The 72,089-nt window shown below is 49.1% G+C and overlaps 1 protein-coding gene across 1 annotated transcript; it reads right to left on the reverse strand.

The window, feature by feature from the left end:
- Positions 1 to 3,827: 3,827 nt before the first annotated feature.
- On the reverse strand, positions 3,828 to 56,254 carry Lpcat1 (lysophosphatidylcholine acyltransferase 1). Its single transcript, XM_028873668.2, is given in 15 exon segments — positions 3,828 to 5,857; positions 6,301 to 6,442; positions 8,994 to 9,092; positions 9,396 to 9,549; positions 9,951 to 10,076; positions 14,307 to 14,389; positions 17,028 to 17,082; positions 18,349 to 18,383; positions 19,709 to 19,767; positions 22,237 to 22,297; positions 24,104 to 24,147; positions 24,150 to 24,215; positions 29,903 to 30,117; positions 35,604 to 35,746; positions 55,955 to 56,254. Coding segments are annotated over 15 exon segments (1,602 nt in total). The 5' UTR covers positions 56,090 to 56,254; the 3' UTR covers positions 3,828 to 5,672.
- Positions 56,255 to 72,089: the final 15,835 nt, after the last annotated feature.

Raw genomic sequence — 72,089 nt, forward strand, 5'->3', positions numbered from 1 at the left:
GAGAAGTGGATACCACTGAGAAGTCAGCTGTCATTCATTGAGGAGTTGGCTGATCCTGAGAAGACAGCTATCGGTCACTAACCAGTGGGCACTCAGCACAGTCACTTGGGCAGGCTTTGTTCCTTGGGAGCACACACATTTCTTCTGGATGCCTTTGCTTTTCCCTTTAAAATTTTTTTTTTTTTACATTGTATGTGGTGTGTGTGTGTGTGTGTGTGTGTGTGTGTGTGTGTGTGTGTGTGTGTGTTTGTGTGTGTGTGTGTGTGTGTCTGTGTTTTATGTGTGTACCTGTGCCAGGCACACATGTGGAGATCAGAGGACTTGTGGGAGTTTTTCTCTCTTTTTACCATCTGGGTCCTAGGGGTCACACTCAGGTCATCAGGCTTAGTGGCAAGCACCTTTTCCCAGGCCTGACTTGCTTGGTATTTGTTCGATTTCATGCTCACTGAGCTGCCTCTTTTATGTCTGCCTTTATAGATTTGGGGAAATTATGGCTATTATTTTGTCAATTTTTTTTCTGTCCCTGAAAGGTTATCTGAGCATGTTTTTTGGGCTACTCATTTCCTTTCGGTGTATTTCCTGCCCATGCTTGCTGGGACTGCACATTGCTAACCTCCAGGTTCTTGTGTCTCCCTCAGAGTATCACCCACTAGGATTTTCTCAGGTATGACATAGTATGAGTTTGTCTCTTCCCACAAACCCAGTGCTCATCTTATAGGATCTTTTCCAGGTGGCTGGAAAAAAGGGGTGGGGACCAAATGTGGACCAGCAGCAGAGCTGGTCAATAACTACCTAGCCTGGTTGAAGTTGTCCTGGAAGTCCCAGACCTAAGCTGGCATCGCTCTTGCATCTTCCAGCTCCCCTAGGCAGGCCAATTGCTCTGAACCTTTCCATTATAACTGGAAAAGCTTCTTGATTGACACAAACCCCAGACACAGATTCGGCTTCTAGGTTTTCCTGCACACATGGCCTGGAGTGCAGTGAGGGCCTATTCCTGACTGTCCATCTCTCACCCACAGCTACAGAACTCACTACACAGCCAAAGCAGCCTTGAAGGACACAGGGCTGGGCTCTGACATTGGAGGTGGACCTGTGATTTTGGGCTGCTTTCCCGGATAGGATGGCGCCTTAACTGAGGACTAGTGCACGTTGCTAACCATGGCTGGAAAAGCATCTGTAGCTGAGGAATTAGCAATGGTTCAGCTATATCTGGTGATGCCTTGGTGGCTGGGCCGCTGTTCTAAACGCTCCCTTTGCCCCCTCAAGGTCCTTCTCCACCCGACTGTACTCCTGCCTATGGTCTTGGGTATGGCCAGGGACCATTCTGCCCAGTGAGGCCGGAGATGACTGACAGATGCCAACACACAATGCAGACCCCTCTCCTCCCTGCCATGTGGCAGGCAGTCTCTGGAGGAGCTGGCCTGTCAGCCTGGGACAGTGACAGAACACTGGGCAGGGCTTTGTGGGAGGATTTTGAGGGAAGAAAGGGAAAGGAGAAACAATGTAACTAAATTACAATCTCAAAATCAAACAAAACAGTGGGCAGAGCTGCCCTGTCCTGTGAGAAACCTCTACTTTGCTGACCTTGACTCTCTGTGGCCCTTATCAGTTACTGTGTAACCTGGCCCCGGCCCAATCCATAGGCCCTTCCTGAGATTATCCTTCTCCTTTCATGCTGGAATACTTTGCTCTAAGACCCTCTATCCCCAAGACCAGAGGTTTCTACCTGGAACCACAGGACATGTGCTGCACCAAGGTAAACAGCTGTCAGCCCTGGGTCTGCCTCTTTCCTGATTCAAGGCACAAGAGAAATATGAATGGATCAGATGGGAAGGTTGGTCCCAAAGATGTATGAGAAAGGGCCCCTGTCATGAGACGGAACAGGATGGGCACAGAGGCGCACCGTCACTGCCTTTGGAGCCAAGTGGCTCTCCATGTGCCTCTTGGCATTGTCATGAAGACTGGGATGAGGGTGCTACCAAATCTGGGGCTAGTGGAGCATAAACAGGTACTGGGAGAATCTGTAAACAGGTGCCGTCATACAGTGAGACATAGGAACGAGGATGGGTCAGTCATGAGACTGTGCACTTGCCTGACTGGCCATGTGCATACTTGTGTGCATGTGTGCTTGTTGTACATGCTTGTGTGTGAACTTGCTGTGCTTGTGTGCATGCTTGGGCGTGAACTAGCACATCAGTTTGTTAACTGGTTACTCACTCTTTCCACTTCTTGGGAACCCCTATCATTTTATACAGAGAACATCAGGAGTGGTGAGCAGTGAACTTTGAAACTCAGTTTTTCCATCAGAAGATGTTTAGACTGGCTCTTAACCAAACTCAGCTCATTCAAAGGTGGAGACGAGGCTGCTGGAATTCATCTTCCTGGGAGAAGATATAACCTCCTGTTTATAGGCATGACTCAGCACCATGCTAGAAGATGCACAGGAATGTAACCTACAATCTGCAAAGCTGGGGGCGGTGGTGGTGTGGGGTACAAGTGGAAGATACTGGCTTCCCTTACCCTGGCTTCATATGGAATCTGTAGGGCAAGCAGCTTTCTTAAAAAGACCTGGAGTGGCTCTGATTCCTGTGCGATGCTTGTTGCAGGTGAGTTCCAACTTCCGCATGGCAGAACTGGATAATGAGAGCAGCAGAGACAGATCCTGTCTGACAAGCGCAGGGCCCCAACATTTCTCCATGTTGTTTGCCTGGTTGCTGTCCTGCATGTGTGTGGCTAGTTTGTGCTTGGAGCTACAGTATCTCCTGTGACCTTGAGCAAAATGATTACAGTTGATTCCCAAACCAACTCTGCATGGAAAGCATGTAGCTCATGTCTTGGTTTGAATCTTTAAAAAATTGTAAGCAAACCAGACATGGTGGTGCACGCCTTTAATCTCAGCACCTGAAGGCAGAGGCAGGTGGATCTCTGTGAGTTTAAGGTTAGTTTAGTCTACATAGTGAGTTCTAGGGCAGTCAGAGCTGGTGAAGACCCTATCTCAAAAAATAAGTCAAAACAAATTTAAAAAATCTTAACCACACTTAGTGTCAGAGTCGAAGGTCATTAAAAAATGACGAGTTCATCAAGAAGCACAAAGGAGAGAGATGGAAAGATGGCTCTGCCTTAACGAACACTTGCTGTTCTCCTGGAAGCCCTGGGTTCGATTCCCAGCACCCATATGGCAGCTCACAGCCACCTGTAACTTCAGCTGTAGGGTATCTGACACCTTTGCTCTAACCTGCGCGGGCATCTGCATTCATGTGCACATAGACATAATTAAAACTGATAACAAAAATAAATCTTAAAACACAGGGCATAGGTGACCCTTGTTAGACAGTATCAGGTTAGACCTTATTTTCTCACTCCATGGGGCCCAACCAAGCATCCTGGTGACCCCACACCCTGGCAAACATCAGTCATTTATCCTGGAGACTGACTGAGGTTCTTAAGCTTCTGCAGCAAGCTTTTAGCTACTGAGTTCTCTCCAGTCTTCACCAAACCTCTTTGAGGGTGTAATTCTTTAGCTGTTGTTGTACCTCTATTTCTCCATTTTTTTATACTGGTTTCATAAGATGGATCTGCTGACAGATGTGCTTCACACACGCCTCACACAGAAAAGCTACAGAATCGGCCTAGTAGAGGCAAAGAGATGTACGCGTCACGTGAACGACAGCTCCTGGTTCCAACACTGCCAGGAAAGCTTCCACACACAGCTGTTGGCACTTTCCAGGACTAAAAGATGAGCTCACTTTGATGGGCTTTCCTACCAGGCTAAGAAATGTCTGCTGTCTTTCCACCGAGAGGCGTTTAACAAAACACACTCAAGCGTGTACAACTTTACATTGTGTTGTGTTTATTCCACGGGAAACCTGAAGACCGCACCCCAAAGGAGCCCGCAGGCAGGGTGGGCGCTGCCCCTGCCCCTGCCCACTATGTACATTCACAGTTCTGACGCGGACTGAGGTTACTAGCAAGAGTAATCAGGAGATTGAACATCCGTCCCAGGTCTGCTCAGGATTTCCTCAACATGCCCAGCGGCATTCCATAGGAATCCTTCACTTGCAGGTGGTGGGGCAGAGCCCCAGCCTCGGGACATCTTAGTTCATTAGTCTCCTTCATTGGCCTTTTAGTGGCTTTTCTCTTCTGAAAATTTGTACTCTATAGTTATAAAAACCAACCAGTTGGCTACGAAGGCTGTGTTCACATTTCATTCATACCTAACAAGCTAAGAGCCCAGAACTCAAGCTCCCTGCCCATCCTGCGGCAGTGTGGCGCTGTGTGACTGAGGTTGAGGGTTCTGTTTATGTATTTCTCTTGGGGAAAGCACACACTAACACTCTGAGAAAGTTAGTCAACACCTGTTCCTGCACTTATGAGCCTGGTAGTCACTTTCTATAGCAACACCCCAAATGTAAAGCCTAATTCAGGAGTAAAAAACAAAATTCCAAAGCAACCATTGCTTATGAAACAAACTAAACCTATGGTCACTGTTGTGCTTTAAGGATGAGTTTGCCATAAAAAAGGATGAAACCAGGTAATGCCGAAGGTGACGGCCTGGACCCTGTTCCTTCCTGACTTCATGGGGGGCCAAGCACAGCAAACTGTGTGGTCTGTCTCCTGCAGCTGTCACCCCCACAGAAGAAGGCCACCTGTGCTCAGAGGGTGGCTGCTCTTCCTAAGTCACCATGGCAACTGGTGCAGAGGAGAGGGTCGCGGGGGTTGGACAGGACCTCCTGGCCCACCTCAGTATGCCTGCTCCAGAGCTAGAGTGACATCATAAAGACGAGGGGACCCTTACAGTCCTTTCCCTCTGCCTGATTCAGTCAATGCTTTCACCAGTTACATGAAGTAGACTTTGTTACATTGAAACAGAAATACCAAACTGGCAATGTTTATAAAAAGAGATGGGGAAAGCAGGTCCCAGGGCCAGTCTTTGTGGCTAAATGTCCCATGGTCCTAAACGGGAGGAGGGCAGAGAGGCCCTTTAAACTGTGGCCACCGGAAACAGTCTCAGAGTCTATCAAAAACAAGCCTGGAAATAAATATCCGTATGTTAACATGAAAAATGAAGTAGAAAACCAATTTTCTTTCTTTTTTTTTAAAAAAAATGTTGAATGTTTTCCAAAGTACCTAAGTGAGGTTTATAAAATAGTCACGAGCTCCTGCACAAACACAGAAACATAATCGGATGACGCCCCATTACACCGTGAGCCAGAGACGGCAGGGGCACTGCATCAGGACAGGGTGGCTGTTCCAGGAGAGGCGTGTGCAGCGTGTGTGCAGAGGCCCTGCCCTGTGCACACCACACAGACGATGAGGGAAGAGACTAACACAAACTCAAGACCAGCGTGTTCCAGGTGAGCACACCATCATCCCTGTGCCCACTCAGCCTGTGGAGTCCCGCCCCACAGGGAGGCCCGAGCACCCACCTGCCTGCCCGCCTGCCCGCCTGCAATGGGCAGGAGGGGACACACACAGCTTCCCTGCAAATGCCCGGCTGGGCCCTGAGACAGAAAACAAACACGTCACAAGTCCTTTGGACCTCAGGTCTGCAGACCTACAGAGACGGCGTGAGAAGACAGGAAAACACAGACGGCGAACACTCAAGCAGGCTCCAGGCCACTGGAGGCAGGCGGCGATGCAGGAGGGGCCTCGTCCCTCCGCAACCTCCCATTCTAGTCCACCTTCTTACAAAAATTCTTTCTCCCAAAGTCTGAGTTTTCAGGGCTGAAGTCAATGCAGAAGCCATTGGGAGTTGGTGCTGGGGGTGTCTGTGCACAACTGTCAAAATGTGTCTGATCGGGGTACAAATAGTCCTCCGCGAAGTCAGGGTGCATTTCTGCAAACCCACAGAAGTCATCTGCAAAACAAGGACGTTGATTATTGGACTGACAGAGCCCCCAGAAAGGTGAATTTTGTAAGACCAGTTGCCGATGACCGGAAATTCCTCAGGCCAGGGACTAAGAGCAGGGCATGGCAGAGAGGCTCGAGATAATGGCCGTGTGGGTGTTGGTGGCACAGCGGAATCCTCCAGGAGAGCAGCTTCTGCCTCGTGTGGGCTCTAAGCTTTAAGCTTGCTTCTAAATGAAAGGGAGAAACTGAAACCCCTGACCATCGTATTTTTGGGGGGAACATTCTTTAGGGGGGGAATTTGAGGAGAGGGGGTAGCTTGCTGTGTGGAGATGGGGTAGGGCTCCACTCATGTCCCCGGGCTTCCTGAGGCTAAGCCTCCCCACACATCTGGGCTGCAGTGCCCACTACGTCCTGCCCCTGCTTGGGGTGACACCACTCTGCTCCACTTACCAAATGTGATTCTTCCCTTCTCCTCTTGGTCAATAGCCCGGAACAGGTCAGTCACTGTTAATTCTGACACACCCAGTGCAGTCTTGAGGATGCAGGACAGGTCGGCCTCCTCTATGCTGCCATCCTCAGGCGATCCATACATCTGCAAGGGGCAGTGGAGTTACCGTAGGGACCCTCCTTCCGGTGTTTGCCAGGCATGGTACATTTCCCCCAGTGGTCCTGATCCCAGCTTGTGAAAAACAGCTGGCACCCTTGAGGGGGTGGTGCCTACAAGTACACGGTCAGGTATGGGGCAGAGCCATGCCTCTGTCTCTACTGGCCTCTGCAGGTCCCTCATGGACACTGCACAACCATGTTGGGACTTGGAGGCTGTAATAACTGTGGGAGCAAAGAAACACACAGAGGGAGATGGAGCGGAGACTCGGCTCAGCAGGGAGCAGCAGAAGGGCTCAGCGCGCCAGGGCAAAGCTAGCAAGAACCGGGCAAGCAGAACAGTGTGCCTCCCATGCCACCTAGTGGCCAAAGGATAAACTGCAGCATCTTTGGGTGGCCAAGGGGACAACGTACCGAGGTTGTGAGGCTTCGGTTTTGAAGAAGGCAAGGACTAAAAGTTTACATACATTTCTAATCAGAAAACTTCACCGAATGGGAAAATGGACTATGAGGTGTCCCCAAGACCCCTACGTGAAAGTTTTTCTACAGGAGTGACACTACCACAGAAAACAAGAAGGGACCCCCGAAGGGGCGGGAGTATGTATTTGATTTCACCGAGTATCTAGGAGTATACGTGTCTCTTGGGTCTTACACCTTGATATCTGGCCCTAACTGTGGTGTGAGGAAGCACTGTATTCTTACACCTCATCCCAGAGTGCTAAGGAACTCACTCACTTGGCAAAGCTGGACTCTGCTGGAACCTTTCATTGGTCTGGCTGTGCTCTTCGACTGGGTGGAAAGGAATTTCTATCTTCCCAGAAAGTCGTGGAACACCGAGCCCTGCTAGGACACCCCCTGACACCTTGTCACTGTCCCATGTCCCCAGGGCCGTTATATCTGCGGACAGCAGACAAGGATGGGTGCAGCTGGGGTACGGGGGACGTCTGAGAGGTGCCCGCTATCGCGGTGGGGATGCGGCCACAGCCTGACTGCCAGGATGCTCGGTTGCCTGCCACACTTGCCCTGTCAGGCAGCTGTGAGAGGCCTGGACTGAGTGCTGCTTGCCGCCATCACCTACGACAGATTCTACCCGAGGACGTCGGAGATCGGAAGAGAACACAGTGCAGGTACGGGAGGGCCAGGCTTTTCTAGACAGCCAGCAGTGCTGACACCACACAGTTAACTCTCCTGGAGTGGGGACACGTCTCGGCACTACTCTGGAGTGGTACACCAGATCAGTATGGAAAGGAACTTTGGGAGGCCATGAGAGATGAGGGGTCCCTGCTACCTCTGAGCACATCTGTGAAGGTACCGCCAGGGAATCCCACTAATAGGCAAAGAACCGCTATGAATGTGGGTGGCACCATCCCATCAGCTGCTGTGAGCTGAGCACCAGCATTCTCCTGGCTTGGTTTTCTGGCTGTCAGTCACCACAAGGCAGGCGGCTGCCTCACACTCCAGTTGCCATGTTTGCTCTGCCATGCTGGATGGCATCCTTCAAATAACAAACCCACACAAATACTTCCTCCCTTAAGTGGCTCCAGATTTATTTCATTATTTATGTGTCTGTGTACCCGAATGTATGTTTACGCACCATGAACATGCAGGTACCCACGTGTGTGTGTGTGGGGGGGCTACCCACCACCCCCACATCTCCCTAGAGTGCTCTTGAGTAAGAACAGCAGGAAACACTAGATAGAAGGATTTAGAGTGTGGAGATAAACAGATAGAAAATACAGAACAGCCTCGAGAGGGCCTGGAGCCTATTCCATCGGGCCCTGACTGTCTCTGCCCTAGGGTATTTATAGAAACACCAAGGGGTGGAGCAAAAGACCTCCCCCAGCACAGCCAAGTGCAGACCATCTCAGATACCTACACTCAGGCCCATGGTCCAATCATCCTCTCTATGCAGACTGGCTGGGTAAAGCCACTAGGAAACCTGAAAATGGCTCCCACACCCACAGAGACCAGAAGGAATCATGGTGTGGTTGTGAGCCATGTGACGTGGGTGTTGGGAACTGAACTCAGGTCCGGCGTAAGAGTAGCAAGTGAGACATCTCTACAGTCCCTCAAGTGGCTTCTTGTTAGGTATTTGGTTACAGTAATGACAGAGGTGGTGAGTACAGAAAATTGGTGACAGTCCTTAGGCCTTTGGAACGTTAAAGGGGGAGACTTTGGAGTGTGGAGACGCAGGCTGGGAGGTACTCCTGGGCATGCCTCTAACAGGGTTAACTGAGGAGGGAGATGCACCTTGAATGACAGGGTGGCATCCCATAGGCTGGGGTTCCAGGTTGGATAACGGGAAAAGCCAGAAACCAGCTGAACGTCAACATTCACCTCCTGCTTCCTAACTCCAAATGCAACACAACCAACCACTTCACAGCCCAGCCTTCATGACTTCCTCACTATGACTGTCTCTCCTCCAACCGTGGCCCCAAATGAACCTCTCCTCCTATACCATGCTTCTTGCCAGGAATCTGCCACAGTAAGAAGAGGAATAACTAACAGAAGCACAAAATCCACTCAAGGAATCTACTTGCCTGGAATGCCAGCTGGATGGTGGCCAGGGTCTGGGAGGGCCTGCACACCACGGACAAGGCGACCACATACTCTCGAAGGTCTATCTCACCACCACCGCTCTGCAAAGCAGAAACACGTTCAGATGACGGCTTGTTTGCCTGCATGCCACAAGGGACCTGCTAGCTAACTGGTTCACCCCAGTCTGACTTGGTAATACCCACATGTGTGGGAAGCATGCTTTGGAAGATGACTCCCAGGCATGCTTGCTAGAACCCCAGTCAATCCTCCAACATGAAGCTTTGCCAGGAGGCAAACCAGGACCTGCCTGCACTTAGAGAATAGGCTAGCCAGTATCTTCGTGGGACTGGCTCCACTGAGGACCGTTCCACATTGACAAGTCATACGTTCCCCAGTGAACCCACCTCGTCAAACAGTGAGAACATGTCCTCCAGCGCATCTGAGACAGGAACTTCCAAGTAGGCTGCAAACTCTGGAAGTCCAATTTTCTCTCCTCTCTTCATCCTTGCACTCTCTGAGTACTTGTCTAGGTCTTTCTCAAGATTTTCTGGTTTCAGCCTAAATAAAAAAATGAGACGATTTATTGACAAAATCATATCACAGAAACTAAAACAGGAGACTTACTGTGAAGCTGGGAGACTCATCGAAACATCTTTAAAATTTCTTAACAAGCAGCAAGTTAGTTTCTGAGCCTGGCACATCCTCACAGTTTACAAGATGCCAGGTTTTGTCTCTGTGTCTGTCTGTCTGTCTGTCTGTCTGTCTGTTCCCAGTATGGTGTACAGGGGCAGCACCCATACGCACAGCTGGTATCCAGCAAGATTTTTAAAGTCCTTCTATGCGGACTGCTGATGACATCTGAGACCCAACGTAAGCAGAGAAAGAATTCTGTTACAGGTCCTTTGCCACCTCGGCAGCACCCGGTGCTAATGAGTGCTCGAGAGCCCCAGGAAACTCACCCGAGGCCCCTCACCAGCCTGGCAAACTCCAGCAGGCAGGTGTCAGCAGGCAAGCGGAGCTGTCCATCTGCCAAAGCCAACTGGCAATCCTCAAATGTGTAGTCAGTTACGGAGACACCCAGGGCCCTACGAGAGAGAGAGAGAGATCCTTTCATCACGCCGGGCCACTGGCCTCACCGACCAGGGGCAGTAACCACAACAGCTGCGAGGAAACTGGGTGTCAGAGGGCAACCAGGGAGGACAGACAGCTCCTGATGGCCTTCAGGGAGCAATCACTCTAACAGACCGGCCAGGAGGGAAGCCCAGAGGTCACCAGGGCACTGAAAGTTACGGGACACCCAGTCCTCAGGTACCAGGTTAATGTGGGCCTCCCCTTGGGGGAAGCTGCTGAGCATCATCACATACCCCTGTCTGAGACCGCGATGGGTGCATCCTCCTCCTGGGATCTAGACAGGAGATGTTTTACCCGTGTGTAGACCAGGCCTCCTTCACTGATGTCTCAGTGTGCTACTATTGTAGCCACACGAAACATTATTTTAACTTATATATTAAGAAAGGAAATTCCTATGAACCCAGACAGAAACCAAAACAAGAGTGACTATCACTTTCTAAGAACGTGCCCTGCCCAGGACATCCGAAAACAATGGAATTCTGCTGCACCACACATGCCGTGAGCACAATGGCTGGCAATGCTCCGACAACCAATGGGACCCCTGCAAAACCACAGCAGAAGTACACACACCAAGCACTCAGGTTAGCAGGAAACCCTCTCAACTCTGGCCCCCAGGTTCATCATTCCTGTGAGCCCATCAGACCCCTCTTTGGGTGCACACCATCGGCAAGATCAGGCATCCAGCAGAAGCTCAGGGCTGTGGTAATATGGCATGTTTTCCCATGGTGCCTCAGGAAACCTGGAGCGAGCTTGAAGGGAGGAGCTTGGCCAGGTCAGGGCCTGGATCCCAGGCTTACGCCTCTGGGTCTAAGGATGTGGACAGCTCTACCACCATGTTACTGAGCTAGATATAGACAAGAAGGAAAAGCCACTGTTCTCTCCAGGAAGCAGGTCCCTCCCATAGTCTGTCAACGGGAACTTGGAGGGAACGGGTGACGGAAACACAAAAAAAGCCCCAAACAGGAACTGACAGCCCTGCAGCTGGAATGCTCCCCAGAGCCAGCCAGGATGAAACTTTTTACATGAGCCCAGGGAAAGAGCAAACAGGCTGTGGGCAGCCAAAGCCTTGACTGAAGCCCTGGGTCGCAATGCTGAGTGCTGAGTCCCCAGGGGTGGCTATGCAGAATGCTCAGTCCCACAGGAGCCCTCTAGTTACAGTCTGCAATTTGCATTGAACATGTGTGCGTGATGGCTGTCTCAAACTTCCCTTTCTTGACACACAGGCTGTCCAGATCTGCAGCTGCCTGTTCCTGCTACCCATCCCACTAATACCATGCATGTCTGTGGTCTGCACAAGTGCAATGTGTGCATGTCCTGCATGTGATTAGTGTAGCACAGGCCCTCAGACCTAATGAATCCAGAGGAGCTATACAGAATCACCCCACAGGGCCTCTTGCAGGTCCTGTCCTAAGAACTGAATTGTCTACAAAGGCTATGTCAGATTTCACGAAAAAAAACAAAAAGAAAAACAAATTTTCCCCCATATTAAACACATTTATGGAGGAAAATTCAGTAAGTGCATTATGGAAGAAAACGCCTCAAAACTCCCCTAGGAACCTCCTTAAGAAAAATGGGCTTTCCACTCTTTTGGGTTATTGTCCAGGGTTGCCCAAGAGACTTCCAAAACACCCTGGGCTACTGCTACTGCTCTTGGTTGTCCCCAAAAGTAGAAAGTAAGACACCAGATACTTTGAACACAGGGTCCAGATGCCCAGGTGCTGGATTGGACCTTAAAGCTCCCTTCCTGAAAACTAGCTTTCCTGGTACCAGAAAGTGTCTTGCAAAGGGAGGGATGTAACCATCAGTCCTGCTCAGCCATGAGGCCTATGGACTACAACACCACTGGCACAGCACGGTGAGGGGCACCCAAGGGGGCAGCAGTGGGACGCGTACCTTCGTGGTAACCAGCTCTCTAAGTTTACTTAAGATCTGCTCAACAAGAGGGGAATCATGCCAGTACCGGAAACCTAGCCAGCTACCCAGGACTACTGCAGTCATGGATCTTGAAGGAAAACTTACAACTGCCACTTTACCACACCAACATAACCCCATCTACACCCTAAATATTTGTCCTCACCCCTACTCATCAAAGAAACGTCTCTTCGCAATTCAGACTATTATAGAAAATTACAACCAATCGAAATACAGAATGATGGAGCCCAGGGTCAGCTGCCACATCCACAACACTGCCCCTTCCCCTAAGGCTCAGGAATCATCTGGAAGAGGGGGTGGAAGGATGGTAAAAGCCAGTGGAGCAGGGAGTTTGCTGTAAGAGTATGTCTCTTAGAAATACTGGAGAAGCTAAACCCAGGAAACCTCATCAGCGTAGCTGCCTAAACATGACCTGAACAACAGATACATCAGCACGGATGGGGAGCTCAGGAGGCCTCAACCCCACGCAAAGAACAACTGGAAACTAAAGAATGCCGAGTGGGACAAATAGTTTTCCCAGGGAAGACACACTAATGGGTTAACAAGCACCAATCGGTGTGCCCTGAAAACATACATACGAGTAACATCATACAGATCAAGCAGGTGCTATGTATATGTTTAGCATCACACACACACACACACACACACACACACACACACACACACACACACACCCCAATTAAAGAAAAAAAGGCCACATGTTTGAAAAAGGGCACATGGGAGGGTTTGGAAGGAGGAAAGGGAAGGGAGAAGTGATTAAGTATATCATAATCTCAAAAAACTTATTTTATTGAAAAAAATTTCACATAATATATTTTGATCAAGTTTTCCCTCCCTTCCCCCAACCCCTCCCAGATCCTCCCTACCCACCCAACTTTATGTTCTTTTTCTCTTAAGAAGAAGAAGAAGAAGAAGAAGAAGAAGAAGAAGAAGGAGGAAGAGGAGAAGAAGAAGAAGAAGAAGAAGAAGAAACAAAAACAGAAAATGGATCCTGATAGTAAAAGTCTGGTGCTGCCCCAGTGATGCTGTGTAAGGAGGCAACCATGAAGTACACGATCACCTGGGGTCAGGATGTAGGCTGCAGACTTCCATAGAAGAGGCTGGAGCAGGGGGTGGGGATGGGACACAACACTCAAGATCTAGGTGGATGGGATGCGACTTTAAGAGAATACTGTGTTTTCTGCATTAACTCCTTAAAATCCCTCTAAGTCTGACTTAAGCAGGTGTTATAACCTGACAGTGATTGGTGTATGGTGTATGGTGGCGATCACTTGCTGAGTTCTAAAAGATCCAATCTCTTCCTTCCACCCCCAAAGCAGATCACATCACAATGAAGGATTGGAATGCAGGACCTTGGCCTGGCTTGTGCATTCCCTTAGTTAGCATGTGCTCAGAGCTGTCTGTGGTGGAGGTTGCACCCTGGGCGTGTGCCCTTCAAGAGCAATGAGGGAGAAGTAGGCAAGAACCAGCTCTGCACAGTGACTCGAGGTCTGAAGTGGGGCCTCATTGAGGTGCTCCCACAGCACTCTCTCCAGGTCTGTGTCAAGAACTGGGGGTAGGACTGCCCCCCACTCCCAGGGAGAGGAACCTCAAAGCTTCCTGGACCTGCCATTGGCAGAGGCTAAGGTTCAGCTCCACTGTACGCAGCCCCTTCAGGGGAAGAAACAAGGCCGTCCACTTGAGGCTGCAGTGGGGGGGAATCACCGTCTGGTGTGTATGAGGAGGGCTGGGGTCTAGTTTTAAGTATGTATGTGGGAGATGGGGCCCAGAAGGTGGAAGAAAGTCAGAGGGAGGGCACTTGGGTGACATGATTGTTGTTCAGACTAGCAGGAACCAGAAAGTGAAAATGCTTAAGTTTTCAACTGTGCACAAGAGTCGGGAGGCAGCGCAGGTCACCCTAGGAGATTAAACATACAGACACTACGATTCCTCCAGCAGGGGGAGTGAGAGTGTCAGCAAACAGTTCACAGGCTTAGGAGGCTGTAACCCGAGGCCGACCCCTGCCCAGGTCAGTGCATGCCCCAGAAAACACACCAGCATCACTGATGACTATGGCAGGTTTGAAACTTGCGAAACGAGGCAAAGATTAACCATCTTTTAAGTGTTAAGCAAGTCAAAACATCATCAGATAAAAGTAGGAGACACAAACCTAAGGCTGAGCACACGCCATGGCTTGCATGCACAGGACCTGCTTGTTCACTCTTGAACAAACCCATTTCCCCAGCACCATTGGCAGCTAGCTGCTCACTCACTTGGCCATGACACGTCGCACATTGCTGGCATATAGGGCAGGATTCCTCTTCTCCTCCTCAGAAGGGCAATACACGGGCAGGAACTGTGGACAGAAAAACCGTGTCATCTCTGTTAATACAAGACACGGATCGCACCAGTCATCATGAATGGTAACTGTGTGGTAACATTAGGACTGGCAGAGCCCTTCCTCTGGATAGTCTAACCACACCCATACATGCCTGCAAACTCAAGTGTTCATACTGCACTTACACATATCTAGACCTGTATGTGCACGAGTACACACACACACACCTGTAAATTTTACAACCCAGCACTACTAACCAGGAGTACCCACTGTCCCAGGCCACAATATCCAGCTCCTAATCGCAAGCATATCTCAATTTTGTGTTGAGGATTACACAGAACAGTACTTCTGCAGTTTCTATATCTGAAGCCCTCCTGGCAGCTAATATCAACTACATCTCTGTGATAAGTCAGCCTAAAAGTGTAGCATTTTAAATGACTTAGTGCCCCACGAAGATGCCAATTCTACCATCATGAAAGGGCAAAAGACCATCCCTGATTCCTGTTCTTAAATAAAGGTACTTAAGAATATAGGAGCATCCTGAGCAGCCTATCAATTCCCACTATATGCATATAAGCTTTCACAGTTACATTTTAGAAATTCCTAAAACTACAATGGTCTTCTCACATTAACACAGGTACCCTATGCCAGCAATGTGAAAAAAGACACGTAAAGCAAACTGCAGGACCTTTCTCAGTCTTCCTTAAAATGAGAGACCAAGTCTGAAATAGGTCTGCTCAAAACCACAGGGGTCTCAGCCATGACAAGACCATGATCCTTCTGAGGCCTGGTCCTGCTCTCTCCTGGCAGCCAACAGAGAGCTACCAAACATCCAGAGCAGCAGAACCAACACTCTCTAGGCTAGGCTCTTTGTAGAAGTCACAGTAGCCCACCTTTCCATTTTGTTTGGCTCTGCAGAACTTATGGCAAATGAGCAGAGTGTTTCACTGAATACAAAGGTGCATATGACTCATTTCTGATTTCAGATGCAGGCCCATCAGAATTCTTTTTTTTTTTTTTTGAGACAAACAAACAAACAAACAAACAAATCAAAAAAACAAAACCCACCACTCCCTCCACTCAGAGAAAGTTCTACAGACTACACATATATAACTGTGTTTGTTGAATTTAGCCATATACTCCAAGACCAGTGTTAAACAGGATGATGACAGAATGAATTTAGCTATTTAAATTTAGCTGTATTGGTATCAGGTAGTAATGAAGGCAAAAAGAAAATGTCTGTCTTCTTCTTTGTTTGTTTTTCGAGACAAGATTTCTCTGTGTAGCCCTGGCTATCCTAGAACTCACTCTGTAGATTAGGCTGGCCTCCAACTCAAAGATCCACCTGCCTCTGCCTTCTGAGTGCTGGGATTAAAGGTGTGTGCCACCAGTGACTAGCCAGTAAAAAGAAAATGTGTATGTGTCAATTTCATTTATTCTGGGTAGCAGTCACCTGAATAATGATGATAGGTATAGTTTCCTTTTAATTTTTAAAAACCCTGTTCAAGTGTAGCTGAAGTTATCCTGTTCCTGCCCAGCTCCCGCGGCCCTCAGATACAAGTAAACACACAGAGACTTATATTATTTATAAATCGCATGACCTAATAGCTCAGGCTTCTTGCTAGCTGTTCTTATATCTTAAATTAACCCATTTCTATTAATCTATAAGTTGCTTCTCATCATGGCGGGCTGGCAGCATCTCTCTGTCTCAGCCTTCCACTTCCCAGCATTCTCCTCTCTCCTTGTCCTGCCTACACTATCCTTCTTGCCTGGCTACTGGCCAATCAGCGTTTTATTTATCAATCAATCATAGCAACATATATTCACAGCATACAGGACATCCCATAGTATCCAAGGGTTAAAGAGATGATTCAGCAGTTTAGAGCACTTGCTGCTCTTGCAGAGGATCTGGGGTTCTATAGCTAATATCCATATGGCAGCTAAGAACCATCTGTAACTCCAGTTCTAGAGATATGACCTCTCTGGCCTCTGTAGGCAATATATACACCTGGTACACAAATGTACATGCAGGTAAAATACCCATACACACAAAATAGAAATGATCAAATCTTTAAAAAAAAAAATCCTATGCAAATGTATTTAAATCACACAAAGGACAAAAAGCCACAGAGGAAAAGTGACTAGAAAGTTCCTCTAGGACCTAGACAAATGAAGACACTCAAGGATATGTAACATTATCTGAACAGGTTAGATACTGTATATACAGCTCTTGGTTTAATAGTATTTTAACAATGTATCAAGCCAGTTCCACTGTAGCATTGTATGACACATGCCAACAAGAAACCCTATGTAACATTATGTGAAATTGTCTCCATTCTGGGTTAACATTGTTGCAACACTATATTCTTGAAGACTCCAGTGTAACACTGTAACCACATGACTGGCGTTAACACTGTTGTAACACAGATCCCAGCGTAGCACATTGTATCCATAGTGTAGCACACTGTATCCATACAGACCCCAATGTAACGTTGTGACACTGTATCACACAGCCCCAATTCTAACTCTGCATCATTTCAGGCCCCAATGGAATCCTGTACCTCACAAACCGCAAAAGAACTGGCCCCTGGCCAGATACCACCCTGACTCCACCCATACTGCATACTGCCCATACTTCGTAACACTGTCTACTCACCTCGATTTCCACTTGGTTTTGAAACTGGCACAGAGTAAGCCACAGGATTTTCAACCTTAAAAACAGCATTAAATAATTTTACAACATGGTTAAAAAGTAAGGCTACTAATTCTTATAGCTGAATGACTCCAAATTTTGCCCAGAGCCTCTAGGAGGTACTTTCTGGGCAGTGAACCTGGAAGGAAGGGGAGCCTTCCAAAGTTGAAAGGTTAAAAAAATAAAATAAAATAAAAAGCAGTGTAAGTAATAAGATAATTTTATTAACTAGAGATTTCACTTTCCTAGTTAAATATTTGTTTTGGTCTTTGGTTATTCTAGAGAGCCATAATGCTTCATTTGCCCTCCTGCTTTGACAGCCTTGACTCAGGATGCCCAGCTCCCTATGTAGGCAGGGCAGACTTTTAGGTTTAAGTCATGTCCTGGCTTGTTCACCTAATTTCCAGGGTCCTGGATCTTCAGTGATATTGCCACTACTTGTTAGACTGAATGGAATTACAGAGTTACCTAGAGTTCCCATCCTGGAGGCCACATTCTCTTTATCTTCCTGGCAGTCAGTCACCCCCTAATTCTGAGCCAATCTTTTTCTGCCCCAACATGACAGTTTGAGCATAGAACAAGACACCGGAACAGAGTTCCAAGTAATCCTCCCAGTCCACCTGCTCCTACCTCAGAAGTGGTGGTCTGACATCACCGCAGGGGCATTTCCCCAGCACGTGACACAAATACCTTGAAAGGCGTGGGAGGGGCTGGTATCTGATTTCACTTCCTGTCTGAAGCCACTGAGGCTGTCTTGTCCCTGGCTGGCTCCTCCTCCCTGCACACAAATGGCAGCTCTAGTATTATGGATGGCTTTGACAGCCTGGTGTCCCAAGCTTGGCTGCTGTAGTTTTTATTTCTCTTATTCCATGGGGTTGATAATCACAGTACAACTGACTCCCTATGTCTGTCCTGGGAAGATTGGAATATCAACTCTAGAGGGCCTCCCTCACCTGGCACCATCTGAATCCCACTGCCTGGACAAAAGACCCCATCCCCAAACACCAGGTGCGGCCAGGTGGACAGTACCAGGTGTGCTAGGTGGGTAAGGGAAGGGCTCAGTTACCTTCCCGTGGGCGCTGGCGTTGAGGAACTTACGTCCCCAGAATCCAGGAGAGTTACAGAGCCACTCGGGAACACTTAGCTTTTTCACAATGGGCCGACCCTAACTGCTGTCAAGAGTGGTTTCCACATTTGCAAAAGTAAGGAAAGCACAGGGAGCCATCAGTGGCCTGTGCGTCCACAGAGTGAGAGGACAGACAGGAGGACATGGTGCCCAACTTACGCTCCGGGGCCTTGCCACGTCCATGTGATGGTGTCCTGGGAGTGAGAAAGCAGATGAGTCAAAAGTCGAGCCAGACCACAGGAGGGCCATCCTCGGCTAGTCCATAAATGCACAGCTATTCTCCTCCCACATTAATACAGGCAGAGTAAAAGCAGCTTGTGCCCTGGGTTCCAGGGCCCTGAATCACCCAACTCAGAATGGAAACCTCACTCCCACAAATAGGCTGGCAGGCTACTCTATTCCTGGGTGTGCTGGCTCTCAGCAGAGGGCAGGGCCTTCCTCAGGAAAGCGACAGGAAACGGACTCTTCCGTGGTTCAGCGATACACGATAGAGTCATCTAATCTGCTGGTGTTAGTAACTGATGGTCCAGACGGCCTCCGTGACCCCATGCTCGGGCAGGCAGGCCCCTGTGTCCATGAGCTGCCTACATTGCTACCACTAGGTTGGGAGTGGAGAGGTTCCCTTCCATCTTGTCCTCTGCTGTCACGGTGACTGACGGCTGGAGACAGGGAGAGCTCACTGCGGTGAGCACCCCCACCTTACTATTTCCACCAGAAGCTTACTCCACTAAGAAATGCCATGTATGCTCCGTATCAACTCAGGGCCCCGGGGCTTACATTCACAGACCGGCCACTTCTAACTGCGGGAGCCATCAAGGCAGAAAACACCTGCTTCAAGAGCACAGCAGAAGGGAGGCTCCAGCTGGCATTTGTGCAGCAGGCTGGTGCTGACACCCCCCCCCCAGGGGTTGGGGGGTATTAAGGACTCTTGGGAGAAAGGCGTAGTGGCAAAACCCAGCAGAACCTGCTCTGAGGCCTCCTCCCTCTTCTGAGCTGGGGTCCTTCCAGGTCACCCAGGAGCTCTGGGCCCAACTGCCCTGTCTTACCTTGTTTCTTTAAAACAATACTTCCAACTGGAGCAGAGGGAACACAACAATGTTACCCGATTCCTTACCTACTGCTCAGTCTTCTAGAACGTAAGCAGCCCTGGACTTTAAAACTGCCCAGCGTAAGCCAGGCTCTGGGAGCTTCTGAGGACTGTCTGTGTGGGATCTCACTGAATGCTGGAATGGAGCAGGGCACTGCTTCTGGGCCTGTGAAAGGTGGAATTCTGTGCGCCAGTGCTGAGACTATTCTAGAACTGTCATGAATACACCAGGGAGCTAGCTGACACTTGAGACTCTATCTGTGGAGCCTGCTCCTCCCTCTCTGGGCTGAGGCTGTGGGATGGTGCCAACTGCTCTCTTAACTACTGTGCGTGGACAAAGGACACAGACACGGCAATCCAGATACAACCAAAACACCAGCTCTCCTTCCTCCTGAACCCCCCTCACACACGTCCCAGGAGAACGTGACTTACCAGTTTGTTTGGGTAACGTAGCACCACAGGTTGGACAGGAACTCCAGGAATGAATGCACCTACCAAGAAAAGTGCAGGGTCTCAATGCTGGCAACAGGAAGCGTGGGAAGCTGGGACCCAGCTGAGGTACTTTTGCTGGCGTCAGTTAACTGAGCTTTTCCTGTGCCAGCCTTCCAGGTCAGTGAAGACACTCTTTGGGGTCCTGGATTATTTCCTGTACCCCTGCATGTCCATGAAAAGAGGAGTTGCTGTGTATCAGCACCAATATGAACAGACACCGAGGGGAGGGGAGGGTCTCCAGTGTGTCTATACCTCAGGCTCTCTTCTCCATAGGTCTACTCTGTCAACCTTGGTCTACTCACTGCCCATGACCTGTATCTGGGGTAGTCACTAAGCAGGATAAGGCACATCTGGTCTCACCAGGGAGAGAGCCCTGTTCCCCATGTGTGACTAGCCTGAGCACTGGAGAAATATCACCTGAGAGGCCTCAGGACTGCCCCTGCCAGTCTCCTCTACTATCTATATACTGGCTATGCATTCCTTGATGAGTTGACAAGCCCGGTTTATGAAGTTCTATTTTATTTAAAAAGGCTGTTTGAAGGCCCACACCTCTGAAAACAAAGGTGTCAGGAGCACCCAGACACTGAGGAACGGATACCCAAGGAAGCCACCATTGCTGGCCGAGGGGCTCTGTGTTCTTCTGGACTAGTGCAGTCTCACGGAAATCAATGTTCCTCAGTGGTGTGTACCCATTCAGGGAGGGGAGGGTCCTAGAGGGAAGTTCTCTTGTTGTTTCAGACACCTCTCTATTCTTTAGTTCAGGGCCTTGGTGATGGTCCTGGTTCAGGATTTCTGTGCACCCCTGGAAAAATCTGCACACAAAAACATCTTGGAACCTGGGTGAATGGATACATCTGAATATGCATGGCCATGAAGGCAAGTACAAACGTGAGGGAAACAGGTGCTGGGCTGCCATCAGGCACCGAAGCGGCAACTAGCAGCAGGGATACCCACAGGAGGTGATGGCTCTTCCCAGACTCCAGAACGCAGGAAGGAGTTCAGACCACACGAGGTTTCATGTGTGCCGTGGAGTATGGGGCTGGACACTGGTCTAGTGCTGAGTAAGGATCTGGGGTATGAACCTTATCTGGACGGCACAGTTAGTCCTGGTTGGGAACTGTGGCATTCACACCCCCTCCCCCGTGATGTGTGTTGCCCTTGGGGAGGCTCTCCTCAGGCCCTCTTTGTGTCTACATTCCTTCAACCTCACAGAGGCAGCATGGCTTCCCCTGTGAAGTGAGGCTGGCAGGCGGTCCTCTGGTCCTCTCTTCAAGGATAGGTAATCTCATCACTATGGAAGAGGAACGGTTCCCTGTCATGGTTGAGATCCCCAGCTCCCTCACAGTTCATTTATTCTCTGCCCACTGCCTTGGGGACATGGCCTGGTGTCACTACTGAGGTTTCAAAGAAAATGGTTGGGGGCCTGTATGGACCATACCCAGGGTGGGGAGTCCAGGTGGGGTGGGCCATGGACTTTCTCCTGCAGCTAGGCCTGTCCTGGTCACCACATGCTTCCTTAGCTGCTAAGCCTGTTTTAAAAGAGCAACCCAGGACACATTGAGAGTAAGAGTTTCCTTTCTTGTGCTATATCTCTGCCTATCAAAGTTGCTGCCGCTATCTGTGTCAAAAAAGGGAGGGCTCAGCCATGTGTGCACATGAACAGAAAAAAAGGGCAGTCTTGGGAGGTGGAAGACTCTGAATTTACCATCCAGCACTAAAAAGAATGGAAAGACCATGGAGCAGGAAAACCTCAAAGACAGAGCAGAATATTGACAGTTGTACCTAGTCTAACCTAGTCTGTGGGAGATGGTGTACATACCCCATGCAAAGAGAATTTATGAGTCCCACCTACCTCTTAACGGCACTAACGGCTGTGACGGGATCAAGGGGTAAACCTGTTACACCTCCCAGGGTATACAAAACTTCAACCAGGCAGTCAGGCGTAGACTTTGTACCTCCATCGTCACAACTCTGCTAAAGCCAGGGGCTCTATCCCAGTGCTGGGCTTGGGAGTACCATGAGGGGATGTCCAAGATGATGTGTCACTGTTCACGCCCATGGAGAAAGAGCCCTGTTCTCATGTGGCTCTAAAACCAGCCTTCAAGGCTTTGCAACAGAAGAGCAAGCTACAGGCTGGAAGTCCTCTATAGTCAGTGGGATCTGCCAGGGCCCAGAGAGCAAGGAGATCTCAGCACATGAGGGCCTCACTGGTCAGGACCTCAGAGCTCAGGCAAACGTTATCACCTCGTGATAGCCACTGCCTTCACGGTCTCCTCATCCTCCTGCAAACACTCCAGTTCTTGGCTCAGACACTGAGACTTTCCTGTGACTTCTAGAAATGCTTCTTAGAACTTGTCATAAGAGACAACAAAGACTTCCATTATCAACAGATGACATTACTTTAAAAGTCATGGCTGGTTTCCTCTTTTTGACACAGATAAAAACAAAACAAACAAAAAACTACATACCAGGTTTGAAGGTAATGAGGCAGGTCCTATTCGTGCATGTTCCTTCTGGAAAAATCATTATCTTAAAATGGGAAAAAGATAGCATTAAACCAAAGTTTAATCCAGAGTCCACAGGAGCCCCACTGCCAATGTGATTTTTCTGTTACTGACATAACTTTTGACTATGGCTCCCAGAAAGAGGAGGGTCCTCATGGGGCCCCCCTCAGGGCTGGGGGTGGAGGAATAAAATGAAACACACTATAACCACAAAGTAATCAGCAGTGCAGGACACCATGGTTCTCAGTCACACACATCCCAGGACAGAAACACAGGGGCCACAGCAGTGAAGGACACCATGGTTCTCAGTCACACACATCCAGACAGAACAGAGGCCACAGCAGTACAGGACACCATGGTTCTCAGTCACACACATCCCAGGACAGAACAGGGCCACAGCAGTACAGGACACCATGGTTCTCAGTCACACACATCCCAGGACAGAACAGGGGCCACAGCAGTGAAGGACACCATGGTTCTCAGTCACACACATCCCAGGACAGAACAAGGGCCACAGCAGTGAAGGACACCATGGTTCTCAGTCACACACATCCCAGGACAGAACAGGGGCCAAGAGTGGAGGCACTGATGAGGGACCACACCACGAGGAACAGGGATGCTGGGAACAGGCCGGAAACTGTGCAGCCACTGGGCACAACCACAGAGTGAAGAAACTCCTGTCCCCCCAGACACGTCAATGGCAGCATATAACAAACTCCAACTCCCCATGATGGAAGGCACAGCTCAAAGAGCTTTAAAATCTGAGCCCTGATGGGAAGGTGATCCATTGAGGAGGCTGGGTGGGCTCAGTGGGCATGCCTGAAGAGCACAGGTAAGCTCCTTGGAGAAGAGGGAGCAACTGTGTGTGTGTGTATATGTGTGTGTGTGTGTGTGTGTGTGTGTGTGTGTGTGTGTATGTATGTATGTGTGTGTGTGTGTAGGTATGTGTGTGTGTATGTGTGTGTGTATGTATGTATGTATGTGTGTCTCTGTGTGTGTGTGCCTGTGTGTGTATGTATATGTGTGTGTAGGTATATGTGTGTATGTGTGTGTGTGTGTATGTATGTGTGTGTGTCTCTGTGTGTGTGTGTGTGTATGTGTGTATGTATGTATGTATGTGTGTGTATGTATATGTGTGTGTATGTATGTATGTGTGTGTCTCTGTGTGTGTATGTATATGTGTGTGTGTGTATGTATGTATGTATGTATGTGTGTGTCTCTCTGTGTGTGTGTGTGTGTGTGTGTGTGTGTGTTTGGGGCGGGGGGAATGGACACCTGCCACACCTTATAAGCCAGAAGCCTCCACAGAGGCTGCCTGTGGGCACAGGTGCCTAAACACCAGATCTGTAGTGCTTTTCAGTACCACAGACAGGGGATCCTGCAAAGCCTCCAGCCGCTACCTGTTGGCTCAAGTGGAGAGGAAAGAACTGAACCTGAGTGACACCAAGGCATCTCAGGCTAACGGGGCCACGGGCAAAGGCTGGTCTCATGGACGCAGAGGTAGGAGCCAAAGAGCTTCAGTCTGGGATCTGGAACCGTTGAATTCCGCAGGCTCACAGTTAGCAGGCCATACCCAGGGCAAACAGCAAGGCACCACCACATGCGACGACAAAAAGACACCCAGAGAGCCCGTTCTCACGCCCAGACACAGACACCCAAAGTGCCCAACACCGAGCACACTCTTAGATGCACCCCCCCCCCAAGACACACAGAACGATGTGAACTTCAGCACCGGAGATGGACGTGGCAGGCTTTGTGGTTTCCTCTCTTTCCTCTCCCATTCTCAAAGTGCACAGTTTTGGAAGAGCTCGTAAAAGCAGGATGGTTCTACCTGAGGCCACTTTCCATCCGACTGTGCCCGTCGCTTGATCTCTCCACGGTTTTCCTCCGAGAGTCCTGGTCAGACCGGGACACGAACACGGGCCGGATGTACCGTATCAGAGCTGTGGGGATGGAGACAGGGTGTCAGCAACCACAGAGTTGGAACAGAGACCTCCCTGGGCCATGCTGATGCCTGGAGGGTGAGGAACCTTCCAGTGAACCCCCACAACCCGTGTGCCCCGGAGGAGCAACACAGGACCATCAGCCAGGACACACAGGACAGAATGGTAACCTAACACTACCAAAACAGAGACAACCCGCTGTCACTCTGTTAGCAGAACAAGAGAGTCAAGAACTCCTGGACCCCACTGTGGGCTGAACTCACATTCCTGAAAGTCAGGGACGAAGCCCTAACTCCTGGCATCTGGGAATGTGACCCTAATTGGGGATAAGATGTTTGCAGACAATCAAGTTCGGATGATATCACCCTAGCTAGGGTGGTCCTGATCAATGACCAATGTCCTTCTAAGGGAACAGAGGTAGGGGGAGAGAAGGCTGCATGACAAGGTGGGATGTGATGTGCCTGCAAGCCAGAGAGGACCGAGGACGGCCAGCTGCCACCCTCTGCTAGGCGGCCAGGGCCCTCCTCTTGGACTTCTAGCTTCCAGAATGGCAAGAACAAACTCTTGTTCTTACAGCGGCTTCTTTGCTTTAAGAACCCTAGAGATCACACACAGCTCAGGGGCAATCACTGCATCAGAGGGCCTCCACATCTGATCTAGGGTCAAGGCTATTATGCCATGACTGGCAGGGCTCAACTGACCGAAATGTTGGGGACCACCAAAGTAAGATCATGACAAGACAGGAAGGTGCTCAAAATACTCTGAAGAAATTTTAATAGGAACTACCCTCAGGTAAGTTCAGGTTCTGAAGAAAATAGAAACAGGGTCCAGGGGGACTACAGCTCATCTCCCCAGACCGTTTTAGCTGTAGGTTCTTTTTGTAAATCACTTTGAGACTTGAAAAGACTACTTCGTGATTCTTTCTAGGAGGTTTTCCAAAAAGCATAGAAAATAATTTAAAAAAAAAAAAAGGAAGGAAGAAAAAAAGAGAAAATCCCTTTGATGCAGTAATAATACACTGTGTCTTCATAATTCATATGAAGAGCCAAATACCCAGGGGACAATGATTATGTCTTTCCAGGTCTTGAATCATTTAGCTGTTTTGTCATTTTGGCAATTAATTGTTTCATCCTTTTCTGTCAGCTTCCTGATGCTGCTGAAACGACTTAGAGTAAAAAGGCAGAGGAATGATAGAATCTGCTCAGGATGCTGTGAGGGTGACATCACAACCCTGACCTTGTCTGCTTTTCTGTAAAATGCCATCATCTTTCCTAGAGGCGCTGGGGCTCCCCTGGTCTTGCTGTCTAGCGTGTTTCACGGGGCTGAGTACAGAAGCTTTCTGTGTCTATGACGTCTAGGATAAGAAAACTGACTCGGATCATGGAAGATGCTTTTCCGTCTTTCAGTGAATCTGAGGATGGACACAGGGAGGCAAGAAGGGCTCCAAGGATAGGACAAGGTAACAGTGATCATCCGGGCACCCAGGATGTTATCTTTGAGGGTTCCTGGGTACACCTCCTTCCATCAGACAAATGATTCTGGACCTTGATGGACAGGTGCTCCTAAAGGCAGGAAGGGAAAGTCCGAAGCCCCCTGCCAACAGTCCCATGTTGTACAAATGGTCGATATAACCACGCCAGAAGTTCCAGCAGGTCTGTGATGTCATTCCCTTAGCATTTTACTTCCAAACATCACTTGACCAGTTCACTGAATGAATGAGTACTGGCTGGTTGGTTTTTGTCAACCCACACTAAGGTTGCCCTGTCCGAGGCAGGTGGTGATGGTGCACACCTTTAATCCCAGCACTCAGGAAGCGAAGCAGGTAGATTCAAGTTCAAGGACACCCTAGTCTATAGAATGAGTTCCAGGACAACCAGGACTACACAGAGAAACCCTGTCTTGGGAAAAAAAAATTGTTCTGAAGGGAATCTGTGGGGCATGTGGACATTTTCTTGATTAATGATTGATGTGTGAGGGCCCAGCACACTGTTGGAGTGATATACAACCCCTGGGCTGTATAAGAAAGCAGGCTGAGCAAACCATGGGGAGCAAGCCAGTAAGCATCACTCCTCCATGGCTTCTGCCTCCAGATTCCTGCCCTGCTGACTCTCCTCATTGATGGACTGTTGCCTGGAGCGCAAGCTGAAATAAAGCCTTTCCTCCCCAGGTTCCTTTTGGTCATGGGTTTTTTTTATCACAGCAAGAAAAACCCTAACCCTAACTAAGATAGACACATAAAGTTGACTCACAGACTGATAATGTAGACAGAAAAAAGTATGAGGTTGGTCACACTCCTGGCACTGACAGACCTAAAGATGAAAATACTTCCGGTATTTTCAACATTCATCTCTTCAACAGAGTTAGGAGCTGTCCATCACAAGGCCCAAAGGAGGGGCTGGAAGTTGGGACAAGCCATTGCCTACCTAAGCCTGCTCTGAGACAGGAACCAGAACACGTCCTGCATGCCCAGGTCAGTACCTAATCTGGCACATTCCCTTCAAAGGTAGCTGGGTAAGGAACCAACTGGGCTGAGCTACATTTGGAACCTAATCAATATTCCTCTCCCTCTAGAGACAGGGTTTTGATGCTCTAGCTAGGGTTCAAGTGATCCTCCTGCCTCAGCTTCCTGAGTGTTAGGACTATAGACATACCTTGATAAGGAACATTTCTGATAAACTTGCCACTACCATTCACTCTGTGGACTATCTATAAATGACCAGGAAATGCACAAGCTACAGGAAAAACCTCTGTACACAGTGATAACACCTCTATAAAACCCAACAGCTTCCTGGTGCCTTGCCAGGGGCCACATGCAGTGGCATTCAGGGCTTGCGACACCTTTCAGGGTTATCAAGGTGGGCTGCACATCTGCCAATTACGACCTTACTTAGCTTCTAAAAAATTCTTGGAATGCAACCCAACTTTCCAGGCACGTGGAGTATCATCCTTTATTTGATATCAGGTTGATAAATCTATAGCTTATGACCCAAATAATTCAGCTTCCTTCCAGGAACCTGGTCAAGAAGGGAGTGACCATGCTTGCTCAGTGTTCTTTCATAACCAAGGTCCTTGCACTGGCCAGCTCATTTCTGTCTACAGGATCTGTTGTACCATTCACAGGTGCAGGGCTACACACAGTCCTGCTTTCTGCCTTCCTGCTTGGTACCTCTGCAAGGTCCTGGCTATCTCAGTCAGGGGACTGAGACAGGTATGACTCTCTCATCCAGCACTCTGTACCAATAGTAAACCACTAGCCGAGCCCCAACCTAGTCTCTTCACCTCCGTAAGAGCCAGCCAACTCTGTACCAGCATCCTGTGGATGAAGGGAATTCATGCAGGGTCCATAAACCTTGGAACACTTTGCTCAGGATACTGACCACCGTGTCGCCTGAACCCACGGTGAAGACTCATTCCTTGGAAGGGAATGACCGCACCTCTCAGGTCGGGGAAGCATGTGGGCTGTGGAGGCCATGTTTGCAGTGGGCTTAGTCTGAAAAGTCATAGGTGTGTGCTGAGGGGAGGGGCTGATCTGGGCTGGGGACCTTGCTGCCATCTGCCACCACACCTAGGTTCTAGCCTCCTTGACCACCTGCTTCCCCATGGCCAAGAGCCAGTTCCTTAATGTTTCCATATGCAATGCAATGGGGGGGATGCCTGCTCACCGGCAAAGGGAGAGGAGGATGAAGTGAGGACAGAAAGGCCTTGGGCAGACATACCCCAACGCTCTAGTGCCCTGAGGCAGTTGTGACAAACATTCCTCATAACCTGGCTACGTGTCAGCAGGCTGTTTCTATGCTTTAGCCTGGGAGAGACATCTGGGTCAGGGCCAGATCAGAAGGGTCAGTGCTGGACAGTCCAGGGTGATGGCCACGTCCTTGAGACCCCAAGATGTTGGGGGTCTTTCACAGAGCAGAAGTCTTATGTGTACAGAGAGACTGGGATGCCAGCTACACTGGCTAGTTTTATGACAACCTGACACAAGCCATTTGTGGAGAGGGAACCTCAACGAGAAAATGCCACCGCCAGACTGGCCTCTGGGCAAACCTATGGTGTATTTAATTAATGACTGGTGTGGGAGGGCCCAATACATTTTGAGTGGGGCCACCCTCAGGCAGGCGATTCTGTGATGTACAAAAAAAAGAAAAAAAAAAAATCAGGCTAAGCAAGGCATGAAGATCTAGCCAGTAAGCAGCACTCCTTCACGGTCTCTGTTTCAGTTCTCTGCCTTGACTTGAGTTCCTGTCCTGGCTTCCTTCAGCGATAGGTTGTGATGTTTAACTGTAAGCTGAAATAAAGCCTTTCCTCTCCAAGCTGCTTTTGGTCATAGTGTTTCATCACAGCCAAGACAACCTTAACTAAGACCCCAGGAGGCACCTGTTTTCAGATCACACTGCCAGGGCCCACAAGTCTGGGAGATACAAAACTATGCCCTGTAGTATAGGTGAGCCTGCTGAGTGGCCATATTCATGAGACCCAGAGAGCCACAGAGCTACTCTAGAACACTGGCTCACAGGCAGAGTGCCCAGACACCTGAGCAAGGCTTCAGAACATAGAGTCTTTCTGCCAATCTGTGTCTCTTCTTCTTTGGGGACATTCATTCGCCATCATGTGGGTTCAGAGCTGTGACTCTTCTACCACAGGTGTCAGGCTGAAATCAAGGACGCCACAGCCACCACAATCACCACAGTACCCAGTAACCACCCCTTCACCCCCACACCCCCTCTGGAGCCCCACATCATATACTGAGATGCCTGGGAACCATGAAGAAAGCCAGTCAGGGTGTGAAAAGCAACTGGATGTCAATGCTGTGTTCTCTCCATGTCTCAACCCTAGATAGACCCCGTGAACATGGCCTTTTTCAGACAAAAAGTCTATGTAGATGACATTGTGGATCTTAAAACGAGGCTATCACGGATTATCCACTGGCATCACTCTTAGCTAAGACATACACAGATTAGGGGCAGAGGAAAGCTGGCCATGTGGCCAGGCAGGCAGGACAGCCTCCTGTGGAGGCTCTGAAGAGATCCCCCTCACACACACTATGGCCTTGGACTGGTTCCTAGAATGAGACAGAAAGACCTTGTACTGCATCAAGGCACCCAGGATTTGTGACCCCATCAGTAGCTCCGAGACACTGTTGTTCCTGGTCTGTGGGAGTCACTGGTCCTCAGGAGCAGGCTGCCCAGAAGCTCAAGAGACCCTGAACTGCTCTGTGACACAGGAAATGCATGCTTACAAGACAGACCTCGGACACGCATCTCTGCACTTGACGGTACTGGAGGACATGCAGGTGCTGATAAAAAAAAATCCACAAAAGCTCATGCTATTGGGGACACAAGGAAGAAATCAGAGCACAGCCAGGGCGTGTGGTGTGACGGCAGATAGCCTGAAGGGGCCTGTCGGTGGGTGGGGAGGTGTCTTACCCACTCCCAGGGTCTCACTCGCTCATTGCGGGTGTGTGCGTGTGTATGTGTGTGTGTGTGTGCGTGTATGCGTGTGTGTGTGTGCGTGTGTGTATGCGTGTGTGTGTGTGTGTGTGTGCACACGCGCGAGCATGTGTGGGTGTGTATGTGTGCGTGCCTGTGTCTTCACCCATCCCTGAAGTCTTACCTGCTCTCAGGGGGTTCACCCACTCCCACAGTCTCACTCACTCCCAGGGGCTCATCCACTCTCAAGTGTTCACTCACTTCCCCAGATCGGGATGTCTCTGCTCTCCGCCTTCATCACAATGGAGGACATGGTCATGGTGACAGGGATGGCGTCGAAGTAGGAAGAATGTGGTGCCAGCGTGAGGATAGCAGCCTCGGCGGGCAGGGCCTGCCGCCCCTTCACAGCCACGCGGTGGAAGCCGCCCGCAAACCACATGGCGCGCATGATGGCCTTGAGCAGGAAGTCCACGACCCTGAGAGAGAGAGGCAACGTCAGGTTTACTGCCACGACGCAGGCATGGAGGGGGGCACGGGAAAAGAGACGCTGGGGCCTGGGCAACAGGACAGGGCGCTGAAGGCTGCTTCAGCATTTCCCTGAGAGGAGGACTGGAGTGCTTGACTCCGGGGCACCCATAGCCAATGTCTCCCACCTCCTCTGACAGACAACTGAAGGGCTTTTTCCACCACACAGCATCCTGCAAGTGAACACAGCATTGACAGCAGATCACACAAGGTCAAAGACACCCAGACTTTAGATATCAGCAGTTCATGTTAGCACTCAGCCACGCATGAGTAGACAAGCCATCAAAGCATGTCGAACACCCATCAGAAGCTGCATGCTAATCAGTTGAGAGCAAGGGCATTGCCCTGGTGAGCTTTCTAGACCTCCTTTCCATAGGTCGCCCTGCCTTGGAGGCCAACCACATGAATCAGTAAGGTTCTGGAAGGACCTAGATGGACATGAATGTAGACGAAAGAAAACTGGCCTACGCCATCCATCTTGGTTTCCTATGATGTCCTTTTTAAGCACATGAGAACTCAGGCACTCAACCCTGGTATCTTCCTTTCTATTCACCCTCAACAAACCTGTCACCACGCAGACACCTCTCAGGACACCCCTGCAGTGACATGTAGTATGGGAAGGCCTGAGTGGAGCCTGGTCCCCAGAGGAGGCTTGCTGCAGAATGCATCAGATCTCACTAGCTGTGGGCTAACCAGGTGACCAAAAACCACAGAAAAAAAAAAAAAAAAAAAAAAAAAAGAGGCCAAAGCCCTGTTCCTTGATTTCCCCAAAGCGCTAACTCCCCTGGAGGTTCTATGAGAGGAGCCCCAGCAGATCTAAGTAGTGGCCAATCACTGTTGGGTACAGAGCCCCTGGAGGAGTCACCTTGGAAAGACCTTTGCTTACTTGGAGGATCAGCAGTTGCTGTAGTTACCATGAGACACTGGGGAGCAGACTTAAGGTTCTATTTCTAGGGATGGTGTGACACATGGGTGTGTACTTCTCCACGTCAGCCGGACACTTCTAGATGGACTCACAATAAAAGTGTACAGCAATAAAATGCACAGCAACTGATAAGGAAGCGGCTGCCCAGGATGGGGAAGGGAAGCTGTGGGAAGGATCCCCTGGAACAGGAGCCGGTCCTGGGAAGGCAAAGGGACGAGGGGAGAAAGTCAGCACCATCAACCCGGACCTGCTGACAGCAGTGCCCTTCTGCCCTCACGGGGAAAGATGAGACAGCGGGGGTAGGGGGGTGAGCATGGGGAGGGGCTGGGGAAAGAGCTGAGCCCAATAGATGGCTTCCCCACAAGCTTACGCTCAGGGCTGGGTGCCCAGGCTGATGGTGTGAATGGAGGCAGACCTTGTGGGCCCAGTGAAGGTGAAGACCCTCACCCTGCTGGTACTCTCACAGAGGCAAGGAGGACAGTGAGCTCTGGGCAAGGTTGGAGGTCAAGTAAAGGCCCAGAAAGAAAGCTATAGGAACATGAAGAAGGGGGATGGAACATGAGCTAAAGCTGTTCAGTGCTGATGAAGAGAAGATTCTGAGGAGAAACAATTTGCCTCCACACACAGGTGCATGAGCCCCAAGACAGTAGACCCGCACCCTCCAGGGGAACATGCACGCTATGCTTCAGCCAGCCAGAAAGCCAGGGAGAACAAGCTGTTTGTCAGTGGTTAATCAAGTCTGAGTTCCTCTTGCAAATCCTCTTTCTGGGAAGAGAACCTGACACTCCAGAAAGTCTTCAAACAAAAACAAAAACAACAACAACAACAACAACAAAAAACCAGACAGGGGATGATCTGGATGCACCAGAAGGCAAGCACTACTCCACAGTGTGGTCTGGGCTTGGAGAACTGAGGTTGAATTGGAGGTTTTGACATTCTTTCTGCCACAGGAAAGAAAAAGAGATTTTGAAACTGCAAGAGAAAAACAAAACAAAACAAAAAACAAAGGCTACCGTCCACATGCAAAGCAAAGCACGTGTGTAATTTAAAAAACCGTAAATCATAGGATGTGGCTGTGCTTCTGCTGACAGAGGAAATCATATTTATACCCAGGATGTGGTGACTCTTCTCTGAGGGTGGAAGATACTCAGTCCTTCACTCTCACAGTTAACCTATCAACCCAGGAACTGAGTCCAGAGGTGCTCTCAGGAACAAGCCCTTCTCAAGCTGCCTTTTGGCTGAGGATCAGCAGCTGGAGGACCTGACTGCTCCCTGCCTGGCCAACCCTGGACCTGCTCTGGTGGATAAAAGAACCAGTGTAGGGGTCAGTACTACCAAGAGGCAGCAGTATGATTTTTATGACACTGTACTTTGAAAGTCACTTACAATAAGCGTCTCTTGTAAAACTGTGTCATTCACCGAAAGCCTGAGCTTTTTAAGAATGTCTGAATGCAACCAACTTCACCCAGAAAAAAAAAGTCGTCTTTAACATCAATCTGTTCACAACAGCTTTGCTGTGCAGACGTAACGTGGTCTGAGTCTCAATGAATCTGCTGCTGCAACTCAGAACTTCGACGACTCTGCAACCAGCTATTTTAAACCCCACTTTTTCCTAATTCTGTGCCACTCAGTCAGGAGAACCCATGAGGACCCAGGGCCACAATCCAGAGTTCGAACAGATACTGAATGAAGATGTCTAGGGCTTCATGAGGCATAACACGGTACATGCAGGTCCAGTTTACACGTGTATACTGTACATATGACACTCTCAACATATATGCACACGTTCATCTACATAGACTCCAACCTATACATAGAATCATACAATCTCATCTGTGTATACATATATGTGCACATGCACACTCCTATACATATACTCACCAACATGCACATACATGCACACTCCAACACAGGTATGCACCCTACACATATGCACATTTCATGCACATATTCACGCCCTACACATGTGCACACTTGCATGCTCTTACCTACACATACATGTATAGTACAATAGGCACATTCATATATGTTCATACTCCAACACACATACCTACACACACATACTCCAACACCTACACGCATATCCTCATCTTCACATACACATGTACTCCAACAGGTGCACACACACATACCACACACATACTTTCACCTGTGTACACGCATACACACACACACACCCCCCAACAAATGCACACCAAACATAATGCAGTACCTATACATATATCCATAGTCTAATCTAATGCATACTCCAACAGGCACACACGCATATTCTCACATGTGTACGTTCAAGTATGTACATCCTTCATACACACACACTCACATACATACATGCACATGCACTATTATACACATATATACCCAGGCATAAACACATTCTTCTGTCTCACACAGAATGACATGTACCCTGAGCTGACAAAGATGTACAAAGCTCGAGGGAACCTGTGGCCGTAAGAAATCTCAGCCTCTCACTCACTGCATGTGAACAGACCCTGTAACTGGGACCCACAGGGACAGAGCCACTGGACAGTGTGCTGGGGCCCTTTGTAGCTTGCTGAAGCCCATTGAGTGCCCGCAGGAGAGTCCCCATGAAGCACGGAGGCCAGGAACACAGCCCAAGACACCCACTTTGAAGATGGTCCTGCTGCTCAGATTCTGAGCTGGGGTAGGGAAGAAAGAAAGGGGTGACCAGGCCCGTGTGATGCCAGGCAGGCAGCATGTAGAGTCCCTTGTCACCAAGAGCTGACACCTGTCACCCAGTACCTTTAAATCCACCCGAGTCTGCTTCCCAGCAGAAAGATCAAAGTCAGGACCTGGTTTGGCCTAGATTTGATGTGTTTGGTTTTATCTCATACTAGATTCATACGTTATGGTTTTTTTTTTACCCTTTTAACGGATGTCACAGTAAAGCATGCTGTTCAAAGAGGATTAGGAAATCTCAGACAAACGAAGAGCTGAGAGTAAGCAACGACTTCACAAATGACCAGCCTCACTCAACACCCACACGGGGTGGTGCTCACCATCATCTGATGACCAGCCTCACTCAATGTCCACACCGGGTGCTCACCATCATCTGATGACCAGCCTCACTCAATGTCCACACCGGGTGCTCACCATCATCTGATAGTGATCTGACACTCAGAGGATTGAAGTCTAGAAAATGAGATCCCCTCTTGCCTCTCTCCTGAACAAACAGCCTATGCATCGGGCCCTCACAAGAAAAGAAAGGCTGGGAGGTTTGGGTGAACACTCAGCTCACAAAGCAGTGACTTTTAGGCTTTGGGGCCATACAGCCCCCACAACTCAGCTCCCTGTGAACGTAGCCCCGGGGGCGGCCATGTTCCAGGAAAAGGTTGTTTGCACAGCAGCCGATCTGGTGGTCTGTAAGCCTTTGCCAGCATCTCCAACAATGATTTGTTTGCCTTTCTGAGCTGGTGAAGGGGCCTCTAGATACAACAGCAGAGCATTCTTAGAGCGCTGGCTAAGGCACCTGTGACAGGTGGAAAGACAGACAGACAGACACACACACACACACACACACACACACACACACACACACACACCACTTAGTGTAAGCATCTTGACAATGAGATGTGGTTTAATGGTGAGCGCCCAGTTTGACTCTGTTCCCAACACTTCTATCTTCAGACAGCCGAGGTTCGTTCATATCTAACCCTTAAAGGAAAGGGCCAGTTTGTATCTAAGAGAGACCCAGCCTGTAGTGACAGTGTCCAACACTCAGGAGGCCTGGACTGGCCCAGGGTTCCCACTAGGGCAGGACTGTCTGGCTCCAGCCTACTGTTAGCCAGAGCTTCGGCTGTGTCAAGTTTGGTAAGAAAGTGGGATTTGGTTTCAAATCACTAGACTTAAGAAAGGGTGCAGGCTTGTCTATTTCCAGTGACCCCAGGTGGGCAGGATGTGTCAACTGTGACCTGACCTGTCACTCAAAAGGTGTTCGTCGTTCCCCCCCCCAGCCCAGCACCCACACTGTGAAGGGTGAGCAGGAACCCTGTCACTATGGTGCTGGGCCAACTCAGCCCAAGAGCTGGTCACTAAGAGTACATTTCCCAATTCCCACCAGCAGACCCAGAGCTGGGTGAGGATGGCCTGGGAGCTCTGGTTTTAATCTTCAGGCCATCAAGAGACAGAACAGGTTCTGGAACACAGGAGGCCATGGTGGTGGGGTAATCTCTGTGCTCTGGGACATGGGTACGGCAGCCTCATGACCCGTAGAGCCCTGAGGATGGAGTCTAAAGATCAGAGAGAGACAGGCAGGGACATGCGAGATTCAAAGGAAGCAGCAGGAAGGTAGCACTGGTCCTTGGGGAACAGGACCCAATAAAGCAGGCTTAGAAAGGAGAGAGGAGAGACAGGTCCACATGGACTGAGCAGCAATACTGTGACAATGAACATCTCTCTCTCTCTCTCTCTCTCTCTCTCTCTCTGACACACACACACACACACACACACACACACACACACACACACACACCGTCAGCCAGAAGAGCTACTTACCTCCTCCATAAGGCCAGGGGCTGCTCTGGCTCCTTGTCAGGTGGTCCCAGGGAGGCCACAAGTGCAAAGGGCCAGGCCAGCAGCATCATGAAAGCAGCGAACAGGAGCCGGATGGGGAACAGCGTCAACGTCATGAAAGCCACCTGGGAAGACAGGTGTTGTTTGAGAACATGTTGGAGTCTGCCTGCACCCTGGGGTCCTGCAGAGCCAGGTCACAGCTAGCCAACGCGCTGCCATCACTGTGGCACCCATCCTCCCGCTCCTGACTAAAGACACTCGGGATGTCTTGGGAGCGGCATGGCAGAGCTTGATTGGCGCGTTCAGCTCTATTCTGACCTGACACCCCAAAGCTGGAGCCAAGCTTCCATGCCTTGCTCAACACATCATCATACCTTCCTACCTCTCCCTAAAATCATTAAGCTGGGGAAGATACGTCAGTCTGTAAAGTGCTTTCTGTAAAGAGCTGAGGGCCTGAGTTCAACCCCAGAACACAAGTAAAAAAAAAAAAAAAAAAAAAAAAAGCTAGGTGTGGCAGTACAAAAGTGAAATCCTAACACTGGGGATTGCTGGGACGCTGGGGCTCACTGGCCAGCCAGCCTTGCCTACTTGGTGAGTTCCAGACCAGTTAAGAAACCCTGTCTCAAAACAAGGCAGATGGTGTCTAAGGAACCACATCTGAGGCTGACCTCTGGGTTCGACACGCACATGTGCACACACACAAATTGTTGACATGCAGAGATAGTAGATGTAGTCCCAAACATTGGCGAGGCTGTGAGGGAGCTGAGTGGAGCCGCAAGACCAACCTTGGACCAGAGAACAGAGGAATCAGGGCAGCTCTCCAGCTAAGGCGAGGTTGGGCGGAAGGCCAGAGCCCACGGGAGGCACGGCTCACTAACCAGTGCTCACCTCAGGGCAGCAGGAGGCTACAGGACCAGGTGGCTGCCTGTGGCTCCGAGTTTGGAAGACACGTGGGGGCAGAAGCCAAATGCTGTGTTCATGGAAGGCATTTTCACAGCCTTAGAAATCAGGGTGGACTTGACACTGAGAATGAATTCACACACCTTTTAAAGGCCCAACAGTCAGTTTAGGCCTGAGGGCAGGACCTCCAACACTTAGTTCATTCACTGGGACAATGATTACATATGACACCTCATAGTGATGACCGTCCCTGTCCCACAGCAGCCTGTGTGGGCTGTCAGCAGATGTCTTTGGAGGTAACATCATCAACCACTTCCCTGCTTCTATTGGGACATAACACTTATTCTTGTGCAACACGCTAAAGTGCTGTGGCCAGGGTTCCTCCGATGTCAGATTCTTGCTTGCAACGCTAGGGAGTAACGTGCTGAGGCTTGTGTTAGGGGTGCCGGGAGGCTACCTGTCCGTCAGGGCTAGTGTTAGGGGTGCCGGGAGGCTACCTGTCTGTCAGGGCTTGTGTTAGGGGTGCTGGGAGGCTACCTACCTGTCAGTCAGGGCTTGTGTTAGGGGTGCTGGGAGGCTACCTGTCTGTCTGTCAGGGCTTGTGTTAGGGGTGCTGGGAGGCTACCTACCTGTCCGTCAGGGCTAGTGTTAGGGGTGCTGGGCTTGCTGGTAACTGACCTGGATCAACTCTTCACTGACTTCAGGGGAGACACCTATAACCCCCACTGACCTGTGCTGTTTTAACTGCCGCTTCTCACTGCCACTTCTCTGGCTAGCTGGCTGCAGCTTCCAAGTCTCTAGGATCCCAACTTTGCAAACTCCGTTTTTCTCCCTAGGTTAATTTTCCTCCCTAGGTTTACTCTCCACAAGGAGTTTTCCTAGAAGCCGTTAGCAGGCTTCCTAACAATGCCAAACTTGAGAGTTGAGAAGGGAGCCTCTGCAGCCTGGTTCAGCATGCAGGGTGGGTGTGAGCTAGGGAGGAAGCCCTCTGCATCGGTGTGCTGCATGGGAGAGGGGAGCAGACAGCCCTCTGCAGCACTGCAGTGCAGTCTGGGGATGCATGAAGTTGGGGAGGCAGCTTGCTGTTGTACAGCGTATTGGGGAGGGTCCAGAGGCCTCAAGGATCAGGGCCAGCTTCCTCTGTACTCTGCCTCCAGCTTCACTCAGTGCTGGCTTTCCAGCTTTTGTCTGTATCCCAGGGAGCAGGGAGCCTCCCCGAGGTGAGCAGGGCAGGACTGAAGGAGCATGCCACAGTCCTTCTAGAACCTACTGCTGTCGATTCTGCCCACATCTCCTGACATCTCCATAGGCTATCGTCTTCACACAGACTCAGCCTAGCCACCGGCCCCTACTTCAGGATGCCCACCCTGGTGCAAACTCGTCTGAACAGACTAGGGACCACAGACACAGGAGAGGCCCATGTTTCTGAGCCACTACAGAGGAAGCAGGTAGCCAGGAGGCTATGACACCAGAGTAGCTGAATCTGGTGGTGGTGGCGGTGGTGTGGGGAGAAGCAGAGCTCCGGCAGCCCCAAGAATCATTCTTAGAAAACCAGGCCAGACTGAAGAGCAACCGAGCGTCTGACGACTTTCCAGACACCCTGTGTGGGTGGCCGCTGCCCGGGCAGGGCCTGACTCTCTACCAAAGCCTCGAGGCACCTTTTCTTGCTGTAGCTTATGAAATCAAGAGCTCTGTCCACATCAGGAGTACAGGGTGCTAGGCTAGGGAGCCGCTGGGAGGGAGAGAGGAGTCCACTCTCCACACCCAGGACGCCCAGTGTCACGCTGATGCCAACTTATAACGTGTACGGGCAGGTCTCCAGAGTCCATTTTATCAAAACTACACGCAGTATGGCTGTCCACCCGAGGAACTGAGGTAGCATGTGGCAGATTGGATGTCCTGTCCAGGAACCGGACAGGGCAGAGCTGGCTGAGTATGAATGAGGGGAGAGACCTGGAGTAAAGGATTCAGCTACGCTCCCAGATGACAACAGGGTTGGACTCAAGGCTAAAACTCCGTGAAAATTCCGTAGACACAGAGGTGTAGGTCCCTGATGCTGGACCCAGAGCCCCACTTCCTAAGTCCAGCTGTGGAGAGTGGAGACCCGACTTCACGCCAAGGAGCCACATCACTCTCAAAGGTGCCAGGCCAAACAGACTATGTGGTTATCTTGTCCGTGAGCCAGAAGTGAGTAACTGTACCACAGTTCAGTAAGGAATTACAGTGGCCTGGGGCTGTGTTAACTTCAGTTACCCTCTGAAGGTTGATATAGTCTAGATGAAATTGGTATACACACAGAGTCCGTCACAGCATCACAGGAGACAGTCTGAACTACATTTTGAGGGCCTCAACAGCAGCCACTCCATATCAGTCCCATCAACCCCAGTCTCTTTGTGTAAGGCTGGGACTGGATAAGGACAGGAAGTGCGGACTGAACCCCAGTATCTACTGCAGCAAAACATGGGAGCAGTGAGAAGTGGCAGAACTCAGGAGCCCACAGGTCAGGACACAGCTTAGAAGCATCAATGAAGACCAAGGCCTGGGGCATGATGTACTCAAGGACATCTGTCTATAGCACACAGACACACACAGAACACACATTCACATACCCACTGGAAAAGAGGGATACAAACATACATGCACATATACCCCGGTATATACATGGACACATTCATATACACACTGAACACATACATATAAATATACATGTACAAACATATTCCAATTCATCTATACACTGAACACATACACATTAGGTATATATGTATATACATATACCAATGCACACAATGTGGACACATCCACATACACTGAATAAATATACACATAGATATTCATGTACACAATGATACACATATATACCAATATAGACAATGTGGACAAACATTCAAACACTGAACACATATACACACAATGTGGACATATTCACACATACTGAACAAATATATATACACACAGATATTCATGTACACAATGATATACATATATACCAATATAGACAATATGGACAAACATTCAAATACTGAACACATATACACAGCACACATGTACGTACACACAATGTGGACACATTCATAGACACACTGAACACACACATTGACACATACACATATATTTACATACAATGACCACACACTCACACACACACACTGAACACACACTCATGCATGGTCGCACATGCACACACTGATACACACACATATATCAATATACATAACATGGACATACATTCTCTCACACACTGAACACATGGATACACAGACACACTTCACTCTCTCAATGACCCCTGGTAGACACCTCCAAACCAGCTCTTACATATGAAGCTGGTCACAGTTGGGACACTGAGACCTCGGGCACCCTTCCTGTGAGGACTGTTCTCCGTCTGGGAAGTCTCCTGTAGACAGGGGCCTGGACAAAGGAAGATAAGCAGGCTCTGGGGCCCATGTAGGAGGCAGTGTGGCCACCCAGAGACTCTCTGGGATCAGTGCTCTGGGGAGATAAAAGCTCAGGAACGCCCTGCCTCACCCAAGAGCAAGGACGCTGTGGGGAAGGTGTGCTCTGTAAGCCTACAGGGACTCGGGGTGGAGATGGGTGCCCCTGCCCTGGTCACGGAACTGTTCCCTGGGGTTTGAGCCTTCTACAGCTGCTGGCAAGATGGAGGAGAAAGTGAACCCAGAAGGACACATCTCTCCTCAAGAGGAGCCGGCCCTGCAGCACCTGAATATGAGACAGCGTCAGGCCGGCCATGATGCTTTGTCCTGGTGGCCAGGGCAGCCAACTAGGGATCCTTTTCTTTTCTGTTTTTTTTTTTTTTTTTTTTTTTTTTTTTTTTTTTTTTTGGCTTTCTGAGACAGGGTTTCTCTGTGTAACAGTCCTGGCTGTCCTGAACTCACTGTGTAGAGCAGGCTGGCCTCGAACTCACAGAGATCCACCTGTCTCTGCCTCCTGAATGCTGGGGTTAAAGGCGTGCGCCACCACCGCTGTCCGGCGAGGATTCTCGTTCTGTATGTAAATGGGGCCGTCCTGATGCACCGGCCTGTAACGCTGAGTGTGTCTAAGAGTAAAGTGCTACAGCATGGAGTGCCACCGCACGCAGCCACCCTGAGTCAGCCTGACGGGGACAGTTGACACAGACAACTCTCCTCAATAACACGCCAACACCAGTGTGTTCACCGTAGGGGAAACTAACACGACTCCTGAGGACACCTGCAAACACACGACATCCTCCACATGGATGACGGTGGCATGGGTGCCGTGCACACACCCTCAGCTGCTCTCCTCTCAAAGAGTGTCTAACAGTCAGCAGGAAGAAGCAGAAAGCTACCTGGTGGTGTACGGTGCACCCTGAGCCAATCCATCTGTGCAGGGCACCAAGTTAAGAATGGCAAAGTGAGTGTGGGATGCTGGGATGTCAGATCTGAGGGGCTCTGTGGCCACTGGATTGCTGGAGGTTCTGGGAGTGATACAGATCGGGGCACCATGAATCAATAGGTTCGAGTGAAGTGGCCAAGTGGTGAACACACCCAGAAAGTGTCCTGCCTGGACCCCGCGATCAGAACCTTGCCGGGACCCGGAGATCAGGACCCTGCCTGGACTCTGCAATCAGGACCTTGCCTGGACCCCATGATCAGGACCCTGCCTGGACCCTGCAATTAGGACCCTGCCTGGACCCTGAGATCAGGACCCTGCCTGGGCTCTGCAATCAGGACCTTGCCTGGACCCTGAGATCAGGACCCTGCCTGGACCCGAAATCAGGACCCTGTCTGGACCCTGAAATCAGGACCATGCCTGGACCCCACGATCAGGTGCCCAACAAGCCCTGGTCACAATCTGCGGGCCATCAGGTGGCTCTCATTTGCCTTCCTGCTGAGGACCTCTGGAGCCCTGACTTCCTCTAGATGGTTTACAAAGCGGGGCTCCAAGAAGGTGTCTGAGGAATGGCTGGCTGTGGGTGTGGCTTAGGCTCCCTAAGGGATAGGGACAGCTGTGACCTCTTCCAGACTTGTGTTAGGGTCAATGCTTCTACCTCGTTTTAGAAGCACTTCACAGAGACGCCCAGGGACATCCAGCCTCACCTGTGGTCAGTCTGCCCAAAAGCTACGGCAGATGGACTCAGATGTGTTCAAGATCGTGACACCTTACACTGACTGCTCACCCTGCCCACATCCTCCCCAGGGAGTTGACAGGTCGAGCCCTGTCAGATGTCAGAAGAGGAGAGAGAAAATGGGGCAAAGCAGAGGGCAATGGGGTGCATGGAGTGGAATGGAGGGGCAGTTAGCAAGGCTCAGCCTGGAGAGTGACAGAGTAAGCCTAGGCTCCAAGGAGGATGCTAGACAAGAGTGAGACCAGGAGGATTGGGCCCTGAGGACCAACAGGGCACAGACCAGCGGCCAGATAATCTTTAAAAGCCAACAGAATGTCTCAGTGGTAAAGATGCCCAAGCTTTACAACCTGAATTTGATCCCTAGGGCCTACACTGTGAAAGGAGAGAACTGACTCCTTCAAGTTGCCCTCCCCGCACATGCTATATCACACACACACACACACACACAAGTACTAAAAATCTGGCCCTCGTTCTGGCTCCTTAGAAAATCAACCAAGGGTCACAGTCAGACACTCTCATGAGCAGTCCTTCCTGAGAGGCTGCTAGAGACTCACAGTTTTGTCTAGGACTCAGATATTGGCCAATCCAGGTTGATGGCCAAGGTCCCATTCTATCCCTGCCCTAGACTGGTACCACAATGACCCAGAGCCACTGGCAGAGGGTATCCCTGCACGCTGGTGATGGTCATTCTCTCTGCTTCACTGTCCAGTCTTTGGGCAAAGCCCTTTCCACACTTTCAGTCTCCACAGTCCCGCAGCTTCGGCCATCCCCAGACTTGAGGGTCTCTCTCTGCCTACCAGGGTCTATTAAGGGGTCACCATCCCACCTGACAGGGCAATTTCTGTGACCCGTGAAGAAAAGGTTCTAGGACAAGTGAGCACCCAGTACTTTATGCTACACAGTGCCATGCAGAAGGTGATGCAGGCCTTGTATGCTCAGTGGGAACGCGGGTAAGCTCTACCCTGGGGAGCTTTACTCCTCCATTGATCATGGAGAGTCTGCCAACTTCACTGTTGCTGGTGGCAGCAGAGCTGGATGCCACCCAGGCGCACCACTGGGGGACAGGTGAGTCTAGGTTCTCCATGGGACAGCTAAGGTTGGAGCTTCAAGAGACACACTGCACCAAGGACAGATCCGAGGCAACGAGCATAGGGACGTGAAACCGAGATGGGTCTCTCTCCAGCTGCCTGGATAACTTCAGCACTTGGGTCACAGCTCAAGGGTCACAGAGATGGCCAACTGGAGGAGTCCCTGACAGGTGCAGCTATCTGGAGGACCCCGAGACCGGACAGGATGCTACAGCACAGTCAGCAACTTAGCTAAGACCGGAGCAATGAACCAACATCCACGTATGCTCAGCCCAAGCCAGAGCACACAGAGCTGTAAAATAAACCAGCAGGGCTCTAACCATCACACTCAGAGCAGCCACCAGAGCACCTGGTGCCAGAGACCTGCTACCAGCTCCTGAGGGGATGGACCAGAAGCCAGAGGCCACATGTCACTTCCTCATCCAGAAACTCAGGGTATGAGCTAGGGATTGGATGGGATGGTAGGCAAAATGAAGGGCTGCTGGGGCCACAAGGAACAGCCTGAGCACAATACACAAAGAACTGCCCTAAACCCTCACCCACCCCAGAGGGAATGAGAAATTCTGGTGGGCCACCCTGAGTAGGAAACAGAGACGAGGCAGCTGGCTATGTACCCTCAAGCCACAGAGTCAGCCTGCCTGCTCACAGAGGACAAAGAAAAATCTTACCAGGGAGGCAGGGGTGTACTTCAAACCTAAGGGGGAAAAATGAGGGGAAGCTGGCCAGAGTAGAACAAGGCAGCAACTGATCAGAGCCCAAGGCCAAGGTTCCGTGAGCGACGGGAGAAACCACTTGGGATGTAACAGGCATCAGGGCCTGGAGCCCCTGCGCTTCTCAGGATGCACACATCTCTGACACATGCTGGCTCTAACTCAGGGACGAGACCACCACAATGCCACCAACCTGAACTTCCTGACACCCGTAGTCGACTGAGTAACTAACAGTCACCAGCATGGTAGCCGAGGCTGCCCCTCCCAGCTTCTCCTCTCTAGGGGGCAGCTGTCCTGCCCCACAGGTCCGACCTGAGGGACAAACAGCCACAGCAGTCTTTCTCTTTTAGCAGTTCCTTTTGATTTCTCCTGTAAAACAAATTCAGAATGCAGCCCAAGATGGGCCTCTCTGGCTCTTGGTTTTGGGACGGCTATGATGGCCAAGGAGGGATCCCTGGTCTGTATGACCCCAGGATGAGAAGTAATGGGTGAAAGATTCAGTACCAAGAAGCAGGAGTCTAGGCCAGAGCCCTGATGTAAGCAAAGCTGTCCCTGAAAGGACTAACTCAAGTCTAGAAAGGAAGGCAGATATGGTTCCTGTGTATTCCAAAAAGCTATCCTGGTCGGCTGGTGGCAACAAGGCTCTGAAGATAAGGCAATGGACTTCCCAAATGGGTAGGAGATGAGAGGTTAAAAACTACAGGGATGCCTCCAGGGCATTGAGACACCTGGGAAAATTAGCCCTTGGGTCAACCGTGGGTCAATACCCCAAACCAGGAACTAATGACCAATGTCTGGAGCAATGTGAGCATGAAGCCTATCATAACAGCCACTGCCCCAAACCAGACAAGGAAGACACATGCAGTTTAACTTACACTTTCCTTTTAGAGTACACGCAGGCTTTAAAAAGCACTACAAATCCCACACACATCCCTCAGCTGGAACCCCAAGGCACTTTTGCTGAAGCCCACAGCCCAGGACTTAGCACCACACAGCCACCCAGAGCCCCAGTGGACTCCAACTAGATCCAGACCATACAGGAGCAAATAAGCAGACCAGCCAACCGGCATCCCCTCTGCCTTATGTCGCCTCAATACTTTAATTAGGTCCAGGGTGACTCTGCTCTGGCCGAACACGGCTCTGAGGCAGGGAGCTTTCAACAGTCACGTTCGGAACCAAAGCTCGTGACCACACAGAAAGTAGAAGAACACATCGCACGCTGCTGAAGACAGGCAGTTTTATCTTCTCACTAACAGCTCTATCAAACAGGCTCATCTGACCCTAGCCACTGTCCAAGACCAATCCCACAGCACCCGCCCACTGCTCAGAATCCTCTACAGCCAGAGGCCCAAGATGAGTCTGGATACAGGGCACAGGGCCATCCGAAGAACAGCGTCAATAGTGTTATATTGTCTGCTGGATGTTTGTACTTCTCCTGTGATCGCCCATTTATTTAAGTCTTTTGCCCATATTTACATTGCATCCATCCGTCCATTTCTCACTAACATGTTAATGTCCCTGTCGTGACGGCCTTAGATCCCAGTTGTATATTGGGCTGGAGTATTCAGATGTTCATGCACAGCTAGCGTCCACGTCTCCACCAGAACTCTCCTCAGAGGCTGCACTATGGCTATTTATAAGCCCTTCTTAGTTCTCCCACTCACATCTAAAATTAAATATAGCTTTTCTAAGATGGAGCTATTTTTTTCTTTTCAACCTTCAGTTCCAACTCCCCAGGTCTACGCCAGGTCCACCCAAGGGCTGTCCAGTGAAGTCTCAGCCTATCAGACCAATCCAGACCATTGTTGGTGCAGATTGATGTGACCCTTTCTTTGGGGAAACACTAAAAAATTAAAGAATCACCTTAAGAACCACATGGGCAGTTAGGAGTGATCTTCCCAGAGGGCTGTTCCTGCCACACACCATTGCTATACAGCCTTCACGGCCACTCTGGTCTTACAGAATCATCAGTCTCGGCACACAGTGTGGAACTGAGGAACGCTTGGGCACATGGTTTTCATCAACTGTTGTGGGTCTGGTGGGAAGATCCCAGAAACTTTTGTCAGCTGGATCCCCCTAGTTCAGGCCTGTGCCTCACTGACAGAGAGGCACTGTTGGCGAGAGCATCCTTGGGGTTGTGCCGGAACACCCTGGCATTTGCCCTAGATCCCGGTGACACTGGTGTGTGACTATGGAAGGCTGCAGGCTAGGACAGACCACAGAAGGGCACACTGCACGTGGATACGAGAGGGATCATCTCCTTGTCTCGGGTACAATCCTGTTTCCCATGGCTAACCACACCTCTTTGTAAACTACAACACAGGCTGGAAACACATCTCTTGCTGGAGATCCCTATGAGCATGTGAAAGGTTGAGTCAAGACAACCTCAGGCCCCGAGATGGCTCTGGAACCCCCAAACTTAACAAACAAGGACCTGGGAAGTCACCCTGGTTCCCTGCTCGAGTCTCCACATGCCATTTCATAGGCAGCAGTAGCACCTGGCCATTCACTGATCACAGCTGTGCTCCTAGGGACAGGTGCTAGGACTTAGTGGCCACTGAGCAACGGCTCATCCACCTAGTTCAGCAGGTCCCACAGCACATGTCTCCTTATATGTGTGATAGGTGGGGTGTCAGGGAACTGTCACCCTGTGCAAGCCCCACACACAGCAGCCTAGGCTGTGCAGCTGTCTATCTTAGCAGGGAGGGTCCAGGCCTGACCTAACATCTGTGCAGTCAGAGGAAAGGCTACATGATCACCCAGTGCAGCCTTTGGCAGAAAAGCAGCAGGGCACTGACACCGGGGGTGTGGTGGGGGGTGTAACTGCAGCCTGGGAACCCCCAGGAAATGCTCTATCAGAGACACTGCAGTGTCAGAGAATACATGAGTTCCAGATAAGTTCAGAAGTAACACCCTAAGCAACACCCAGGCTGTAGCCCTATAGCTGTTGTAGGATATTTTTGTTTGTGTTCTGACAAATAAAGCTTGCTTGGAGATCAGAGGGTGGAGCTAGCCACTAGTTAACCATAGAGGTCAGGCAGTGGTGGCACACACCTTTAATCCCAGCACTTGGGAGAAAGCAGGAAGATTAGGAGTTCGAGGCCACCCTGGACTATATGAGATTGAATCAGTCTAGAAGAGAAACAGAGTCAGGTGGTAGTGTGGTGGTGGCGGCGGCGGCGGCGGCTCACGCCTTTAATCCCAGTACTAGGGAGGTGGAGACAGGATCTCGGAGACCCTTTCAGTCTTTTAGAGGATTTGTAGAGACAGGGTCACTCTACTCAGTCTGAGATTTTGTAGAGGTGAAAAGTTTCTGGTGGCTGGATGCTCTGCTTCTCTGATCTCCAGGCAAGCTTTATTTGTCAGAACACAAACAAAACATACAACATATAGCCCTGTGCTCAAGGTCAAGGACATGCCCAGTCCTTAGAAAGGCTGAGCTGCCGTGAGCCCCGTGGCTTGTAGATACAGACACCTAAATACCCCTCCCTCTCACCAGATTGTATGGTCTTCTCCCAGCTGGGAGCTTGTGGACTAGTCACTTAACCGGCCACATGCTGTCTGGACAGTAGGCTTCCTAAAAGACTAGCTCAAAACACATTGCTGGCAGATCCCTGTACCAACACATGGGTGAAGTGATTAAATGGAGAGGCATATGATGGAAGGTGGACTTGTCACTCAACAGACACATCTCAACACCTGTGATGTTGAAGTCTACTTGATATGACCAAGAACTGCACACACTGTGTGAAGGAGGGTGTGGCAGGAGGCTAAGGTCGTACAGGGGGCATGTGCTCTGAAAGGCCTCTGCAGTGACTTCAGTACCCCAGAAGGACCGAGGAAAATGGGCAGAAGACAGTGTCCTCCACAAGGGGCAGTAAGTGCAAAGTTCTCTGGTGGGAAGGCCCGGGCTGAGCAGCAGACATGGGTACCCAGAACAATGCTCATTCTCTGACTCAGGACCATCCTGGCAGGCATGGTAGGAGCCTTTCATCTGGCCTCAGTCTGGCTTCAGGGGTCTCTCCAGGATGCTTTCCTCACTCTTCCCACTACACACTGTCAACACAAGTTTTCTCTGTGCGCGCGCGCGCACGCGCGTGTGTGTATGTGTGTGTGTGTGTGTGTGTGTGTGTGTACACGGTGTGGCACTGTCCCTCTGGTCCCCTTAGTTCTGCTCTCACAGTCTTATAGCCTGAGAGGTAAAACACTGCAACATGACAGCCGGCAGCCGGGGTCCTGTGGGGCGGTCTGCCACCCAAGGGCTCTTCCAAAACAGAAAGTCTTGGAGACAAACATCTGGGGGCTGTACGCACTACCTTCTAAGAATGGGACTCAAAAATAGAAACTGGTCCTAAATCCCTCTCCAGAGCTGCAGGGACTCAGTGGCAGCTGACCTACTTGAGGGAGCACCGGGGGGCAGGACTCCCCATAATTACAGTTCTCCAAAAGGGATCTTTCCAGGCACTCATCTCAGCACCACGTGTACAAACAGCCGAAGGCTACCAGGAACAGGTGGAACTGAGATGGGAACCCTGCCAGCAGCTTCCCAGGGCCTGTGACTCCAGAGGAGGCTCCAGCTTCCAACAGGTGAACAGTCCAGTCTCAGGAGGCCAGAGAGAACCTGAGTTAAAGGACCTGCTTCTCCTGGCTCCCACACACCCTGCCCCTGCCCCTGCCCGCTGAGGGTGGCAGTTCCAAGAAGAGGTACTTCAAGTATCAGTTGGCAGAGAAGTGCCTGCATGTTAACACGCTGTTCCTTCATCAGGTCTTTCCTGGAAGTGTTCAGGACATAGCCCTGCTGAGGAATACCAGCCAGAGCGGGCTCAGGACGAACCATGTTCTCCCCAACCCAAGTACTATTTCACACTCTAACTCTAACGTTGAGATGTAGGGGAACTCCGCAGGAATGTGTCCGCTAGGCCAGTGGTCACGGTGGCTGGAACCCATGAATATCCGACAATACAGGGAGGGGACCCCTGGGACAGCATCAACAGTGGAGGTCCACCACGCAGTGGGACAGACAGGTCTCAGACGTGTGTAGGGACTCACTTTGGTCCCATCTTCCCTGGGGAACCAGGACTCAGCTGAGTCCAGGACAAAGACCCACCCCAATTTGTGGCTATCTCCAAGACTCACTGCTTGGGCTGAGCAAGGAAATCACAAGATTCAAGCCCCAGAGCATTCCAGCTGCTTTCACTGTTCAGCAGGAAGGCTATTTGGAAATAACATGTATGGTGATATTTTATTTGTCCTGAAATGTGATTTTATTTATATGTTAATAAATAAAGTTGCCTGGGGGTCAGAGCTCATAGCAAGCCATAGCAGAAGCCAGGCGGTGGTGGCACATACCTTTAATCCCAATCACATGACAGGCAGATCTCTGTGTGTTCAAGGATACAGCCAGCATGGAGACACACGCCTTTAATCTTTAATACCAACCACAGAAGACCTGGAGGTCTGTATAGACAGGCAGTGATGAGGAGGTCATGTGGTTGGGTTTACAACCAATGAGAAGGCAGAACAGAGAGTCAATAAAAAGACAGACACACAGGAAGTAGGTCTCTTGATGAGGGGAAGGACAACAGCGGCAGGAAGGGTAAGAAGGTGATTTTAAGTCTCAGCTCTTAGCTACTGCTCACTTCTTTTAACTCTGCATTTGGCCCTGTGTTTCTTATTTAATAAGATGGTTACATCTACAGACATGCTCTGTTGCAGCTTATACAAGCTCTGGGGGTGAGAACCCCCACCTCTAGCACACCCTGAGCTCCCGGATGGAGAAGACCCCACATACTACCAACTCCACACCACATGGGCAGCTTATTTGTTTTAGCTGGTCGGGGAAGGAGGTGTATTGGAACTGTCTTTGGGTTTCTATTGCTGTGAAGAGACACCATGACCACAGAAACGCTTAGAAAGGAAAACATTTAATTGGAGCTAGCTTACAGGTTCAGAGGTTTAGTCTATTATTGTCAGGGCAGAAAGCATGGCAGCATGCAGGCAGACACAGAGCTGGAGAAGGAGCTGAGAATTCTACATCTTGACCCACAGGCAACAGAGGGAGACTGTGTATCTCACTGGGCATAGCTTGAGCATATAAGACCTCAAAGCCCACCTCCACAGTGACACATTTCCTCCAACAAGGCCACACCTCCTAATAGTGCCACTTCCTGTGGGCCAAGCATTCAAACACATGAGTCTATGGGGGTCATTCCTATTCGAACTACCACAGGGACTGTGTCCCTGAGACTGTTGTTCCTCTGAAGGATGGAGTTGACTTGATCACATGCCTCTAGAGGGAAGGTTCCCACCTCACTGACCACAAGAGTTACACAGTCTCAGGGTACTGGCCGGAATAAGAGACTTGTGAAGAGTAGGAAAGTCAGTTTGGGAGGGGGCTGAGCTTTTGGGAACTTCTGAGGCCATATGAGAAAGTCAAAGAACACCTGGCAGGACAGACTACAAAGTAACCAAGAACTCTTTCCTGTAGGTGAGACTTCCTGTGGGATAGGTGGACCTGGGGCTTGATCTGTCCCCTTACAGGCTAACTCGGCAGGCAAAAAGACCCTAAGAGACTCCTAAAGTGTGGCCCTTGCTACCTAACCCAGCGTGAGCCCAGCTTACAGGCATCTATCTATCTCTACGCACAGGCTCTCCTCTCCACCACATGGCCAAGAGCCAGCCCTTGCCCTCCCAGACTTTAGGTCAGTCCAGCTCTGTGTCTACTTGGGCAGTTAAATTGTGTTTTTTAAAAAACACCTGTAGATGACTATTTGGTTCTTAGGGAGAATAAGTCACTCTTCTGACTGTACAGCAGATACCATGGAACAGTAATGTGCTGGCTCAGGAAAGGAGCCGTCCCCAACAGACACAGCTGACCCCAGTGGCATGTCCCAGGTTAAGCCACAGCTAGTACCTCCACCCACGGTCCACGCAGCGTGCTGAAGGGCTACCACATGGAAAAAGTTCAGGAGCACATGGGTTAGCTTTAACTCATTAGAAAACGGCTGCCATCACAATAAAACATGGCACTAATGGCCCCCACACGCACCCGCCTCCCCAACACTGGGTTCTTCCCTCTGGGTCATTTCCACAGTCATTCACGTCTAGACTACAGATCTGAGGAACAAAAGAGACATCAGGAATTCCAGCCAGGAGTGGTAAGGATACTCTAACATACTGCAGCAGACCCACATGGACTGCGTGCTGAGCAACTGTGGCCCTGGTCATCTGGGCTGGCTGCACCTGCCCTAGGTTATGTCCAATGAAACTAGATATGGAGGGGCCCTATGTTAGGTAAGTCCTCCTGGATCCTTGGGTCAGGCCTTCTGGAATGCGGCTTCGAGAGACAGGATTTGATAAAAGACCTGGGAAAGGAAGTCTGGGGAACCCTCTCAAACACTGTAGGGGAGTAGGTAATTGGACTTGTGGGCATTCTGCTATTTAGGGGAAATGGAAGCATCAGACACAAGTGACTGATAAGGCCAGCAGGTGGGTCCCATGCCCGGGGTCTGCCGCTGGGTCTTGATGGCCAGCCGCTATTTAAGGCACAAAGTTCCCGATCTTTAAAAAACAAGAGATATTGGCTAGGGAGATAGCTCACTGATTAAGTGTTTGCCACTCAAGTGTGAAGAACAGAGTTTGGGATTCCCTGAATCCAAGAAAATCCCCAGTGAGTGTAGCAGCTCACCTGTAACTCTAGCCTCATAAGGCAGAGATGGGATCCCCAGAGCAAGCTGACTAGCCAAACTGACTCTACTACTGAGCTCTGCATGTGATTAAGAGACCATGCTTCATTGAACGAGATGGAAGAACCACTGAAAATGATTCCCAGGATCATCCTTGGGCCTCCACATGCATGTGCCCCCACCTGCTCACACCCAACACAAGTAAACATGCCTACAGACATGAAAAATGGAAAAAAGAAAGAAATGAGAAACAAGTCATTCAGCTGCACACAAACAGAGTGCATCGATGCTGGCAATGAAGACTGAGGTTGCCACAAGGAGGTATGTACAGGAGAGCTGCCTCCAGGAACAGCCTGGAAACGGCCTCAGGCTCCATGTCCATCCTGCAAGTTTCAGGCTGCCGCGTGCACCAGCCTACGCAAGTCACCAATGGTGCCTGCTTGCATGAAACTGGCACAGGCCTAGAGGGTTGGTGGTTGACCTGGGGTTCCCAGGAATCATAACTTCCTTTAAGCTGCATATTCTTAAGCCCATTTCACAGGTTAGACATAGGTCACTGCTACTTGTATGAATGGTGATGAGCAAAGGTCAGTCATCTAACTCATTTACCACTTGTAGATGGAAAGGATTACATTCAATTTAAATAATAATAATAATAAAAAGCTTAGGGCTAGAGTTACAGCTGAAAAAGAACACAGTGTAAGACGCACACCAGCAGATCCTCCTGGCACACTAGCACCCAAGCAATTGCAGAGGAAACTGTGACACCAGCTGGGACCCAGGCCCTGGACACTGTGCAGACAGGGTGAGTCTTGACATCACAACAATCTCGAGGCCAGCCCCAGGCAAGAGGCCAGAATTATATTTACATCTTCAAAAGGTGTGGGCTCTGCTGGACTCTGCTGGGAGCTGTGGCCAGGGCCAGAGTAAGAGGAGGCTCTCTAGTGTCAGCTCCCATCTGTGCTGTGGAAGGTGACACTCTACCTAGGCCTTATGTGGGGACCAGGCTGTGCGCACAGAAAAGTGCAAAGCACGGTCTACAGCCAGACAAGAGCCAGCTGTCACTGCTAACACTAAGGGCCGCAGAAGGGAAGCCCGCAGAGTTAAAACGTAAAACAAGAAGCAGGACTGGGGTCGGGCAGATGGTCCAGCTAGTAGAGTGCTCACTGCACAGACACAAAGACCTGCGTTCAACCCCAGCACCCACACGAAAGCCAGTGGTGGCAGTGGGTGCCGTCATCCCAGTGCTGGGGAGGTGGAAGGACAATCTCTGCAGCTCTTCAGCCAGTCTAGCTGAACTGGTGAAAACCAACTTCAGTAAGAGACCGTGTCTCCAAATGTAAGGTGAGGATTGATAAAAACACTCAAATGTCAACCTCTGGCATCATGTATGTGTGTGTGCGCGCGCGCACACATGCATGCGCACGCGCACACGCACATGCACACCAGCACCAAATCAGCGAGGACAACAACAAAGTTATCCACCGTCCCTTATAATCTGACATGAGCACAAGGACATTCAGATGCTCTGCACATTAGCGACTGCACAGACCTGTGCTTTCCAGTTGTACGTTTATGCATTAAAGTGTATACTTATAAAGAAACACTTAGGCTGCCAAAAGTCCAAATTCTAAAAGGCTATAAAAGCAAAAGTCAGGTCTTTCCCCGGACTATTTCTTCCCACTGTTCAGTTACTACTTTCTAGAACCTCAGAAAGATTACAGGTCGGCTCTACATGAAGACTCCCTAGAAGGGCAGGTAGACGTCTACACGAAGGCATCACACTGCTGTGAGACAGGGACAGTTCAGACCTCATCTGTGACAGAGGAACTCAGGCTGGCCTTCCGCCCGCCTCTAAGGCTTAGAGTCTAGGAGCTGTAGTTAACAGTGACCAAAAGCTAGGCACAGGGAAACAACCTTGGGTCTTCGTGAGACACACAGGCACCAACAGAGGTGGGCCATCAGATGTCATGCTGCTAGCAGAAGAATGAATTCTAAGCCTGACCTGGGCTCCAGGCATTCTGGGAAGGGCCAAGCACTGTGCAGCCAGCCAGCTACTCCAGCGTCTCACCTCTCCTCCGTAAGTCTGTGGAACACCTGCACCTCCACACAGCATGGTGGGGGGCAACAGGATCTTTTAAATACAGAGTACCCCTCACTAAGTCTCCTGCAGTATCCAGGTGACCCCAGTGAGCGGCAAGAGTCAGCAGCCATTGCCCTCCCTGTGCCCATATGCCCGGGGCCTGGAGACTAGATACAAATGCAGGAGTGGTAGGATCTCACGTGCTGTCGGGACTTTGCTCTGGCATCACCCTTCTTACTGGAGTCGGGCCACGGTGACAGCCCAGCTGTGCTCTGCCTGAACTCAGACACTAGAAGAAAAAGCCTGCCAGAAGAGACTTCCAGTATTTAGGTAAATTCTACTCGGGGCTCTGAAGTTAGGGCAGAACTTGTCAGCCACCTGACCTCACTATCGCCTTCTCTGGGGTGGGCTTCCAGCTGCCTCTGAACCTGCACTCAAGCAGGACTGGCCCCAGGAGAAGGTGGCTCTGCTGTCCAGGAAGTCAACTCCAATCTAGTCAAATTTCAAAATCGGGAAAACCCATCAGAGCCGGGACGGGAAATGCTTGTACCACAGAGTCCATGGGGGAGTACCCCCAAAACCCTGTGACAGAAAACCACGTTAGGACTTCAAAAATAACAAACTGAGAAGAATTTTAGCTGACAGCCCAAGACCTTCTGAGGCCTGCCCTTCATCTGTCTCCTCACTGTAACAGGAAGCAGCGAGTCTTCAGACCCCAGTGTGCAGACAGATCTTAGCCTGTTATTTTCTGTCCACTAAATGCTTAAGCTGCTTGCTAAATCTGTAGCTAAGTGACAGATGGGCTGCTAGGGGCTGAGGTGGCCTGTGTGTCCTTAATCCAAAGCTACACAGTAACCTCTCCCAGGGCAGTTCAGAGCTACTTGGAGTAGGAAGTTTCTGAGCTTCAGACCTAAGGGACCTCCTCCTTAAGGGGAAGCAGGATTCTTTTGCTTGACAGGTCATCCATCTGCCCTCTAGAAAACTTTTCAGTAAAGCCTTCCATAAAGACAAAGGCTCTGCAAACCACAGCTTTGGGGAATGTATAACAGAGAATTCTGAGGGCATTTACAAGCACGTTCTTTAGCCACAGACTGTAGAAAAGCAAGTTACACACACCAAAGTTATGAGCAGGGCCTCGTGGGCACATGCTTTTGGGCAACAAAGAGCTGGTCCCAGCATCAGACTAAATGGGTTAAGACTGTGGCAAGGATGGATGTATAAGTAGTGGGGAGCGAGCTTTCTGAGAGGAAGGTAATTCATCCAGACTGAGTAGCGAGGGGGGGGGCAGGAACATAAAGTATGAGGTGGAAGCAACATGACGGGGTGAGGAAGTTCAGATTAGGATCGGGTAGAGGCAGGCTAATAAGGCAAGGACTGGAAAGAACAATAAGGGATGTGCTGTTTAAGGTGACCAAAGTGGGGCGGCAGCAGGGTGACCAGGTTGGAATGGGGTAGGGTGAACCAGAATGGACTTGGCTAGGGAGGAGCCCCCAAATCCACAGGAGGGGTCGGGGCTCCCTTGGAGGCATATCTCAGGAAGGCTTCCAAGCAGCAGATCCAGGAGGAGGAAGAAAGACCCACTGGTTGCACAAGGAGAGAGTTGTAGGGTAGGCGGTTGTGGAATGAAATAGAGGGATAATTAGGCTCAGAGATGGCTGCACCGTAAGGTCTCCTTCTGGGCACAGTCCCAGGAAGTGGGGGCCACTGACAGCAGCGGAGGCCCCAGGCAGAGTCCCACAGGCAGTGGCCTTGTCTGGCTGCAGATACAAGCAAGGAAGGGGATAAGACCTGGGGCCTGACATGAAGCAACGTTGCCTTCCCCTCTCCGTTTTCAACTCAGTTGACCATCATGTTCTCATGGGGGATAACCAACCCCATTAGAAACTTTGAGAAGAAACCTGTGCCTGGGAAAGTGACAACCTCAACGGACTTCACAAACTTCACCTTAAAAACACCATCTCCTCTCAGAGCTGGTTCCTCATAGTTGGAAATACTACTCTGCCCATAAACCACAGAGCCACAGAAGTCTGAAACTGTGAACTCTACTCATTACATACAGAAAGGTCCCCGAAGTGACCACAGCACCACAGACCTGGTCCCTGAGTAGGAGAGGTTCCGTGTGCCAGATCTCACAGTGAGAGCCGCTGGAACAGATGGTAACTGTGCCTGGATCCAGGTTCCCACCAACCAACCGCAGCACACCGGTTCCCTCTCACGTGGGAACTAGGTTGTATAAAGTTGATTCCCGGCACAGCCACCCCAGGGAGCGTCGCTAACAGCCGAAATAGTGTACTCGACACAGGAAACAATCTGCAAACATGGATGTGGAAATCCTCCCGCCGGGTTATGCCAGGGGGTTCGCACGTCCGCTGCTGCTCCAGATGACCATCCAAGTTCCGGCACTAGGCCACCACATAGTCGGTCTAGCTGAGCGGAGGCGCTCGAAAGGGGCTGCTTGATGCGAAGGACCCCCCTCCCGCTCCCTCCGCCGCCCACCACCAGGCCTCCTGCTGGCGGGAACCCGCGCCAGGCCCGGGATGAGGTTGTGGGGCCCAAGGGATGGAGTGCAGGGTCCAGTGCCGAAACCAAAGAGGGTGTAAGTCAGCATGCGCGCAGGCGGCGGGAAGCGGGACCCTGGCGCGGGCTCGAAGGGTGCTGCAGGGGAGGGGCGCGGCTCTCCAAGGACCGGGCGGCGCCCAGCCCCTCCCCACTGCATCCCCGGCACATCCTGGGCAGAGCACAGCAGCGCTGCGGAGAACCCACCTGGGCCTTCTGCAGGGCGCTCAGCCGCAGTTCGTGCACGAAGGGGTTCCTTCCCGGGGGCGCTAGCCGCCGCGCGTCGCCTGCCCCGGAGCTGGAGGAGGGGGCGGCCCGCGGCCCGCGGCCCCGCAGCCTCATGGCGGTCCGCGCCTGAGCACCGAGCGGTGCAAATGGAGCACAACCGACGGAGCTCAGCGGAGCGGAGCAGAGCCGAGCGCAGACGAGCAGAAGGCGGCAGAGGTAGCAGAGCGCGCGGGAGAGGGCCGAGGATGCGCGGCCGCCCGGAGGCGCAGGCGCGGGAGGGGCGGCGTGACGTGGGTGGGGCCAACGGGATGCCCCGCCCCGACAGCGCTGGGCCATGATTGCGCCTGCGCAGCTCGGGGCTCATGGACTTTCCTAGAACCCGGGGAAACTTGCGATTTCCCCTGAGTGGGAAGACCCTAAGGTTTGGGCCGCAGAAACGAAGCTTGTGGGCGCAGCGGCCGCTGGGGACCCCACTGACGCAGCAGAGCCGGCCTGCGCCCGCACCTGTGACCCTGGGAAGAGGTTCTTGGAGTGACCTGGGTCTGTGCCAGGCCCTCTTCCCCGCACAGCACTGTCCTCGCAGGCAGCTTCCTTCCCCTAACCATTGTAATCCATCAGTTGCCATCGTGGGTGAAGGGGTGCGTTAGCGGACCTTAATTTGTGTTATGCTATTAACGAGTGCTCAAAATAGCCTTCCTGTTAAAATGTATACATTTGACTCACTGAATGCCTTCTGTAGTTTGTATCACTTTTTTAACTAGGACACAAAGTAGCTTTCCGGTCAAAATATGCACATTTGAAACACTCACAAATGTCTTTTGTTGCAACGCCGGGTGTATTTATTTGTATATCATAGAACCCTCAACAGGCAGGTGGTGGGAGGCTGAGTGTCCAGCCTCGGTCACCAGACTGGAAGAAGGAACCAAGTTCTGCAGAATTCTGGACCCCCCTGGCTTCCTGTCTCGCCTTCCCCAAAGCCCTGTGTTCCTGTGGACACCAGAGCTCTGAGACACCCCACTACATCCTTTCATAGAAGCCTATTCGTGGGGTGACCAGAGCCTCTGATAACTGCTGACAGTTGTGACCATGCTGAGCCCTGTTCTGTGTTTTGAGAAGTTGGCTAGAAGGAAAATACACTTGCAGGTCCTGTCACTTCAAAGCTTCATCTTGTATTCCACACCTGACTTCACCTTGAGACCATCTTTGTTCCCTCTGTAAGATGAGCCTCGCAGCAGCAACCAACACACACAGCTTTTCCTCTGGGCTAAGAAGGCTGTGGAGGTCCTTAAGGACTATGAACAGCCTTAATGCTCTGTTGTGTTGCCCTGTGGCCTAGCCATGAGCATTCCACTGATTCTAGCTTTTAATTCCCACTTACTCTAGTCTTAGACACAAGAGTGCAGCATTCAAGGATCTGCAGCTCCTTGTCAAGAAAACTCTAGGACACAAAGACCTGTTTGCATACAGACCTTTACCCCAAGGAAGACAGCTTGCCCAGGGTCCACCTGAATTCTACAGGCAGAGACCTGGGGGTATCCTGGGCCAGGATTTCTGTAGCCTCAAAGCCAGGTCTCAGAGAGTTGTAGACATCTTGTGTAGGTGTGTTAGCCCAGGTCCTCCAGTCACAGGGGACAGGATGGAGTCACATACACTTGATATCCATAAGCCTGGTGTGCTGGCACATCATTATAATTGCAAAGTGAGGAGGCTGAGCCGAGGGTTGCAAATTCCAGACCAGCCTGGATTAAATAAGAAGACCCTGTCTCATAAAGTAAAATACCAACGCGCGCGCGCACACACGCACACACACACACACACACACACATACACACGCACACTATATTTGTGCTTGACAATATGTAAGTGAGAAATGACTACTGAGATGAGTAGAAGTCCAGTTAAAGCTTTTGGCTTGGGGACCTGTTAGAGTATGTTGTGGACTGAGTCATATTCCCCTAAGTCCTACTGCAGTACCTGTGGAGGTGACCATATGTGGAAAGAAATGCTTTTGCATATGAGCAAGATGAATCATCCAGTATATAAGTACTGATGTCCTTATAAATGGGAGTTTCGAACAAGGAGACAAGTGGGGGGGGGGGGGATGCAGGTAAGACCAGAGTTGTGCTGATACAGGCTACTCAACCACCCAAAGCTGGAGAGAGCTGGGAGGGTCATCAGGGAGAGCTGTCTCGACCTGGACCTTGAACTTCTGTCTTTCTGGGCTGTGAGAAGACACAGCTGTTTCTTCTTCCCAGTTTGTAGTCATTTGTTCACACCCCCAGGAAGTTCACAGTTCAGTGTAAATCCCTGAAAGGATGGGGGTGAGAGGGGCACCCTGTCCCAGCCCCACGGTCTGAGCAGAGTGACTAGGCCAGGCAGGATCAGTGTTCGGGTCCCAGGAGAGGGTTTGCCTTAGCTACCTGCCCTCTCTGCCTTTGTGGAAGCCCTGTGAGAAACATGGCCTTGTGGAAACCCACAGTGGATCCTTGGGCCAATGAAGCATGTTTAGAGGAGGCTGGGGAAGGAAAGGATTTGTTTAGATCAGGTTTTGAGGAGACATAAAGGCAAGAAAGTGAGTGTCATAGGAAGACAGTCCTGCTCAGAGATCAACAAACATCAGAGGGCTAGGTGGGAAGTCCTCTGTCTTAGCTCTTTGTACTGCTGTAACAAAACACCCAAGCACCGGTGGTTTCTAGACACAGGAAAAATGCTTTCTTACACCTCCAAGCCCGAAACAGGAGCCAGCAGAATTGAAATCTGATGATGAAACAATCTCTGCATCCAAGATGCCACTTGAGCATGGTGTCCCCCAGAGGGGACTCCAAGTCCTCGCGTAGCAGAAGAGAGGCAGAGTGGAAACTGCAAGCTCTTTTATAGCTGTAGTGGCAGAGATTTCCTTTCCTCTCTTTCACATTAAATCTGCTATTCTTTCACTGCCTTTGTAAGGTAGGAGTGCGGATTGCTAGTTGCAGGCCTTTCTTATTTAACACTGTCCATTTTCTTATAAGCACAGCTTTGTCTGCATCCCACAGCCACTGGCCTGCTGGTTCCCACTTTCCTTTGATTTTTAATTTACTTTCTATTTTCCCTGGTGGTCTCTTTGACTCATGTATTGTTTAGTTAGCTGCATAGTAATGTCCAAATGTTTGGAAAGGTGCCAGACACATTTCTGTCATTAATTTTAATAACTCCTTTGTGGTCACAAGCCAGGCCCTGTGAGCTCATGGCATTTATGGCCTGTAATTATGCATTTGGGGTGGAGTGTTCTGTGAATGCTGGTGGGTTACATTGATGCATAGTTTTGTGCATGTGCAGGTCCCACATCTTCCTACACTTGTGTGACTTGTTCTGTTAATTACCGAGGCCAACTTTATTGGGCACTTTTCTATTTTACTTTTCAATATTTTTAGCTCCTGTCTTCTGTATTTTGTTGCAATGTCTTTAGGTATGTATGTACTCAGAGGGATTGTTCCTCAACTAATCAACCTCTTTATGATGATGGAGTCTCTGACCCATCCTTATTGTTGTCTACTGATTATTGGCATGTTTCTCCATCTTGCTATGCATTTCACTTTTTAACCAACCTCTAAATCTAGTCTTTTTGCAGCAGTGTTTAGAAAAATAGGCTTGGCGATTTATCCAATAGTTCTAGCACTTGAGAGGCTGAGACAGGAGGATCTCTGTGAGTTCAAAGCCAGGCTAATGTACATGGCAAGGACTCTTGTTTCAAAACCAAAACAACACACCCTCAAAAACAAACCAAGACAGCAGAGTTTAGATCTCCTGTATCTGAGGCTGATACAGCAGACTCAGGTTGAAACATTCAGTCCTGCTGTTTGCTTTCTGATTATCTTCTCTGGCCTTGCTTTGTTCTTTTCTCTTCCGGACCAATTTAGCGGGGTTTCCATCTTATCTCTACCATTGGCTCATCCGCTATACATCTTTACTTTAACGTTTTGGTATCTGTTTTAGGGCTTAACATGTATTCTCTGATGGCATTTCAAATAGGATGATGCTGCTTTACATGGGAGACTTCACAATATCCCGCCCCTTCCTGACACTGCTCTTGTGTATTTTAATTTTATATATGCTGAACCTCCCCAGCACACTATTATTATTTTTGCTTTGAACAGTCAATTATCTTTTCAAGAGATTATAGAGACTTTCGAAAAGACTTTTGTTCTGTGCCAATGGCTGACTTTAAGCTCATTCATTGCCCTGTACAGATCTGATATTTTCTTCTTGTGTTGTTTTGCTCCCTCCGGAGGAAATTCTAATAAATATTTTGAAGTGTAGAGCTGTTCACTCATAGTTTTCTACATTTCTTCTGACGACTGTAAAATTCTGCTGCAGCTAGTCTGTGTTTCATGCCTGAGTACTTCCATGTACCAGTACTCAGTACCTAGACCAGCATCCATGCTGTGGTTCCTGACTGGACGGGATCTTCAGTGGAAGAACATCTGTACATGTGCTTGACATCTGTGACTCACCTTCAGTGGACTGTCTGTCTGGATAGTTTGCATTTTTTGTAGTGGATCTGTTGAAACTGGTTATTTCTGAGTCTGGCTATATAGCTCAGGGTAGCCTGAAACCCAATTATTCTTCTATCTTAGCCTACTGTGTGCTAGGATTACAACAGACACCCTGTGAGGTTTAATATATTCTGAATTCATTTCCTTATAGTCTTCTCACTCTTTGAACAGGACTTTTTAAAAAAAAAAAAAAAAAAAAACATCAGCATCTCACTATGTTGCCCATGCTGGCCCCGAATTCACAGAATTCAGTGATTCTTTAGTCTCAGCCTCCAGAACAACTGGCACTGTGGGCCTGAGCCACCACACCTAGCAGTCACATGGGAATCTTGAGAGAAATAGGCTCTTAACAGTGTTGGGCCTTGACTCATTTGCCCAGTAGACAAAACACAATTTGTATAGTTTTGATCATCTCACTCAAAAACGTTTTGTGGCTTGACGTGTGTGCACAGTTCACCTCTGCCATGTGTGGTAGTTTTGAACTACCATAAATGATACTTTTAATGTTTGACTGTTTATTGCCAGCATACAAAAACTAGTATCTTTGAGTCTCATCAGAGTTTCTTGTGAGTTCTGGTAGCTTTTTCATTGTTTCTGGACTTACTAGGCACAGAATCATGTTTTCTGTGTGCTCCTGAAGTGTGAATCCATACAAAGACAATCTTGCTCCTGAAGTATGAACCCATACAAGTCTATTTAATAATTTATTAAGGGGTGCAGTGGAAATGCAGACTCACTAATACAGAACAAGGGAGATGCCGCTGCTGATCCTGTGGCTCCAGCTGCCGCTGTCCTGTTGTTCTGCCCAAGGGTGATGGGGACCAACAGCAAGTCTTGCTTCTGCTCCAACCACCCTAGAGAGCACACGGACCCCTAGTCCTCTGCTCTTAAGCAGTCCTGTATGCAAGCAAGAACACACTCTAGAGCTTTCTACCCCAAAGCCATTGGTTGAATGGAAATAATTCCCATAACACTTCCTCTTCCTTTGTTTAAATTGTTAAAAAGAAAGAACACAAAGATTATATAATAACAATTATCAAATATTGTCCAGAAGAAAGAAACAATACTAACATAAACAAAAATGAAACTACAACCAACAAGAACAACATCAAGCAAGAAACACATACTTAATGTCCAAACCATAGGTAATTGGCAAATTACAGACATTACTCCAACAGCTGCCCTATCCTGAAGAATCTAAGTCTTGTACCTGCTATGCTCTTAGCTAAGACATGAGAGGATTGTAACTGTAACTATCTAGTCTTCCACCATCAAAGACAGGAGAAGGAAAGTAACAATACCTGAGTAAGCAGGAAGTGCAAGCAAGCAACTTCTGAAAATGCAAGAGATGACAGAGACAGCTGACTGCCTGGACAGTCACCCATTGTCTCTGCAGTGTTGGGCATCCACTTATTCTAGGCTACAGGCCTAGAATACCTGACAGACCATTTTCAGAAGCAGGAAAATTTGAAAGACTGCCCTACCCTGGCTTGGCAAGGTTCAGCAGTCGCTTTTCCTTATGTCTGGATTGGACAGCATGCTTACTGTCAGCAGTCAAGGCAAGGGTAGTTCTTTGCCCAATAGGCCAGTTTTGCCAAGAAGACAAATTCCATATGGAGTGTCTTTGATGCCCATTATCCTCTCAGGAGTAGATGGGTGCTGCCAGGAGCAATTGTGTCTCACATCAATGAAATTCTAAGTTATTAAAACATTTAAATGCCATATTCTCTAGGTCTTTGAAATGTTTGAAGATGACCTATCTATCTGAAATATCTCTGTATATCTAGAAAACCTAACTAACATGACTATAAGTTTGACAAACATGGGTGACTATTAACCTGTAATTCTTATCAACCTATATAGCTTAAAGACTAATGCTTCAACATTATAAAAATAAACAATCAGTAAACAGATTATGCAGTATAAGGATAATGACCTCAAATGTGTGACAATATACAAAAACATCTTAATCAAAGGTAGAAATGTATAGTGCAATATGACAAAAAAAATCCTTAATTTGTATCAATATACAAAATATCCTAAACAGAAGTAGAATGTACATACAGTATGACAAATATAATTTTACATTTGTATCAATATACAAAAATATTTTAAACAGAATTATAAACGTATACACAATATAACAAAAATAAACTTAAATTTGTGTCAATATACAAAAATATCTTAAACAGAAGTAGAAATATGTATACCAGTATAACAAAAACACCTTCAATTTGTATCAATATGCTCCCTCTTTTCTCATCTTGCTTTCTTTTTCTTGCTGGGTTTTACTGGTTAGAACACCTGGTCAAATTGATGGACATGAGGAGTGCTCACCCTTGCCTTTCCTTTCAGGGTGGGTTGCAAACAAGCTCAAGGATATTTGCATCTATGTCCATGAAGACTGCCCAGTGAAGGCTTTTCTCATATGTTCTATGCTTTGTTTGTTATCTGAAAATGTTGGCCACGTGGACAAGTTTACTCCTGTTCTGTCCCTCTGGATTTCTCGAACAACTTGTGCAGAATGCTATTAATTTTTCTATAAATGTTGGTAGAAATTCTCAGTGAGGTATAGTTGATCTAAGATCCAAATAACTCCATAGAAATAGGGCCATTCTGCTGTAAGCAGATGTGTAAGCTTTGATGTGTATTATCTTTCTAGGATCTGTCCATCTCATCTAAGCTGAGAGATGCACTATCATATTGACATAATTCTGTTTTGTTGTTTCTTTACTATTTATTTTATTTATTAGTTAGTTATTGAGAACAGGGTTTCTTTGTGTAGAGCCCTGACTGTCTTCAGACTCTCTCTGTAGACCAGGCTGGCCTTAAAGTCACAGAGATTCCGCTGCCTCTGCTTCCTGAGTGCTGGGATTAAAGGCATGTCCTCTACTGCTGGCTGACACACTCTTACAATATTAACTTACAGAATATCTGCAGGAACACGGTGATGTTGCTGTGCCCATTCCTGCCTGTGTTTTTCATGTTCTCTCACCATGCTTACCCTTCATGGTGACTCCTGTGTTCTTACAGTGCTCACCTGTGATAGTCCCATGTCCTTTCACTATGGTTAGTTACTCCTGATAGTTCTTACATTCTTTGGTCCCCAGTTGGTCAGGTCAGATGTTCCCTGACTTAGTTGATCTTAGAGAAGTCTCTGGTTTCTCTGAGATCTTGTGTTATTTCCTTTGATGTGTGTGTGTGTGTGTGTGTGTGTGTGCATGTTTGTATGGGTGCACATGTGTGGGAGTGCTCGTGCATAGGTATATGTGCATGTGTAGAGGCCTGAGGTCAACAGGAACTATCTACCTTGTTTTTGTTGTTTAATTTTGGTGTGTGTGTGTGTGTGTGTGTGTGTACGCAGGTGCACAAGGAAGCAAGAGGTTGATCAAGATGTCTTCCTTGTTGCTCTCCACTTTATATATTGAAGCAGGGTTTCCCACTTGACTCAAGAACTTGCTGATCCCACTTGTTTAGCTAGCTATCTTGCTGCTGGACTCCCCTGTCTCTGCTTCTCAAGTGCTGGGACTACATACAGCCACTACATCACCTGTCATTTACATGGTGCTGAGGACGAACTCTCAGTCTTCACACTTGCATAGCACGTATTTAACCAACAGCGTCTTCCAATTGTCTTTTCTTGAGGAAGGATCTCTCACTGGAACTGAAGCTTACCAGCTAGGCTGGCAGGCTGGAGGTGTCATCAAGTTCAGGGTTTGCCCTGTCCTGCTGTTTTCCTAGTCTAGTTTAAATTTATTGTGGTTTCAATTGAGAAAAAAATCAAATTACGCAACCATGGAGTAGATGTCGCTGTACACTTTGGTCTAGTTCGCTTCCTGGTTCGCCCAAGGGAGCGACCAGCGTCTTTCCTTGGAACCTTGAAGACAGCACCCCTTGTCTCGCCTTAAAATCTATTCTTGCAGCATTGCAACTTAGAGCCTTTCTTAAAGCCATTGGTGCATGGAATCCTTCCTATACCATCCTTTCCTTTGTTCTAAATTAAGACACCTTATGTAATACTTATTATTGTCTGAGATAAAAGCTATTCGACAACAAGACTACCCAAAGCTCAGAGATTTTCTACCTGTAGCGTACTAGCCTAACTATCTATCTTCCACTCTGCTCTACTGAGTAACAGTGCAAGCAAGCAACTTCTGAAAATGCAGAGATGACAAGACAGCTGGCTGCCTGGACAGTCACCCATTGTCTCTGCAGTGTTGGGCATCCACTTATTCTAGGCTACAGGCCTAGAATACCTGACAGACCATTTCAGAAGCAGGAAAATTTGAAAGACTGCCCTACCCTGGCTTGGCAAGGTTCAGCAGTCGCTTTTCCTTATGTCTGGATTGGACAGCATGCTTACTGTCAGCAGTCAAGGCAAGGGTAGTTCTTTGCCCAATAGGCCAGTTTTGCCAAGAAGACAAATTCCATATGGAGTGTCTTTGATGCCCATTATCCTCTCAGGAGTAGATGGGTGCTGCCAGCAGCAATTGTGTCTCACATCAATGAAATTCTAAGTTATTAAAACATTTAAATGCCATATTCTCTAGGTCTTGAAATGTTTGAAGATGACCTATCTATCTGAAATATCTCTGTATATCTAGAAAACCTAACTAACATGACTATAAGTTTGACAAACATGGGTGACTATTAACCTGTAATTCTTATCAACCTATATAGCTTAAAGACTAATGCTTCAACATTATAAAAATAAACAATCTGTAAACAGATTATGCAGTATAAGGATAATGACCTCAAATGTGTGACAATATACAAAAATATCTTAATCAGAGGTAGAAATGTATAGTGCAATATGACAAAAAAATCCTTAATTTGTATCAATATACAAAATATCCTAAACAGAAGTAGAATGTACATACAGTATGACAAATATAATTTTACATTTGTATCAATATACAAAAATATTTTAAACAGAATTATAAACGTATACACAATATAACAAAAATAAACTTAAATTTGTGTCAATATACAAAAATATCTTAAACAGAAGTAGAAATATGTATACAGTATAACAAAAACAACCTTCAATTTGTATCAATATGCTCCCTCTTTTCTCATCTTGCTTTCTTTTTCTTGCTGGGTTTTACTGGTTAGAACACCTGGTCAAATTGATGGACATGAGGAGTGCTCACCCTTGCCTTTCCTTTCAGTGTGGGTTGCAAACAAGCTCAAGGATATTTGCATCTATGTCCATGAAGACTGCCCAGTGAAGGCTTTTCTCATATTGTCTATGCTTTGTTTGTTATCTGAACAATGTTGGCCACGTGGACAAGTTTACTCCTGTTCTGTCCCCTCTGGATTTCTCGAACAACTTGTGCAGAATGCTATTAATTTTTCTATAAATGTTGGTAGAAATTCTCAGTGAGGTTATAGTTGATCTAAGATCCAAATAACTCCATAGAAATAGGGCCATTCTGCCTGTAAGCAGATGTGTAAGCTTTGATGTGTATTATCTTTCTAGGAATCTGTCCATCTCATCTAAGCTGAGAGATGCACTATCATATTGACATATTCTTGTTTTGTTGTTTTACTATTACTATTGTATTATTAGTATTATTATTTATTATTTATTTAGTTAGTTATTGAGACAGGGTTTCTTTGTGTAGCCCTGACTGTCTTCAGACTCTCTCTGTAGACCAGGCTGGCCTTAAACTTACAGAGATTCCCCTGCCTCTGCTTCCTGAGTGCTGGGATTAAAGGCATGTGCCCCTCTCACGTTTGCACTGGCAGACAGCACTCTTGACGAGCAGTGATTACAAGAATTCACACGCAATACTACACAGAGAAACCGTCCGTAGCACTGCTCTACTGCCTGCACACCAAAATTACAGAATATCTACAGACACTGTGTTCTGTTTCCATGTTCTCTCACCATGCTTACCCTTCATGGTGACTCCTGTGTTCTTACAGTGCTCACCTGTGATAGTCCCATGTCCTTTCACTATGGTTAGTTACTCCTGATAGTTCTTACATTCTTTGTCCCCAGTTGTCAGGTCAGATGTTCCCTGACTTGTTGATCTTAGAGAAGTCTCTGTTTCTCTGAGATCTTGTGTTATTTCCTTTGATGTGTGTGTGGTGGGTGTGTGCATGTTTGTATGGGTGCACATGTGTGGGAGTGCTCGTGCATAGGTATATGTACATGTGTAGAGGCCTGAGGTCAACAGAAACTATCTACCTTGTTTTTGTTGTTTATTTTGGGGGGTGTGTGTGTGTGTGTGTGTGTGTGTGTACGCAGGTGCACAAGGAAGCAAGAGGTTGATCAAGATGTCTTCCTTGTTGCTCTCCACTTTATATATTGAAGCAGGGTTTCCCACTTGACTCAAGAACTTGCTGATCCCACTTGTTTAGCTAGCTATCTTGCTGCTGGACTCCCCTGTCTCTGCTTCTCAAGTGCTGGGACTACATACAGGCCACTACACTCACCTGTCATTTACATGGGTGCTGAGGACCCGAACTCCAGTCTTCACACTTGCATAGCACGTATTTAACCAACCAGCCATCTCTCCAACCCCTTGTCTTTTTCTTGAGAAGATCTCTCACTGGAACCTGAAGCTTACCAGCTAGGCTGGGCAGGCTGGTCATCAAGTTCTAGGGTTCTGCCTGTCTCTGTTTTCCTAGTTCTGAGATTACAAATGAGTGATGTCACTTTGTCCATTTTTCCTTCTTTCTTTCCTTCCTTCCTTCTTTCCTTCCTTCCTTCCTTCCTTCCTTCCTTCCTTCCTTCCTCCTTTCTTTTTCTTTCTTCTTTGTTTTTTCGAGACAGGGTTTCTCTGTGTAACAGCCCTGGCTGTCCTGAAACTCTCTTTGTAGATCAAGTTGGCCTCAGACTCAAAGACATCACCTGCCTTTACCTCCTGAGTGCTGGGATTAAAGGTGTTCGCCACCACACCTGGCCCACTATGCTCAGATTTTTACGTGGGTTCTGGGAATCTAACTCAGGTTCTCGAGCTTGCAGGCCGAGCATTTTTACCAACTGAACCAACTTCCTCTCTCTTATTTGTCACCAGCCTTTAATCTGGCTCTGGGAGTTTCTCTGTTTTAATTTGTTCTTCTTCCTCCTCTGGTTCCTTAAAGTGAAAGCTAAGGCATTTGACATTCTTCATTTTGTGATACAGATAAGCAACAATGTAAATGTTCTCTGGGGAATGGATTCAGCTGAAGCCCAGGCAGTGGAGTGTTGGGTCCTGTACCACTGCTTTATTGAGTTTAATATACTTTCTAGATTCTGCGTTGGCATGTTGTTTGGCCCATAAATTGTTTAGAAGACAGATTTTGGGGGGCTGAGATGTTTTAGTGGGTCAAATGCTTGTCTTGTAATATGAGGACTAGTTCAGATCTCTAGTACCCACGTAAAAGCTGGTCATAGTATAATACATCTGGACTCCCACAGCTGGGGAGGTGGAGAAGGGCTCACTGGCCAGCCACTTAGCCTAACGCAGTGGTTCTTAACCATCCTAATGCTTCAACCCTTTCATACAGTTCCCCAAATTGTGGTGACCCCAACTATAAAATTATTTTGTTGCTAATTCATAATTGTAATTTTGTGACTGTTACGAATCATAATATAAATATCTGTCATGCAGGATATCTGATGTATGACCCCTGTGAAAGGGTCATTCAATGCCACAAAGGGGTTTTGATCCACAGGTTGAGAATCACTTGCCTAGAGGGAAGACCCAGGTCACCGAGAGACTGTCTCAAAAAATAAGGTTGGGAGTGGTTGAGAAAGACACTCAGCATTGACCTCTGGCTGCCACAGGAGTATGCATGGGCAAGTGTACCCACACTGACGTGTGCACACATGCTCATATAAAACTTCCCAAACACAAAAGAGTGGGCTTTGCTTTCTAAATATTCAGGAATATTCCAGATCTGTTACTGACTGCTAATTCCATAGTAGTCAGAGAAAGTATTTAGTGTGACCTAAATCTTCAAGTTTATGGACATTTGTATTAATTACTCTTCTCACTGTGACAAAATGCTTAGCAGGAACAACTTAAAGAAAGCGGGGTTTATTTTGGGTAATGGGCTGAGGGGAACCAGTCCATCTTGGCGGGGAAGGTGTGATGTGGCTGGTCACATGGGAAAATGGGATGGTCGCTCAGCTTGCTTTCTCCTTTCTTCCCTTTTATTCAGTCCAGGATCACATCTCAGTGATCAGCCACATGCAGGACGGTGTTTCCTCCTCAGGAATCTCTGCAAACACACTCACAGACACACCCAGAGGGGTATGTGTCTGCCAGCTGATCTAAATCCAATCAAGTTGATAATGAAGGTGAACCAGCACATGTTCTGTGTTTGAGAATGTCCTTCACGAGGTTGAGTGGGACGTGCCCACTAGGCTTATGTGCGGGAGCTCAAAATACCAAGTGGTTAATACTCCAGAGGTTCCAACAGAGACACTGAGGGAGTTTGTCTAAGCTGGGCTCCCGCCTCTGTCCACCATGCTCCTCAGCTTGCAGATGCATCACGCCACCCTCTGCCTCCCTGCCCTGTGGCCTTCTTTACTGAGTCTGTGCTTCCCCATCACACTTCCTTTCTCCTGGAGGGCATTAGGCACTAAACATAAGGTCAGCATAAACTCAGCAAGGTCTCATCCTGAGACCCTTCTTCATCACACCTGCGAAGATCCTTTCCCAGTGGCCTCATTCACAGAGTCCGGGTTTGGGCATCTTTGGGAGGAGCACATTCCAAATCAAGGTCCAAGTTAAAGCCATGGACAGATCCTGAGGATAAAGTATAGTCCCTGTGTCTCTGTGTGGCCCTTTGCTGCCTATGCTTCAGCACACTGAGGTTGTGGCCTGGGATGCCCTCCGGCAGTGTGAGACCTTAGGATGAGACCATGCTGGGTTTACAATGGCCTTAAACCTAGTGGTGCTTTCCCCACAGGAGAAATGGTTGTGTGGTTCTCTGATGAGGCTGAGACAAATGCCATGTTAAGAAAGCAGGTTGGCTGACCTCTAGCTCTGTGGCTGATGGTTTGGAGAATAACTGCATTCCCACATGACCTTCAAAACAGCACCTTCCCTTCAAGGCAGCTTATTCATGTGAGCCCTCCACTGTCCTTACCATATAAAATCCCCTCTATGAAGATAATTAGTTTAAATCTGGCCTTTCAGTGCCCAAGACCCCAGCTTTCTGTGGATTCTTTGGGTTTCTGGCTCCGTTCTACACTGAAGGCTCAGGAGACTTTGAGGTGATGATGCTCTGGGCTGTCTCTCTGTGTATTCAGTCATTCACACAACAACAGCAGAGCCCTGGCAAGCAGAGTTGGGACTGTAGGGGCAATGGGGTGACTCAGATACTTCATGGAGGGAGGTTCTAGCCATGTGGACCTAGACTGCCCCTCCTGGTCCACTGGAAAAGGTTGTGTTTCTAAGGGAAAAGCAACACAATAGCATGCAGCACACTCCATTTTGTGTTCTCTTCCACCTGAGACTTATGCCCAAACTGGGCACAGTGGTTCACATCTGCAATCCCTACAGTTGGTAGGCTGATTCAGGGGGATTGTTTTGAGTTCTAGGACAGACTGGTCTACACGGTGAATTCAAAGCCAGTCTGCATTGCATTAGTTAAGTTCAAGGCCATCATGGGATTACAGGGGAATTCCAGGGAAAAATAAAGTAACAACCGCTGGATGACTTCAACCTGTCAGAGCTTGAGGTCAATAAATGTTAACCAGGTGGAAGTTATAAGATGCAAAAATGGCATTCAGCAGATTTTCTCTAGTGCATTCTAGCCATTTCTGTCTACTCCCTTTAGTAGGTACATAACCAAATAAAGAAATCCAACGAAAATACCATTCCTTAAAGTCAATGTAATCTGATGTCTCAGCACTTCCTCATGGCCCTGGGCAGAACCCACATTTCCATGTCCCTGAGTGTGTCAGTGTATGTAAGCAGACTGTGCCAGATACTTTTTGTCTGAGGAGCTGGTGTGGCTTGGTCAGTAGGACACCACAGAGCTGGTTCGTGGAGTTCTCAATTCTGCAGAGGGAAGAATATTGAGGTCACAGTGTCTCCGCTACAGGCATCTGCTTGGTCTCATGCTTGTCTGCTGGCCTTGGTTATATCCACCATAGCAGATGGCAAGTAAAGACCGTAAGAGGAGCTGCTGTGGTGAGAGCCAGGCAACAGCCCTGTGTTCGTGTCAATCTGGAAACTGTAGATGCCCTTCTTGCCCCCGGAATCTGGCTCTAATCTCCATAGCCACTGCTGGACCCCAGGCCCTTGCTTACTGTTATCTGGATGTCATAGGACCTCACAGCTAGCTGTCCTGAAAGCCTGCCTCCTTCTGTGCCCTCTTGCTTCATCCTGTAAACACAGTGTTCTTGGGGCACCCTCTGAGCCCTCACCCCCAGACTCTTCTGCCCCACTCTTCTGGCTAGATTGCCTTCTCATCAATCATCAAATACTGTCCGGGGTATGACCTCCTTCTGGAGCCAAGATCAGAACCACATACCCAGTGATGATCTCACCTACTGGCTTGTGGTCTGTCTTAGTCATAGAACACCACAGATCATGCAGCCGAAAGCCCAGGCATTTGCTTCTCACTCTCCTGGAAGTTGAGGTAAAGGTGCCAGTGGGTTATAGTGTCTGGTGAAGGCCTGGTTTCCGGTTTAGAGATGACACCTTCTCCAGTGTCCTCTCTAGTGTGGTAGAAGGAGTAAGGCAGCTCTCTGGACCTGTCTTTAGTTTCCATTCTCTGAGTACCTCCCCCACTCTCTAGTTCCTCAGTCTGTTCCTGTTTCCCAGTGGTACAGTTTTAGCCCATGCATTTGGGGAAACAGCTCTGTCTGCAGCAAGGCCCAATCGGCATCCCATGCCTACCACTACCATTCACTTCTGAACCCCTGAGTCCTCTTTGAACCCATCACCAGTGCATGGGTCCACACCAGGGCAGACAAGGAGGAAGAAAGGGTTTATTTGACTTACACTGCCATATCACTGTTTATCATTGAAGAAAGTCAAGACAGGAACTCTAGCAGGGCAGGAACCTGCAGGCAGGAGCTGATGCAGAGGTCATGGAGGGGGCTGCTTACTGGTTTGCTCCCCATGGCTTGCTCAGCCTGATTTCTTATAGAATCTAGGACCACCAGCCCAGGGTTTGTACCACCCAGAATAGACTGCCCCTCCCCCTGCCCCCAATCACAAAGTAAGAAAAAATACCTTACAGTCCTGTCTGCAACCTGCCTACAATCTTATGGTGGCACTTTCTTAATTGAGAGTACCTCCTCTCAGATGGCTCAGGGTAGACTATATTTTTTAGCCTACCTGCCTTGGTGGTGTGGTCATGTGACTAGGTTCTGGTAGCAAGTGAGACTTAAGCCCAAGATTCATCGAGTTTTGGAAAGTGCCTTTAAAAGGAGAATATCTCCATGCAGGCTGGAAGGTAGAAGACGTGGCTGAAGGTACAGCATTTGTGCCTGGCTATGACACAATCATGGGAAAGACAACCTGTGAGAAACAATGATCCTCCCTTCATTATAAGGGTACTGAAGACTCAGTAGCAGAAGCTGGGCAGTTTACTTTTCAATCGTGTGATGAGGAAAGGCAGGAAGG

The sequence above is a fragment of the Peromyscus leucopus genome, chromosome 19 (genome assembly GCF_004664715.2).
Source record: "Peromyscus leucopus breed LL Stock chromosome 19, UCI_PerLeu_2.1, whole genome shotgun sequence".
Taxonomy (NCBI): Eukaryota; Metazoa; Chordata; class Mammalia; order Rodentia; family Cricetidae; genus Peromyscus; species Peromyscus leucopus.